Below are 72089 nucleotides of genomic sequence, written 5' to 3' on the forward strand. Positions count from 1 at the left end.
GGCGAAGTTGAGAACTTAGTAAATTGTTATTACGTGACATCCTTTAGTGGATACATTATATCAGTTTCTTGTGAGGACAAGAAATATTTTTCATTTTAAATTAAATAAACAAAAGCTGTTTATTTTATTTTAATGATAAGACTTGTAATGTTACACAATTAGTTAATAATTTATATATTCTAAGATAACTCAAATCAAATAGTACCTCTAGTATTGTCGTTAATCCATATTATGAGAAACATATTTCTGAGTTACATATAGATGAATACTTGGATAGGTTTGATTTGAAATCATATGAAAGATGCGAACTTTGTCTTATTGGCAAAATGACAAAAGTTTCTTTTACCCGATAAGGTAAAAGGGCCGCCGAACGATTATGACTTATACATTATGATGTATATGGTCAAATGCGTTTGATGGTAATGGGTGGCTTTTACTACTTCATAACATTTACTGATGACTTCAGTAGATATGAATATGTATATTTTATAAAGAACAAATATGATACTTTTAAATTGTTCAATAAAGGCTAAAATAGAAAAGTAAATAGGTCAAAGTATAGAAGTTCTACGATCAGATCATTGAGGAGAATACTTAATCCTCAAATTCAAAAGTTTCTTGAAGGAGTGTGATATTGTATCACAACTTACTCCTTTTGGAACACCTCAGTGGAGTAGAGATTCTAAGAGGAGAAATCCTACCTTTTTGGATATGGTGCGATCGATGATGAGTCAAGTGGATCTTCCAATTAGTTCCCGGGGTTATGCTCTAAAAACGGCTGCATATACACTTAACTGAGTTTCGACAAAAGTGGTTCAAAAGGCTCCATATGAGATATGGACCGAGAAACATCATAGCATGTCATTTACAAAAATTTGGGAACATGAAGCGTTTGTGAAACGTTTAGCCTCTAACAAGCTTGGACCAAAATTAAACGGATGTTATTTTATGGGATACCCAAGTAAGACTAAAGGGTATAGTTTTTATAATCCTTCCGAGAATAAAGTGTTTATTGCTCGAACCGCTATATTTCTTGGGGGATAACTACTTTCTAAGAAAACCAATGGGAGGATAATGCATCTCGACGAAGATCGAGAACCACATGATAACATTGAACCAGAGTTGGAACAAGATCAAGATGTACAATGTACATCAAAATATTGAAAGTAATCATGTTCAGGATACACAGGTTATTCGTAGATTTAGTAGGATTCACCATGAGCCCGAGAGAAATTATGGATTTATCTTATCTCAAGATGGTGATGTGATGCTTACGGATAATGATGAGCCTCTCACCTACCAAGATGCTATGAACAGTCTAGACTCCGAGAGATGGATGAAGGCCATGAAATTTGAATTAGAATCTATGTATCAAATTTAAGTATTGACTTTAATTGATCCACCCGGAGGGGTAAAACCTATAAGGTGCCAGTGGGTTTTCAAGAAGAAAACTGACATGGATGGTAAAGTACAGACCTATAAGGCGCAACTAGTGGCAAAAAGTTTCAAACAAAAGTATGGTATAGACTATGATGAGACTTTTTCACCAGTTACTGTGGTCAAGTCCATCAGGATGTTGCTAGAAATAGCTGTTTACTTGGACAATGAGATTTGGCGAATGGATGTCAAAACCGCTTTCTTATATGGGAGCCTTGAAGAGGATGTATATATGATACAACCTTAGGGTTTTTTCGATCCAAAGTTTGCTAAAATGGTCTATAATTTGCTTCTATGTATTTATAGATTGAAGCAAACCTAAAGGAGATGGAATATTCATTTTGAAGAAACAGTCAAATAGTTCGGCTTTATTCAAAATGAAGATGAACCATGTCTTTACAAAAAGGTTAGTGGAAGCCATGTGACATTCCTAGTATTATATATAGATTACATATAAAAAATGGGGAATGACATACCTTCTCTACAGGCTAATAAGACTTGGTTGAGAAATAGTTTCTCGATGAAAGACTTATGTGATGCCACCTATTTATTAGGGTTCAAGATCTATAAAGGTAGATTGAGGAGATTAATCGACCTATTCGAAGTACATACATTGATAAAGTATTGCATCATTTTGGGATGTAGGAGGCAAAGAAAGAATATGTTTTGATGTCTCATTGGATAATGATCTCAAAGGATAATTGCCCACTAAATCATTAGATGATAAGGGCCGTTTGAGAAAGTTCTATATGCTTCAAAAATTGGATATATAATTTATGCAATGATATGTATTTATCCTGATGTTTCGACTGCTTTGAGCATCACAAGCGGATACCAGTCTAATTGTAACACCCCCAAATCCGGGGTCTGGGATTCGGGTTGTCACGAGTTCCATTTCCCTTATCCATACTTAATCTTAACAGTCAACCAACTACTGCGTACTGTGACCCCACAATATACACACACACACCAAAAGTTATAGTCTCAGAGATGAATATCAAAATAACACAAGTCATTTTATTCCACAATTATAAACCATTTCACCTTAAAAAGGGTTTCTGAATAATTTACATATTCTTTGCCATTATTACAATTCATAAATATACATAAGTCTGGTACATCAAAAGTTGAAAGCCTAGCCTATTGGTAGATCCTACCTCAGCTACAACGGCATCAACGCCTACAGGAAACTGGGGAATGTTTCCTATCCACTCACGAATTGGGAGCTTGGTCTTGTTCATCTTGTCTATCTGTTGTTGTGTGATGAAAGAAGAAAACAAGGGTGAGCAACAAGCCCACCAAAATAATATGTATAATAATTTACAAAATATGAGCATTCTCACAGTACTCATAAAAGTCTTGGTCAAAAAGAAATGAACCAAGTTGATATCTTAACGCGACCAAGTCGCAAAATATTCAGTATATATGTATATATACTTTTCAAAATCTTGGAAGTCCTCTTCCATGCATAATATACACAGAGTTCCAGTTTACAACTGTATAAAAATATCGTTGCAAGGTGATATCATATATCTAACCTCGTCTCAACGTTTTTGTGAAAATCTTTGTCATGCATAAGATAATCATTAACCAGATATAAGTTGAAAAGATGAAGTTACAAGATACTCCAATATACTTATATCTTTTCCGAATACTACTTGAACTACCACCGTTCAAGGTATATTCAGTTTCAAAAGTTCATTACATAGATGAGACTACAAGATAAGATTTGAATAGATTCAATCTTTGAAATATCATTCAAAGAAATGAAGTTACGAGATACTTCATTAAGTCTCGATATATATATATACACCTATATATATATCTCATACTTTCCTTGGAAACCTCTATCATAAAATGTAACGACTGGGAAATTTACGTTTATATTATATCATAATTATAATAAAATATGTGTACTATGTCATTTATGTGTGATTATCTGATAAACCCTAACTGTTATGTGTTACGTGTATTCCATGTCATTTCTGTATTTTTAAGGTATTTTTCAGATATTTTATTATGCATTCATAGGTTTCATTTCAAACGTTTTACGACCCAAATAATGATTTTAAAGCCAGTATTTCAAATAAAATAATGGGCCTTATTTTTCATCAAATGGCTTTTAGAATCGCATTATTCTGAACATCTAGATATTTTATAAATTTTCTCGTTTTGCGAAAATTGACTTTTCCGGGCCCCATTGGGTGTCAAAAACCCCACAAAAATCACATTTTTATTTTTATAAAATTATAGGAGTTTCATTTATATTATTTCTTTGCATTTTTGCATTATTCACAATTTTTGGAAATTTTTGGCATATATATTGTATATATAAAATATTTATAAATTAAATTTTAATACTCAAAAATTATAAAATTAGGGGCCTATTAATTTTAAAAAGTGTAGAATTATGGCATTAATTTTAATTAGGCGTATTATTTTTACTACTATAAATAGCCTAATTTTTATTTAATTATTCATAATTAACAATTAAAAATCAGAAAATTCTCTGAAATCGGGTCGGGAAGAACAGGTTCGGGTCAGGAATTCAAGTCGTGATTTTGATCTGATTACAACACCAAAACAAGTGATTCGAGTATCCAAATTGAAGGTTTTGATCTGTTCTTTCTGTTTCTTGCATCAATTTCACGTTTTATTGCATCGTTTTTGATTTTCGATTTCTAGGGTTTATGTTCGAATTAGGGCTTTTTGATTCCAGGGTTATTTTGATGTTTTGATGATTGAAATAGCTTGGTTATGTGATTTACAGTTGATTCATGGTGTTTAATTGATGAAACGATACCTAGATAGCAAAGTACGATTTCTAGGGTTTATGTCGAATTTTCAAAACACAACTCGATGATTTCTGTGAATATTTGATTCTTATTATGATAGGGCTTTGATTGTATATGTTCATAGCTTTAATTTGCACTATAGAACGTTAAGTTTGGTTTACCAAATCGAAAGATGGATTTTTGGCCGGAGTTCTTGATGGTTTTGATCGGAGAAATTGTTGTAGGGATGTTTCTGGTCGATTTTGGCTTGAAACAGATTGGGGAAATAATTTGGGATGTTTTGGGATCAAAAACGGAACCAAACGGTGTCCGTTTGGCCAGGAATTGGGACGCCGGAGTCCGGGAAACCCACCGGAATCTGGGGATTTTCCGGTGAGTTCATCCCCGGCCCGGAAAATTCTTGGTGACCCAGTTGCAACCCGATTTGCAACCCGGGTTTGATCTGATTTTGTCAGAAATGGATTTCTGACATTTGTTTTTGGATTTTAATTTTAATTTTAATTTTTATTAATTTTAAAAATTATATTTATTAATTTTATAAATTGATTAATTAATTGTTTAATTAATTGATTTATATTATAAATAATTCTGAAATATTTTCTAAAAATCAGATTTAATTATTTTCTGAATTATTTATTATTTATTTATTATTTATTAATTATTTAAAAATGATTAATTATTTTGATAATTAATCAAATAATTTTCAATAAATCAAAATAAATTCATTTTAATTCTAAAAATTATAGAAAAATTATTTTTAATTCTGATTTTTCTTAAATAATGATTTAAAAATTATTTTTGAGTTATAAAAATTAGTAATAATTAATTATAATGATTAATAAATGGAATTATCAGTATTTAATTGATAATAATTCAACCGTTAGTCCAATTTGCGTGAAACGAAAGCCTGTTAACTCAGAAAAATGAATCCTTTTCATTAAAAATAATATCAAAGCTTAATTTCTTCTAAACATTAGTTGATTTTGTGACTTGTTTGATTATCAGTCGAGTTACGTGCCGAGACGAGTCCGAAAAATTCCGGAAAAATGGGAAACGAGTCAGATAACGATCAGTTGAGCGATCAGCTAGTCGATTTTGGTTTTAAAAATTATTTTAACCATAAAAAAATAATTATATGCTTATGTGCTTATGTGTATTCCGTGGTTAATCGAGTCTTACTTGCTTATATGTAATACATGAGTCAGTCATAAGCGCATGGGTAGATGTAAGGAACGGTTTGAAGTCGATTCAAGATGCAAATGAGGTACGACGTGACTTAACCAGTCTGTTTTGCCAACAGAAGCTAAGCCAGCCAGGAAAATTGAGTCGGTAATAGTCCAAGGTGATAGACAGAAGTGATTTAATTGCAGTGAGTCGCGTCGAAGGCAAGTTTTTCCCCTATTCTACTTTCAGAATAGTGAAATTGATTCAAATGCTTATCACATTTGCATTCTCTTGATTATTATTCTTGATCACTGATATACACTTGCTATTCCTTTGTTCATATTTCATTTCGATTCTTGACTTCTCCGTTTCTTTGGATTCTTGATTCATATTCTATTGGTGACACATGGAGATTGATATATTCTAGTGTTTGGAATATATCAAAGCATACCGATTGTTCCGGTTACTAAGCGATGGACTGGATAATGATATTTTTGGGATTGTGTGTCTTAATCCTGAGGACCGGGATGACTGGTGCCTCGACGTGGGTCGTAGTGCCTGGGTACCCGACGGGATCTATATATTGAGATATTGATCTGTATTATATTCTGACTGATCAGCAGAATATAGATGCGAACTTGTGTCCAGTTTAGTTCATTTGTACTCGCCAGTAATGGCCTTCTTTCTATTCTCGTGAGGTTATATCTTGGCAGATATACCTAGGATGACGGATTCATTTAAAATGCTTTAACACTGTTTATATTTTATGGACTTGTTGAGCAATTTTTGGCTCACCCCTTTTGTTATTATTCACCTTATTTATTTTCAGTTAAGAAGAAATATGAAACCAATCAGGACACGAGTGGTAAAGAAGCGGGTCAAGCCTCGGGATCCTCTCATACCCAAGGTGTTGATCCCAATCCAGGAAGAAAGCTTTGAATTGCCCGAGCAGGTGGAGTGTTAATAGATAGTGTGTGTGTTTGAATAAAAGTTGAACTTAGCTTCAAATGAATTAGACAATGATTTGTAATAAAGAGAGTTTGTGAGATTTTGAATGTTGGGTTGTAATAAAAGCAGTTAGTGGTTCTTGTTTTCATACTTCAACCTAAAAAGATCCTGATTAGTGTTAAAAGGGGTTTAATTTCATTTCTTTATTAATTGTTAATCAGATTGTACATGTTTGGTGATTAGCTAGTAACCCCCAGACTTATACCCCGGGTCTGGAGGGCGTTACAGGTTTGGCATCAGAGCTGTAGGTTTGGTCCTTGAAAATAAGAACATTAGGATTAAGATAAGATAGGGAGATCACATAAGATAAGGATAGTCAAATTAGGAAGAATAGTGTTAGGATTTAGGTCAGATTAGAATAGGGAAGTATAAATCTTAGGATTGTTAGTGACTTTTTCTTTTTCTTTGGTACATTATAAGATGGCATCTTCTGGTTATTCTGTGTCTTCCGAGAGGACAGTCACTGGGCCACCAACACCAGTTATACCTCCAGTATCTGAGTATATGTTTCCTCCTATACCACCTCCACCACCATTGCCACAGGAGCCGGTACCACCAGTTCAGGGGATAGTTCATGACCCCATGGAGATGTTTGATCCATATGAGTTCTTTGAACCGATGGTTCCTTTACCAGTTGAGCACCAGTTTATACCAGGTATTGAGCAGGAGTTACCACCACCACCATTGTTACCTCCTATACCAGTGCGTGCCCCAGAGCCAGACATAGTTCAGATGATTCCAGTCGAGGGGATGAGAGAGCATGATGTGGATCTACAGTTAGGTTTACCACAGCAGGGTGCAGGTATACCGAGGGTTCCTTCCCAGGAGTCAGTAGGTCAGGTTGCTCAGCCGCATATGGTACCATACCATGAGTATAGAGTTATGAGGGATGATATGGAGTATTGGCGGGCACAGTGTCGGGAGATTATGCATCTGTTTGATCAGAGGGACAGAGGACCGTTAGCGGCCCTAGAGCCGGATTATTATATGAGACAGTGATTGCAGACAGTGTTGATGAGCGCTACTTGGGAGTTGGATGGTTTGACTCATGATGGACCTCCTTCTTTTGCAGAGTTCTACAGGGTTTTCTGCTTGGCACAGACTTTGGTCCAGGCACTTAGGGAGGAGCTTAGGCGTATTCCGCCTGGGTTCTGAGATGGTTTGAGACAGTGACTCCAGAGTACATATGTATATAGAGGCAGCATAGTATAACTTAGTGAGTAGTGTGTATACGTGTATCAGTAGTTTAACTTGTAGTAGTAGTTTAACTTGTAGCCGTAGTGATGACCAGTAGCCCGAGACTTTTTGTATCAAACATTTACACCTGAAGCTGGTTTCACGCATATATATAAGATGAACTTTTTCAATTCCTTTTATTTAAATTTAAGTCTTTACAGTTTTATAGCAATTTACTTTCACTTTACAGTTTTCCATATTATAATTCCTGTTGAAAAAAAAGAGAACAATTATTTTATTTAACTGTTTACATTTCTAGTCTTTACATTCAGCAACTGTTTTCTTTAAATAAACCATGTTATTAATACAGGATAAATTATTTTCCTTACATATTGTCAATTGTTTATTAAACTGTTAAATAAATATTACTTGTTTTATTATCAGAAAGAAGATGGCACCAAAGAGAAAGACTAGGGCTGAGACCTCTAACAGAAATTCCGAAGACCAGACTAATGAGACCATGAACCAAATGTTCCATCTGATGCAACAACAGATGGTAATGATGCAGCAGCAGATGCAGCATCAGCAACAACAGATACAACAATAAATATTACAACAGCCACCTAGTCCTGAGCCTCAATTACCACAAGTATTACATGTTGTTACTTTTAAACAATTTCAGTCAGTTAAACCTCCAGAATTTGAAGGGTCTACTGATCCTATTAAAGCTACCACCTGGTTAAAAGAAATAGAGAAAGCGTCCGCACTAGTAAAGATAGGTGAGGACCAGAAGACTGATTTTGCTAGTTACTTGTTGAAAGGAGAGGCGAATTATTGGTGGGAATCTAAAAAGGCTGTAACACCCCCAAATCCGGGGTCGGGGATCCGGGTTGTCATGAGTTCCATTTCCCTTAATAACACTTAACCTTAATAAACAACCAACTACTGCGTACTGTGACCCCACAATATACACATACACACACACCACAAGTTATAGTCTCAGAGATGAATACCAAAAATAACACAAGTCATTTTATTCCACAATTATAAACCGTTACACCTTAAAAGGGTTTCTGATAAATTTACATTTCTTTGCCATTATTACAATTCATATAGATACATAAGTCTGGTACATCAGAAGTTGAAAGCCTAGCCTATTGGTAATCTCTACCTCAGCTACAGCGGCATCAATGCCAACAGGAAACTGCGGAACGTTTCCTATCCGTTCGCAAATTGGGAGCTTGGTCTTGTTCATCTTGTCTATCTGTTATTGTGTGATGAAAGAAGAAAGCAAGGGTGAGCAACAAGCCCACTGAAATAATATGTATAATAATTAACAATATATGAGCATTCTCATAGTACTCATGAAAGTCTTGGTCAAGAAGAAATGAACCAAGTTTGATATCTTAATGCGACAAAGTCGTAAAATATTCAGTATATATACTTATATACTTTTCAAAATCTTTGAAATCCTCTGCCATGTATAATATACACAGGGTTCCAGTTTATAACTATATAAAAAAACCGTTGCAAGGTGATCTCATATATCTACCCTTGTCTCAACGTTTTTCTGAAAATCTTTGACATGCATAAGATAATCATTTACTAGATATAAGTTTAAAAGATGAAGTTACAAGATACTCCAGTATACTTATATCTTTTCCGAATACTACTTGAACTACCACCGTTCAAGTTATAATTAGCTCATCACATATATGAAGCTACAAGGCATGACTTGTATAGAATCAATCTTTTAAATATCATTCAAAAGAAATGAATTTATGAGATACTTCATTTGATGGAAACATCATTTTGAAAACTCGCACCTGCCAACACTCAACAATCGCCCAGGCGTAGCCTTTCTATCGAAGTGCTCTGGGTAGTGTTGCAGAAATATCCAACTGGATGATTAACTCATTACGGGAGTTTGCCGCGCCAGGAAGACCACTTACGATGATCAGTCGTAGTAGTGCAACCCCACCATTTTCTACATGTAGAGGAGAACCTGTCGGATTTACTTGTTAACCGAACACTGGACTCCTAAGGAATGGACCGTCTTAGCAGAACTGCCGGGCCATTTGGGACAATAAATAAGGCTGGGCCGGCGCCACTTAACCACTTACGCCACTCCTAGTTCAGATGAAATCCATGACTCTGAAACGTAAAGCTCGTCCCCGCTTTCCCCAAGTAGAAACTTGTTGATACGGCTCCACCAAGAAGTCATATCTAGTTGGAAAGGAAAACTCACCGATATTTCCCAGGCGATGCCTGTTAATGGATTAACTTGTTCCAAGAATTTTACTTCCCGAGTGTTGGGTAAGTAATCAAAAATTCTTTTATCAAAATAGCAACCTTGTTGCGAATATAAACCATACCACCGAGCCGGATCCCTCAGGTTTTGAGCGAGTATTTAAATCCCCTTCCAAAGGAGGATCTTAAATATAAAAATGAGTTTTGGGATCCGCCCTAACTTTTAAAATCATTTTGAAGACTCGAAAACATTTTTAAGAATGTTTGGAGTAATGCTGATTTAATAAAATAAATCAGTCCCAATAAATTAGAAAAAATCTGAATATTATTATTTAAATAATATTCCCATACAGAATAATCTTTATAAAAATAATTGAAGTAGAAGTTTTAAAACTTATACTTGAAATGAATAATAAATAACCAAAGATATACTTATACGAAAGTATGATCTTTATTTGAATAATCGAAAATAAGTTTGATTATCGAAACATTATTCTTTAATAAAATAAAGAATATTATTTAGTAAATAAGCGGAGTCATAAGTCCTCGAATGAATATTCAAAAATAATATTCATTATATAAAATAAACGGAGTCATATGTCCTCGAATGAATATTCAAAATAATATTCATTAATATGAATAAACAGAGTCATAAGCTCTTGAATGAATATTCAAAATAATATTCATTAATAAAAATAAAGTTATCGAATAAACCTTATTCGATTCATAGTTTTAAAAACTGTTAGTCCCTTAATAATGTAGCAAGAATTACAGAAGGGGGGTTGAATGGAATTCTTGAACCTTTTTGTTGAAATAAAAATGTTCAACTCGATTATAGATATATTTGTTTTGATTAGCACAATGCGGAATGTAAACTTAATTGAATCAAAACATAAGTAATTAAAAATAAGAGTCTTTAAAAACTTTCGGGTGGATTTAAACAATTCCACCAGAGATATATATAATATATCGAGAGGACTCTGTGTGCAGAAATGATCACAACTGCTTACAAAATAGAACTACTGAGAATACAGGAAATGCTAAAGATTCTGCTTACAAAGATTTCTCTGTTTTTTTGTGTTTCTCAGTTATTTTTCTATTCGCTACTCTCTTGGTTTATATAATACCAAGATTACAAAGTCAAACAGACTGAACAAATATAAAATCTAACAGTTTTAAGCTGTGCTGCTTTTCTCGACGGCTGTGTGTCAGCTTTCACTGTTCAACTGCTGTTTGAATTCTTCATATGATCATCCGTCGACTTTCAGAATATCCGTTGATGATTTAATTGATCATCCGTCGACTGCTATAATAGTCATTTGATCATCCGTCGATGGCTTTGTTAATCATCCGTCGGTAGCTATTTTGGCACTTGACTCTGTATCACTTATGCAGAATTACAAGACATCAATTATGTACAATTAATCAACCTATTCTGCATATCTAGTTGAAGTCAACATGACTTATATGCTACTACAGATTCTATACAAAGGTGCATACATAACTGTGCTACAAACTTATTATTACATAAGCTACTCACTCGATGGATAATAAGTTAATCATCCGTCGGGACTATAATGAGTTATCCGTCGGGACTATAATTCTTATCCGTCGAGTGCTACATAATTTCACTAAGTAAGATCTACTTAGATGTTTTGTTTATGAAATCATCAAGTACACAACATATGCACGACAATCTCCCCCAATTTATGTCTACTGGAATTGTAGCCATAATTTAAGAGATACTTGATGATAACAAAACATCCGGAACATATATCTTTAAAGATAAGTAGATAAACTGAAAGTGCTTCAATTAATTAAAATGTGCAAGGTTTGGCTCACAGTCAATTCAAGATGCTCCTCTAGCATGAGCAGATTTTTCTAGTTCCTTGAAGGTCTGGATCTTCTTCCAAGCTTTCTGTTGTTTTCTTCAATTTGATTCTGGAGCTGCCTGTGGAATTCTAGTTCATCAGATTCTGAGAGATCTAGCTTTTCTTGCATTTCCAAGAGAGTCTTATTGCTAGAGATACTCAGTTGGTCTTCTAATCTGAAGAATCTTCTCACACCCTTGTCATCCATGAATTCCATCAGCCAGTAGGGCCTTAAATGCACTCTTCTCCCTGTGTATGGGATGATTAGAGTCTTTGGGAGTGCATCTTTAGCTCTAACACTCCTCAGCTCTTTAATCTTCTTTAATACTAGTCTTCTTGCAGTTACATTGAACCCAAAGTTTTTCTTGAAGGATGAATAGACTGTAATCAGTACAGCTTGGCTTTCTTGAAGAATCCTGTGAAGTGGCCTCTGAATCTCCCTTCCTCCTTTGTACTTGAACACCAACCTTTCAGGTAGGTTTCTGTATGCATCAATTGCCCTTACTTCATCCAGTTCATCCAGATAAAGGTTTAGACCTGAAAATTCTTTGATGTCACACAAGTACAAGTAGTCTCCCCTGTTGACCTTGGGTTGAGCTTTAACTACTGACTTGGATTTGAGAGGTGACAGCTTCACTTTCTTGACTGCCCTTGACTTTGTCCTTTTTGGCTTGCTAAGGATTGGTAAGTTGAAGTCAGGAATTGGTATGTTATCCGACTCTATTGGCTCATCCTTTGGCACAATAGGTTCACCATGTATGTTCCTGTAGAGATCCACCACCCTTATGTCTTCAAATACCATAGAGGGCTTTGATGCTTGAGTTGTAGCTGGTGTGGATTCCTTAGGAAATTGATCTTCCAATTCTTTATCAACAACATCCAGTTTCCTTTTTGTTCTTCTAGCCAATTATTTCTTCCTTGGGGATTTCTTCTGTTCTTCAATCTTCTTCTTTGATTCAGCAGCTTCAGATGGTTGAGAGGGAATTTGTTAAGAAGAATTCACAGCCTGTATCTTGGCCAAGATAGTAATCTGTTCTTTCTTTTGTTTAGACTTCTTTGCATCTAGAGCAGCTTGCCTCTTTTCCTGCTTTAATCTAGCTTTTTCTTCTTTCTTTGCTTGAGCAAATTGTGGATGTCCTGCTACCACACAAATTTCCTTTCTGTTTCTGAATATCTTAGCAATTCTCCTTTTTGAAGATGAATCAACTGGATCTTTATAGAAGACAATAGATCTTGACAGAAGCTTCTTTTCATCAGGCTTGGGTGTCTCATACACAGTGTCCATAGGGTTCTTCCAAGATGACTTTGGATAATTTGCCCTTGGTTTAAGAATTGTTTCAGCCTCTGTAGACTTGATGCAGGAAGATTGTCCTTTTTCTAGATAGTTCATGCTCATCTCATTCACACTGATTGGCTTGACATGAGAGTGATGGATGGCTGACTGAACTGGCTCCTTGACTAGTTCAAACTTTTCTGTATCTCCTCATCAATCTTATTCCAGTTGATCAAACTCAACTTTCCTTTTTCAGCAACTTTCAAATTTGTTGTTGCTGCTTTAATTAGATCTATACCATCTGCAACTGTTGGCTTGGAGATTGTAATTGAAGGTACAATTACTTTGCTGATTTGTACTTAAAGTTTCTCCCCCTAAGTTGGTCCTTTCTCCCCCTTACTTGATTCTCTCTCCCCCTTTTTGTTATCATCAAGTTGAGGAGTTAGGCCTTGTGCTTTAGCCAGTTGCATGAGAAGATTTGTCTGAGTCTGTTGATTTTGAAGAAGGATAGCAACTGAATTCTCAATAACTTGAACTCTGTTTTCCAGCTTGGCTAGCTTCTTTTCAGAGTCTGATGCTCTCCTCAATCTTAGTAGTAGATCTTGCATGGTACCATATGGCATTATTGAATCCAGCTTCTCAGAATTGTATGTCTTCAAGTCAGCTATATCTCTTTTTAGTTCATCCACACTCATATTCTGTCTTAAGTGCTGGATCTTCATGAGATGTAGAGAGTCTAGGTGAGCTTGAAGAATAGCCTTGGTACCAGCATCTGAAGTCTCCTGAAGGGCCTTTTGAATAGCCACCACTTGCTTGACCAAAGACATATCAAATTGTCCTGGTGTAAATTCCTTTGTCCATGCCCATCCAGGTAAATTTAAAACAGAACTTGGGCCTTCATCTCCCCCTAAGTTCATGCTTCCATCCAAAGAAATAGAGTCATCATCATTAGAATTTACTCCAAATTCTTCAGATGGCTCACCAGCTTGAGAAGGCATCCTATTGACAACAGCTTTATCTCTTTGAAGAAATTCTGAGGTGTGTACTAGATTCAAAGTCTGTTCTGCCTCCACATTGCCCTGAGCAGCCAACAATTGATAGGCTGACACAGGATGAGTAAAAGTGTCAGCATCCAAGGAAATGTTATCAATTTCAGCTTTGTAATGTTACTGAAATTGTCTTCCCTTTTCACCATCATCCACAATCATTGACTCACTAGAAATCATTGACTCACTAGCAATGGTTGGATCCATAATCATTCCCTTTTCTCCTGTACCTGCCTTTCTCTCATAATCTCTCTTTTGTTGCATCAGGGTCTCACCCTGGCTCCCCACCCTCACACCCTCACCTTCACCTACTAAGATGGGACTCCTCTCACTCACTTTTGCCAATCCTGAATAAATGGATTGCTGAGATTCACTCTTTTCCTCTCCTTTTGCCTGGGAGCAACCCAGCCTCTCATTCAAAGCACTCTCCTCTCTCAGTCCTAAGAGTGACTGTATTACCACTAAATCTTCTGCACTAGAAATAATTGAAGTTTGAAGTTGTACAGAGACACTCGACGGATAAGTGATATCCATCGGGTGAGTGGTAAAGCTATCCGACGGATAACTGCTGTTAAGCTTATCCGTCGGGATACAATCACTACTCGACGGATGAGCAACATCTATCGAGAGAGTAGAAATGAATGAGGTGGGAAGAGAAACTATTATTGACTCTATGTTGATTGAAGTTATTACATGCACAGATGTCACAATAGTATCTCAAAGAATTGGCAAGTGAGCCAACAAATCATCTAAAAGATGATGCTCACTTGCACTAGATTTTGGCTTCCCCAACAGAGTTAATGAAGGGGAATCAGGAATTGAAGTGTTTATCATATCCACTTCCAGAGAGTTTGTTGGTGAGTATGGTGTTTCAGAGGCTTCTATTATAAGAGATTTTGGAAGTGACTCCACATTTATTGGAGCCACATCAAACTGAATTTGAGAAAGTGCAGGGACTGTGTCTTTAGCACCAGTTTGCACTGTGTGTGTGCCCTGTGCATCCCCAGTTGTTTTGGATTTCTTCTTTCTTGTGTAAGTTTGGGGTGAGCTTGTGTCCCTAACCCTTTTGGCATGTGCTCTTGGCTGAGAGATTTGTTCAATAGCCACATCCTTTTGGGATAATGCAGCTAGAAGAGAGCTTTTATCCTTTTTAAGCACTGCAGTTTGTTGGGAAACTGCAGTGTGGCTAGGTTGGGATTCACTCAACTCTCCAACCTTATCCTTGGGGTTTCTTTGATGTTCACCCCTTCCCTCACCTAACTAACCCTCCTTCATACTCCTCTCTTTGGCTTTGGTAGATTTTTCAACTGGTACCTTTTGAGAGATACCAGAGGGGTTTTCTTTGACTTGGATTTAGAAATTGTAGTTGATTTGGCAGCTTTGGTAGGCAACTGTTTGGTCATTGTCACAGTTGCCATAGCTACTCCTGAATTCAAAGAAATTGAGGAGATTGGAATAGTTGAGGGTATGGATGAACTTACCTCACTTACCTGAGGTGTCTGCATTACAGGAAAGTAGAACATTGGCACATCCCTATGATGGTTGGCTCTGTTCAAATCTGCAATGATTCTTCTCTCTTGAACCCAACAAGCTAATTTGTTGTTTGAGTTCTCAAGTACAATCTCTTGACAAAGATGGTTAGCCAATATCATTAAAAATCTAGCATAATATACATTCTTTCCCCTTTTGGCTAACTCACCTAGTTTAAAACCTAACTCATACAAGACAAGGTCACTGAAATTGTAAAATTTATCTATAACTAGCATGTATAGCATGTTAAGCATGGAAATATTCACAGAGTCAAAATTACTGATTTTTCCAGAGAAACTCCATTCCTTCCTAAGACCTAATCTTCTAATATCACTTAGCTTAGTAGTAGGAAGTGCATAATGCATGGAATTAAGCATATTGATAATATCAGTGTCAGTGTGCGGTGAAGTTACATTATCATCAGGAATTTTGAAACATGCTTTTATCACATCACTATTGATACAGAACTCATTACCTTTAATAGTTAGAGTGATGGTTTTGTCAGTAGAGTTGTAGATTGCAGTGGTCCACATCTCTTCAACAACTTCACAGTAAATTGTGGGCGATTCAAGCATGGCAAAACTTAACTTGCAGCTCTTCACGAAGTCCATCATCTTGTGATAGTCTTCTGATTGCTGAATACCCTTTTGACCAAAGCAGTGAAGTTGTTCTTCTCATAAATGAACCCAGTCTGAGATATGATCTTTACTACAGGTGCCATTGTTAGAGAATGAAAGCTTTGAAGAGAAAGAGGATTTTTGCTTGAGAGAGAATAAAATAAAAGCAGTTGAATTTGAGAATGATAAAAGAAGATAATTGGAATGAAATAAGCTTTTATACTTCCTCAAAAACAACAGATGAAAATAATAAAGAAAAGTAAATTACCCAATAGAAATTGCCTAAATTAGCCGTTTAAAAATAAACTGTAAAAATTCCACCCATTATCCGTCGTGTAATGCTTACAAACTGTAAGTATACTCGATGGATAATGTTCAGGGAATTAACGGTTAAGATTTAGACACTTCGACGGATGAGGATAAACTGTTATCCGTCGAGTTTTAAAAGATTCCAGAAAAGTAATTGATTTTTATTTGCATATTGTATATCGACGGATGACTCAACTCAATGGATAATGGTCATCCATCGAGATGCAAATTTTGACTTAGCCAAAATTTCATCCATGACTAAAAATCAGTTAAATTTCTGGCTACATATCAACTTGCAAAATAACTCAGATAGATTCAAGAGTAATTAAGCATACCTAACTCACTTACCAACCTAGAAAAGGTGGATTCATCCAGTGGCTTGGTAAAAATATCTGCAAGTTGCTTCTCACTTGGAACAAAATGTAACTCTACAGTACCATTCATTACATGTTCCCTTATGAAATGGTACTTGATGTCTATGTGCTTTGTCCTTGAATGTTGCACTGGATTTTCAGTGATGGCAATTGCACTTGTGTTATCACGGAAAATAAGAATCCTCTCAACTTGCAAACCATAGTCTAGCAATTGATTTTTCATCCATAAAATCTGTGCACAGCAACTGCCAGCAGCAATATATTCAGCTTCAGCTGTAGAAGTAGAAACTGAATTTTACTTTTTACTGAACCAGGACACAAGCTTGTTTCCTAGAAATTGACAAGTTCCTGTTGTGCTTTTTCTGTCAGTTCTGCAACCTGCATAATCTGCATCTGAATAACCAGTTAGATCAAAACCAGAATATCTAGGATACCAAATGCCAAGTTTTGGTGTTCCCTTGAGATATCTGAAAATTCTCTTAATAGCTATCAAGTGAGACTCTCTAGGATCAGCCTGAAATCTAGCACATAAACATGTAGCAAACATTATATCTGGCCTACTAGCTGTTAAGTACAGAAGTGAGCCAACCATGTCTCTATAGCTTAAAATATCCACAGACTTTTCAGTAGTGTTTAATTCAAGCTTAGTTGCAGTGGCCATAGGAGTTTTTGCAGATGTGCAATCCATTAGATCAAACTTCTTTAAAAGATCAAAAATATATTTAGTTTGACTAATGAATATTCCATCACTAACTTGCTTAACTTGTAAACCAAGAAAGTAAGTTAGTTCTCCCATCATACTCATTTCATACTTACTTTGCATCAGTTTGACAAACTTTTTACAAAGTTTCTCATTTGTAGAGCCAAAAATAATATCATCTACATAAATTTGAACAAGTATGCTAGAGCCATTAACATTTCTGAAGAATAAAGTTTTATCTACAGTACCTCTTGTGAAGTGATTTTCCAAAAGGAACTTTGATAAAGTGTCATACCAGGCTCTAGGTGCTTACTTCAGTCCATAAAGTGCTTTCAGTAGATAATAGACATACTCTGGAAAATTTGGATCTTCAAAGCCAGTAGGTTGACTAACATACACTTCTTCCTCCAAATCTCCATTCAGAAAGGCACTTTTGACATCCATTTGATAGACCTTGAAATTGGCATGGGCTGCATAGGCTAAGAAGATTCTGATGGCTTCAAGTCTTGCAACAGGAGCAAATGTTTCATCAAAATCTATTCCTTCTTGCTGGCAATAGCCTTTAGCAACCAATCTGGCTTTGTTCCTTATTACTATGCCATTTTCATCCATCTTGTTTCTGAATACCCATTTGGTGTCTATTGGATTCTTTCCTTTAGGCTTGGGCACCAGCTTCCATACTTTATTCCTTTCAAATTGGTTTAGCTCCTCCTGCATAGTTAAAATCCAATCAGGATCTAACAAAGCTTCTTCTACCTTCTTTGGTTCTTCCTTTGACAGAAAGCTGCTGTATAGACATTCTTTCTGAGTTGTTCTTTTTGTTTGAACTCTAGAAGAAACATCACCAATAATCAGTTCAAAAGGGTGATCTTTTGTCCATTTCCTTGGTTGAGGTAGATTAGCTCTAGATGAAGAGACCTCAATGTTGTTTTGATGTGTGATTGAGTTTTGATTGCTAGAAACTCCCTCTGAGTTTGTGGATCTTTGATTTGAGAAAGGGGTACTTTCTATGGGTGATCTGCCTTGATTTCCTGCTCCTTTTGATAACCCGATGGATGGTGAATCTTGAGTACCGACGGATGAGGCAGGTTGTCTACCGACGAATAACACAGATTGCCTTCCGACGGATGAAGCATTTTGCAACTCGACGGATGTTGAGTTTTGTGCTTCATTGGTGGTAAATTTGTCCGCATTATCCTTAGACATTGTTTCTTGATCACTCTCATCATCACTTTCATCACTAACCATCTCAACATTGTCGAATTTGAGGCTCTCATGGTAATCTCCATCTTTCAGTCCTTCAATCTTTTTATCATCAAACACAACATGTATAGATTCCACAACAATGCTGGTTCTTAGATTGTAGACTCTATATGCTTTACCAATAGCATATCCAACAAAAATTCCTTCATCTGCTTTAGCATCAAACTTTCCATTTTGATCAGTTTGATTTCTCAGAATATAGCATTTACAGCCAAAGACATGAAGAAAATTTAGAGTTGGCTTCTTGTTCTTGAACAATTGATAAGGAGTCATGCATCTTGCTTGGTTAATCAGAGAGATGTTCTGAGTGTAGCATGCAGTGTTTACAGCTTCAGCCCTTAAAAAAAGTTGGTAATTTTGATTCTTCAAGCATTGTCCTTGCAGCTTCAATAAGAGATCTATTCTTTCTTTCCACTACTCCATTCTGTTGTGGAGTCCTTGCTGCTGAAAACTTATGCAAGATCCCATTTTCCTCACAAAATGCTCTCATGACATAGTTCTTGAACTCAGTTCCATTGTCACTCCTGATTCTTCTAACTTTGAAATCAGGATGATTGTTAACTTGCCTTATGTGATTGATGATGATTTCACCAGCCTCATCTTTAGACTTTAGGAAATATATCCAAGAGAACTTTGAGAAATCATCTACAATTACTAGGCAAAATCTTTTCTTTGAAATTGACAATACATTGACTGGTCCAAACAAATCCATGTGAAGCAATTGCAGAGGCTCTTCAATTGCTGAATCAAGTTTCTTCCTGAATGATACTTTGATCTGCTTCCCTTTTTGGCAGGCATCACATAGTCCATCCTTTGTAAACTCCACTAGAGGAATGCCTCTTACTAGTTCTTTCTTTACCAGCTCATTCATGGTCTTGAAGTTTAAATGGGATAGCTTCTTGTGCCATAGCCAACTTTCATCTTGACTTGCTTTGCTGAGAAGACAAGTTACAGATTCTGCTTTGGTTGAGTTGAAGTCAGCTAGGTACACATTTCCTCTTCTCACACTAGTGAGAACCACTTTGTTGTTTTGATTGTTAGTCACAACACAGGCTTCTTTGTTGAAGGTTACTGAGTTGCCTTTGTCACAAAGCTGGCTGATACTCAACAGATTGTGTTTGAGACCATCCACTAAGGCAACCTCTTCAATGATGACATTGTCCTTTGAAATCAAGCCATATCCCACAGTATAACCTTTGCTGTCATCTCCAAAAGTAATACTTGGGCCAGCTCTCTCCTTAAACTCTGTGAGCAGGGTAGAATCACTAGTCATATGTCTTGAACAACCACTATCCAAGTACCAAAGATTCTTTCTGTTTCCCTGCACACATCAAAATCAAATCAAGTTGATTTTGGTACCCAAGTTTCCTTGGGTCCTGCCTTGTTAGCTTTCTTCTTCTGTTTCTTAGGTTTTATCTCATTTGACTTAGGAATTCCAGATTCTTCCTTAGTCAATTGGGTTGTACCTTTGAAACCACTAAATGCAACAGAATTATCATGCATGTTATGGCTAACAGGAAATGACATGCTTGGTGCAAACATGTTATTCCAGTAAGGCATGCTAAATGGCATTTGAGGCATATTGTATGCAGCATAATATGGATTAGGTGCAAATGGCATATTAGCAAACTGTGCATTCATGTTCTGTGTAGGCATAGTATTAACAGGCATGGGAGGCATGGCATTCATGTTAGGAAATTGAGGCTGAACAGACATGGGAGTAGGCATGGCAGATTTGCAATTAACAGACAAATGATTTACACTACCACACTTGACACAAATTGTTTTAGGAGCATATTTATCAGGTGTGTAGTTATTGTGTTTGTTAATCCCTACTTTACCATTCCTATTGTTTTTCTTTTTAGTCTCTGTTTTTACCTCTATTTTCTCAAGTCTGTCACTTAACTGATTGACAGTCATGTGACCAACATTAGCCTTTTTCCCTTTCTTAGCTTGACTTGACTCTCCTGAAACAAAGTTCTTGGAAATAGACCCATACTTATCATTTAGCTTGATTAATTTGGCTTTGCTAATGGGTTTGCTTACAGCCGACGGATGAGGATTTTTATCATTCGACGGATAACACTTTTTGTTATCCGACGGATAGTCCTCATCATCCGTCGAGTCTACATCTGTCAGCAACCCATCTACCAAAATAGGTTCTAGTTTCTCTTTATTCTTTTTCCAGGCTTCATCACAAAAAGACTCAATTCCTTGAACTTTGGTGATTCGAGCATGAACATCCCTGGATGTTTTCCATGCTTTAATCACCTCTTGTTCACACTCGAGCTGCTTCTTCAAAATTTCTTCCTTTTTCAAGGACTCAGTTAATTCCTCCATGGCAATCTTACACTCAATTTTTAGTTTCTCAAACTCAACAAACTGAGACTTAAGCACATTATTCCTCTCACTTAAAAACAAGTTGTTTTCTTTGATTTTAGCATTTTCTTTAGTGAGAGACTTAAGTGTAACACGCAAATGATACAATTCTGTAGACATGTCATTTATGGCATCATTACACTCAGCTTTAGATAAATGTGCAAGGTTTGTAGTGATTACCTGATTGCTTGAGGAACTTGTCTCTGTTTCATCAGACTTGGCCAATAGGGCTAGATTGACATAGCTGACATCTTCATCTTCATCCAAACCATCTGCTGCCCAGTCATTCTCTTGTGTAATGAAAGCCCTTTCCTTTTGTTTGAGTAGATCAAAGTATTTTTGCTTATAATCCACAGACTCAAACCTTTTCTTACTGGAATCTGACTTTCTACACTCATTTGCAAAATGACCTGCCAAGCCACATTTGAAACATTTGAATTTTGACTTATCCACCATGTTTCTATTTGGCTTGGCTGCTCCAAAGTTCTTCTTGAACTTGAGGTTGGCAAATCTTCTTGAAAGAAATGCTAGGTGCTCATCAATGTCCTCCATGTCATCTTGGCTCAATGAATCTTCACTTTCAGATAGCCCCTTACCCTTATTCTCACAGACCTTTGAAGTTGATTCTACAGCTTCCATCTTCAATTCCTTCTCCTTTTCCAGATCAGCAACTAGTGCAATGGATCCTCCTTTCTTCTTTCCTCTCTCCATTTTTTCATCCTGCTCTATCTCAAGCTCATAGGTCTTAAGAATGCCATACAGTCTCTCCAAAGTAAACTCCTTATAATCTTGTGAGTTTCTCAATGAGACTGTCATTGGTTTCCATTCCTTTGGAAGAGATCTGAGAAATTTCAGATTGGAGTCTTTAGTCTGATAGACTCTTCCATGCAACTTAAGAGCATTTAGTAGTTTTTGGAATCTACTAAAAATGTCAGTGAGTGACTCACTTTCTTCATTGTGAAAATGCTCATATTGCTGAATCAGGAGCTGCATTTTATTTTCTCTTACTTGCTCAGTGCCATCACAAATTATCTGTATTGTGTCCCAAACTTCCTTGGCAGTTTTGCAGTTGATGATTTTATCAAACATATCTGCATCAACACAATTGAACAGAATGTTCATGGCCTTTTTATCTTTCCTGACTTGTTCAATGTCAGGATCAGACCATTCATGCCTTGGCTTTGGAACAGATGGCTCATTTCCTGTTGCAGCTCTCATTGGAACATGAGGGCCTCTTTCTATGCAGTCCACATAGGCCTCATCTTGAGAAAGCATATGAAGATGCATCTTTACCTTCCAATGATGGTAATTATCTTTATCAAGAAAAGGAATCTTGACTCCAACATCTTTCTTGTTCATCTTGCTGAATTGTTTTGATCTTTAAACTCTTTGTAGATTAAGAGCTTGCTCTGATACCAATTGTTAGTCCCTTAACAATGTAGCAAGAATTACAGAAGGGGGGTTGAATGGAATTCTGGAACCTTTTTCTTGAAATAAAAATGTTCAACTCGATTATAGATATATTTGTTTTGATTAGCACAATGCGGAATGTAAACTTAATTGAATCAAAATATAAGTAATTAAAAACAAGAGTCTTTAAAAAATTTCTGGTGGATTTAAACAATTCCACCAGAGATATATATAATATATCGAGAAGACTCTGTGTGCAGAAATGCTCACAGCTGCTTACAAAATAGAACTACTGAGAATACATGAAATGCTAAAGATTCTTCTTACAAAGATTTCTCTATTTTTTTATGTTTCTCAGCTATCTCAATTATTTTTCTATTCGCTACTCTCTTGGTTTATATAATACCAAGATTACAAAGTCAAACAGACTGAACAAATATAAAATCTAACAGTCTTAAGCTTTGCTGCTTTTTGTCCTCTATTACCCAGTTAATGGGCTTCCACAGTGTGTTTGTATACATCTCGACGGCTGTGTCAGCTTTCACTTTTCAACTGCTGTTTGAATTTTTCATATGATCATCCGTCGACTTTCAGAATATTCGTTGATGATTTAATTGATCATCCGTCGACTGCTATAATCATCCGTCGATGGCTTTGTTAATCATCCGACGGTAGCTATTTTGGCACTTGACTCTGTATCACTTATGCAGAATTACAAGACATCAATTATGTACAATTAATCAACCTATTCTACATATCTAGTTGAAGTCAACATGACTTATATGCTACTACAGATTCTATACAAAGGTGCATACATAACTGTGCCAGAAACTTATTATTACATAAGCTACTCACTCGATGGATAATAAGTTAATCATCCGTCGGGACTATAATGAGTTATCCATCGGGACTATAATGAGTTATCCATCGGGACTATAATTCTTATCCGTCAAGTGCTACATAATTTCACTAAGTAAGATCTACTTAGATGTTTTGTTTATGAAATCATCAAGTACACAACATATGCACAACAATCTCCCCCAATTTATGTCTACTGGAATTATAGCCATAAATTAAGAGATACTTAACATAATTGCTTCATACCCCAATTAGTCATTTAAAGTCCTTAACCAAGGTTTCAAAGTAAGGCGAGGGGAAATGGTTCGTTCGCGAAACGCCGTTACTTCAAACGGTCGTTTCTCCTAAACCGTACATCAGATTCAAGCGTACCACATATCAAAACGAAGCTCGTAACATGAACTATCTAATCATGGCAATGGTCAAAACCTAACAGTGAGTTCACGGGTCCTGATGTTAAGAACAAAAGCAGTCTAAAGTAAATCGGGCATTACGACGGCTATGTTTACGCGATTACCAAATTTTATCCTACTTCAAATCAACCACAAATCAACCACAAATCAACCATACAACCAAAATCCATCCATACCATACTACAACAGCCCCAACACCCTGAAGTTCTCCAATTTATATTATTCTGAAACATGAACTAAAACTATACTTAAGTTCATTAACCAATAATCCAAGATTTACAACTCCAAAAACATCACAAAACCAACCAATCTCTAAACACACAATAATCATGCCTCTCATCAACTAAACTACTCATGAAAAGCTCTTAATCATTCAATAATAATGCTAGGTCAAGAGACTATACCTTCCTTGAGAGTAGGAGTAAGTAATGAGCTTGGAAACAACCTTGGAAAATCCTTACTAAAGCTTTATCTAAAACAAAAACACAAGATCAAAATTTCAAGTTCTTGAAAAACACTATTCACCAAGAACTTTGATGAATTGATTAGCTATGTTAAACATGGAATCTTGAGCTTAAAATTATGGCTCATCTAAGTTATGAATTATGGAAGCTAAAGAAACAAACCTCTTGAATTATGAAGGTGTGTAGCTTGATTTTTTGAAAATTTTCCTTTGCTTTTCATGGAAAAGCCGAGAGCAATAGACGGGGGAAGAAGAGAAATGAGTTTGTTTTGGTTGCTTTTGATTTTGGTGTTTGTGAATTGAATACTTGGTGGAGATTGCTTTGATAAAGTGATGACATCACTTGGATGACCTCACCTCCAAGCCATATGTCTTTCCCTTAAGATTTGATGATGTCACCTTCTCTTTTAACCACTTGTTTTAGCTTCTCTTGGAAGCTTCCTTCCCATTCTACTTGTATGTGCTTGTCCCTTGGTCGTTTATTTGTTTTACGGTTCACTTAACTCTGTTCTCTTTCGTTGTTTGAGGGATCACATCCGGGATCTTATTACTTGGGTTCCCCTAAATCTTTCTCAATCTTATAATCCTTTAATGATCCTCTCTTATAATCCTTGAATTAAAATCCTTTCAATCATGTTACCTTATACTCAATTCTTTCGGTATATGGTGGATTTTTCGGGAAAAATCAAAGTGTTCGGATTTGGATTTTGACGATCTTTACATACACTTATATACCACATAGAGTACTAATAATATCCCAGAAGATCAATAAAAGAACCCCTACATAGTGTGGCATGAAAAGTTTTCTTATTCAGCATAATCAGCAAAACACTATTTATAAGGGTTTCAAAAATTCCAAAAATTGGGGTTATTACAGTCTCCCCTCCTTAAAAGGATTCCGTCCCGGAATCGGATAGAAAATGAGTAGGGATACTTTCTTAGCATTGCACTTTCTAACTCTTACGTAATTTTCCCACATTGTGGTTCTACCATCAAACTCTGACTAGTTTGATAACTCTTCTCCTAAGCACTTGTCCATTTTTGGATCTATAACCCTTCCTGGTTCCTCCATGTAGGTTACGTCTGGTTACATGTCTATGCGCTCATATTCCCCTATTTGTCTGGCATCTGAATTACACTTCCTTAACATTGATACGTGGAACACGTTATGAACTTGCTACATGTTCGGGGGTAGGGATAACTCATATGCTAACTTCCCAATACGTCTTAATACCTCCAAGGGTCCAACAATTCGTGGGCTTATCTTTCCTTTCTTTCCGAACCACATCCATCCTTTCCAAAGGAATACCTATAACAACACTAGGTCCCCTACTTCCTACTCTTTGTCATTTCGTGTCAAATCAACATACTTCGTGTGTCCATCTTGGGCTAATACCAGCCGTCCTCTGATTAGATCTATTATATCCCTGGTCTCTTGGACTACTGCGGGTCCGAGCATCTTGCGCTCTACAACTTTATCCTAACATAAGGGAGATCGACATTGTCTTCCCTCAAGGATCTTATAAGGCGATACCTTGATACTGACATACGATCGATTATCTTAAGAAAACTTAATCAGCGTTAAGTGATCAAGCCAAATTTCTTTCAAGTCTATTGTACAGACTCTCATTATCTTATCTAGATCTACAGCTTTTGCCTCTCAATACTCACTCTTTTCCAGTTCGTAATCGTTACTATCTTCCGTACCAAATTTTATACTGATTACACTTTTGCTCGTTAGCGTTCTATATCATTTTAATAATCGCGTCAACCTTAGTATCACGAACGCGTTAGAATCGGAATACCACCATACTTGGTACCACTTCCTCTCTAGCTGCCTCCATCTTCGAAAGCTTGGTCCTTCATATAGAAGTAAAAGAATTTATTGAGAGATCACTATGATCATGAACACGTGTTACATTGCATAGTTAGTACAGAAGGTGGCCAGCCTTTAGTACTTGACAAGCAATTAAACAATAGATGGTATCCTACTAGGATTCTATCACACAGATAGATAGTCATTCGGCAATACCTCCCCTTCTGGAAGGGTTGTTCTTCTCATCTTATATGAAATGAAAAGGAGAGAAAAGAACGAATTGAAGAGAATTGTATATATATAAAATATACTGCCACAAAATATCTGGCATGGAATCCACCTCTGAACTATAGAGGTTTATCATAGGAGAATAAAACATATACGTATATATATCAACATCAAGTATTACAACATCGTATTTCACGTGTCTGAATATTTACTATTCCGTCCATCATTCTATGGACCCATGCTCTTGCTCGAGCTTATAAACAATCACCTTTGAAACTCTCTCGACATCGAAAATCGAATCTGGGATTTCATTCTAGACGTCATCGTTGTTAGAATTCTATGCTTGTATCGCAACCTTCCTCGTATAGTAATACGACTCTCTATTGATAAGAAGGAATAAGTATTCAATAGGTAGATAATCTACTTAATTAGTCTATCAATGATAACTTATACACCACCACGACCCGATTAGTGGTACTCAATCTCAACATGCATTCCAATACAACTCTCACGGTTGTAAGTAATCGGCTCATTACTCGTAGAATCATTCCTACATTACTATGGTCCACCGTTGACCTACTATAGTCGTTCGTTTTTCATGAAGTCTTAATAGCTAACCATACGGAGTCCATACCTGCCGTATCAGATTCTTCCGAGGAGGTAACATAATTACCATTCATGATTCATGAAGAACACTCTAGATCCTGATGTACATACATGATATGAAGCAGATAAAATTGCAGAAGAGTTTCAATGAAAGGAACGATAGCAGGTTAATACCATTCTTAATCATATGCCTTCAATAGAAGACTTAACTCAAAGGTTTATTTAGTCCTTTTAAAACATGGTCCTGGCTTATTCTCAAGATAGTACCTTCTAAGATAGATATCCCGCTCATGGAGATTACATGAATTAAACCTTTACCAAACTACTATTACGGTTGGGTATTGCACAGTCATCAGAAGGAATGTCAATCTTCCAAACCATAATACAACCTTCTCGGCTTTAACAATTATCACTGTATTCCTCTGGCACGAGCGCCGATAATTGTCTTCTTACACTTAAAGTATCGGCCACCTCTTTGGCCTTTCCTGATAGTAATATTTCCTTACAATCAATGTCATTTTAACCACCTTCACTAATTTTTTTACCTCATTTCAAATCACTGCTTATGTGCAAATGCTTTTCTTAAGTCCTTGTGATAAAAAAAATCACCATTTTTTTTCCATAAGTCACTGCCTTAGTCTTTAAATGTAAACATTATCATGGCTGACTCTCGATCATACTTAGGACATCTTTTATCTTGGGCCCTTCCTGCTTTAACAATTCTGACCTTCATTGGTTTAATCTATACTTCTTATGGTTTAACACGTGCCCACATGGCATTATTATAATTACGCCATATTTCCTTCATCAAAATTTCTATTCTTGAGAACTTTGAATATTACCTTTCTCCTTGTAAAACCTCTAAGGTTATCCTTAAATCCTTCATCATTTACTCCCTAGGTACATGGCATATCAAGATACCATTTACTAATACTAGAACCATTGTCTATATAGTTCTGAAAACTTTCTCCACTGATCTTTAAAGGTTGTTGTTACCTTGATCCTTTCCAATTCATACTGTCAAAACTCATGTTGTCCGTATTAAGGGCGAAATGCCAACCTTTATGCATTCCCCTAGGATTCATCTCAAGTTATCGAGGTTCTATCCTTAATTCCACCTTTAAAAAGGTACATGCATCCTTCCATGGATAAATCAAGTCATATATCCCTGATAAGGGTGTCTTATTCAATTATTCCCACCTCGATAGTATATACCTAATTTGGTAACGATAACAAGGATGTTCTGGAAGATATTGGTCGTGTTCAACGTGAACTCTTCTTAATAATTCCTTAGTTACTCTTGTTGTTTATCTTAATAGTCATCTCAATATTGGGATATCTCTCATACCTGGCGTCTCCTTTTCTGGGTATCATGCCACCGGTCTTACATATACTTCACATTCTTGAAGGTCACTTCCTTCATCCCATTTTCCTAATATCCTTTTGTCCTGTCTCCTCAGTCCATCCGTGTTTTCTTATTAGCCCATCGATCTATCTCGAAGTGTCTTCCAATACTCCCAACTTAAAGGGGATACAATATACATATCATTTATGCCTTAAACCATCAACTTTAACTTATGGTGAATCACCCTCATCCCGACGATTACATACTTTTCTATTTCTATTTCTATGAGTCTTTAGAGTTTCCTCATACCCAACTCCTTTATCATTCCTCAAACTTTATTGCCTTTATATTCCTTTTCACTTCAGTTTCTTTTATTTTCATTTCTGTTACAACCATTTCATGAACCAACACAACATAAGCATTGATTTCAAACATCACGTCGTTCTAGAATTCTTGTCCTCCAGACGAATCTTGACAACTTTTACAACTTAGATTCATAACTCATCATACTCGTCCGCCTTTGTTCTGGCTCTTAAAGCTTTTACACTATCTCCATAACCCTGGGATTTACTTTCTCGAGAAAAAAAAAATTTTGACTGAACTTTGATCAGTTTATCATAACCTCTTGCTCTGTGCCTTTCTTGGTCTTTCACCAGTGGGTGGTCTCTCTCTTAGGAGGGTAAGTGACAAAAACAGTCTTTTGTGATTCGTCAATCATTTAGAATCTCAAATGGTTCCTATAGTTCCTTTATCCAGGCTCTTGCCTCGACTGGGTCACCTTGTTCCTTGGAACTCTGAAAGCTTAGCGACTTAAAGGTCATGAAAGAATTTCCTACCGCATTGATTCCTCAGGGTGGTGGTTGGGGTAAAAGTATAAGTTTTGTTTAAGCAGGTCCATGAATTGCCCCATAGGAGTACCGTCCTGGTTCTCCCTATCTTGCTCGACTTCGGTTTTCTCAGTATGAAATGTTTTCTCATCCTCCCCATAATCGGGGTCATCCTACATGTTTTAAATCCTCATTTTCCACTTCATTAAGTTATGGGTTCCTTCTATCTTGATGGCATCCTCCCTGACTATCACATTCAGGGTTTGCCCTAAATCTTATTCCTCGAACTATGGCTTTCACCTAATATTTCGTCCTTAAGCTCTTGAACGTTTGGAACCCAAATTCTGTAGGAATACCTCATTATTCCCTTATCCTCTTTCTCGGTATTAATCTCTTCTCTATCTGTTGGCTCTCTGCCTTCATTCATCACTTTTTCTTGGCACAATATGATCTTTCCAATAATTCGGGCTGTATTGCAATCTCAAACAGCTTTTCGGTACCGGCTCCGGTTACCTTCACTTCTATTTCCATTTTCTCAAAATCTCTTATCAACTCTCCCAAAGACATTTTCATCATGAGTCTCTCCTTTATACTAAAGGCATTAGCCACCATTTTAGCTTTCCCTGGATGATAAAGAATCTCTTAATCGTAATCCTTGATTAGCTCTAACCACTTCCTCTGGCGCATGTTGAGCTCTTTCTGCGTGAAAATGCACTAGAGCACTTATGGCTTGTGTAAATCTCGCACTTCTCTCCATAGAACTAGTGCCTCCAATCTTTATGGAAAAATTATTGCCATGAGCCCAAGCTCATGGGTGGGGATATCGAATTTTATATTCCCTTAATTGTCTTGACGCGTACGCGATTACCTTGTTGTGCTGTATAAGAAGCAACCTAATTCCTTATGCAAAGCGTCACTACACATCACAAAATCTCCTTTTTCCATCCGGCAACGCCAACATAGGGGTCGTCACCAACCTTTTCTTTAGTTCTTAAAAGCTATTCTCTCATTTCTCTGTCCATTCGAACTTCTCAGTCTTACGAGTAAGCCGCGTTAAAGGGGTTACTATCTTTATAAACTTGAACGAACCTACGGTAGTGACCGGCCAATCCTACCTCTGGTAGTCGCCCTAACCATGGTCATCAATTCCTCAGTGGGCCTTTATTCATTCTGGTTAGGATCCTCCACGGGATCCTCCTCAGCAACAATCCCTTCTAGGACAACGTCCTCAACCGCTACGTCCTCAATATGAACATCATCCGGTCCTGTCTTAGGACGCTCTATCGGATCCACAATCCGATCTCCAATTAGTAATAAAACATCATCGCGCTGTTGCTCCTCAACCTTAGGGTTCGGAGTCCCACTACCATATACGATAATGAACTACGGTTCTATCACGATATTTATAAGGGTTCCCATAAGGGTTTTAACTGTCAGTACTACGTTATGTAGCCCGACTATGAACTTGGCAAATGTTCTTATTATCTTAGTGAACTTATTATCTTAACGCCACATCATCTCTGAGGTTTATAACGCTTGGCTCTGATACCATTTCTGTAACACCCCCAAATACGGGGTCGGGGATCCGGGTTGTCACGAGTTCCATTTCCCTTAATAACACTTAACCTTAATAAACAACCAACTACTGCGTACTGTGACCCCACAATATACACACACACACCACAAGTTATAGTCTCAGAGATGAATACCAAAAATAACACAAGTCATTTTATTCCACAATTATAAACACGTTACACCTTAAAAGGGTTTCTGAATAAATTTACATTTCTTTGCCATTATTACAATTCATATAGATACATAAGTCTGGTACATCAGAAGTTGAAAGCCTAGCCTATTGGTAATTTCTACCTCAGCTACAGCGGCATCAACGCCAACAGGAAACTGCGGAACATTACCTATCTGCTCGCAAATTGGGAGCTTGGTCCTGTTCATCTTGTCTATCTATTATTGTATGATGAAAGAAGAAAGCAAGGGTGATCAACAAGCCCACCGAAATAATATGTATAATAATTAACAATATATGAGCATTCTCGTAGTACTCATGAAAGTCTTGGTCAAGAAGAAATGAACCAAGTTTGATATCTTAATGCGACGAAGTCACAAAATATTCAGTATATATACTTATATACTTTTCAAAATCTTTGAAATCCTCTGCCATGTATAATATACACAGAGTTCCAGTTTATAACTGTATAAAAAAATCGTTGCAAGGTGATCTCATATATCTACCCTTGTCTCACCGTTTTTCTGAAAATCTTTGACATGCATAAGATAATCATTTACTAGATATAAGTTTAAAAGATGATGTTACAAGATACTCCAGTATACTTATATCTTTTCAGAATACTACTTAAACTACCACCATTCAATTTATAATTAGCTCATCACATATATGAAGCTACAAGGCATGACTTGTATAGAATCAATCTTTGAAATATCATTCAAAAGAAATGAAGTTATGAGATACTTCATTTGATGGAAACATCATTTTAAAAACTCGACCCTGCCAACACTCAACAATCGCCCAGCCGTAGCCTTTCTATCGAAGTGCTCTGGGTAGTGTTGCAGAAATATCCAACTGGATGATAAACTTATTACGGGAGTTTGCCGCGCCAGGAAGACCACTTACGATGATCAGTCGTAGTAGTGCAACCCTACCATTTTCTACATGTAGAGGAGAACCTGTCGGATTTACTTGTCAACCGAACACTGGACTCCTAAGGAATGGACCATCTTAGCGGAACTTCCGGGTCATTTGGGCCAATAAATAAGGCTGGGCTGGCGCCACTCGACCACTTACGCCACTCCTAGTTCAGATGAAATCCATGACTCTAAAACGTAAAGCTCGTCCCCGCTTTCCCCAAGTAGAAACTTGTTGATACGGCTCCACCAAAAAGTCGTATCTAGTTGGAAAGGAAAACTCACCGATATTTCCCAGGCGATGCCTGTTAATGGATTTACTTGTTCCAAGAATTTTACTTCCCGAGTGTTGGGTAAGTAATCAAAAATTCTTTTATCAAAATAGTAACCTTGTTGCGAATATAAACCACACCACCGAGCCGGATCCCTCAGGTTTTGAGCGAGTATTTAAATCCCCTTCGAAAGGAGGATCTTAAATATAAAAATGAGTTTTGGGATCCGCCCTAACTTTTAAAATCATTTTGAAGACTCGAAAACATTTTTAAGAATGTTTGGAGTAATGCTGATTTAATAAAATAAATCAGTCCCAATATATTAGAAAATATCTGAATATTATTATTTAAATAATATTCCCATAAAGAATAATCTTTATAAAAATAATTGAAGTAGAAGTTTTAAAACTTATACTTGAAATGAATAATAAATAACCAATGATATACTTATACGAAAGTATGATCTTTATTTGAATAATCGAAAATAAGTTTGATTATCGAAACATTATTCTTTAATAAAATAAAGAATATTATTTAGTAAATAAGCGGAGTCATAAGTCCTCGAATGAATATTCAAAAATAATATTCATTAAATAAAATAAACGGAGTCATATGTCCTCGAATGAATATTCAAAATAATATTCATTAATATGAATAAACGGAGTCATAAGTCCTTGAATGAATATTCAAAATAATATTCATTAATAAAAATAAAGTTATCGAATAAACCTTATTCGATTCATAGTTTTGAAAACTATATCTATATATATATAAATAAATATATATAGTATACTCGGGAACATCGACTCCCGGTTTTAGAAAATGTTCACCTATGGGTCCCCTATACTAAGGGTATACGCAATTACTGTTTATCTCTAGCATAGGTATTATGCAACTAATAAGCATTTGAATCAACAGATATATATCAATATTACGAAACAAGCATGCATATATACCATATCACATGCTCCAATATATTGCAAGATTTGCTAATTAACCATCATGCATCTATCACAAGATAATGCATATACATATGTATACATCACAACAACAGTATAACGGGTAGAAAACTTGCCTGAGCGACTGGGGGTGATAAATGGCTTGGGACGAGTCTGGTAACCTATAAACAACATATAAGTTGGAATTAAACCAAAGTCGCTTATGAATCTATACTTTAACCAATTAGACCCTAACGTTCGCTTTTGCGCTTAACGATTCACTTAAGTCGCTCGAGTACCCTCGGCTCCACCATTTTTAATAAATTAACCATTAAGAGTTTTAAGGAGATTCTTTCGCGAGTACCTTACCAACTGCCTAATCCACTTAAAATAATTGCTTCATACCCCAATTAGTCATTTAAAGTCCTTAACCAAGGTTTCAAAGTAAGGCGAGGGGAAATGGTTCGTTCGCGAAACGCCGTTACTTAAAACGGTCGTTTCTCCTAAACTGTACATCGGATTCAAGCGTACCACATATCAAAACGAATCTCGTAACATGAACTATCTAATCATGGCAATGGTCAAAACCTAACAGTGAGTTCACGGGTCCTGATGTTAAGAACAAAAGCAGTCTAAAGTAAATCGGGCATTACAACGGCTATGTTTATGCGATTACCAAATTTTATCCTACTTCAAATCAACTACAAATCAACCACAAATCAACCATACAACCAAAATCCATCCATACCATACTACAACAGACCCAACACCTCAAGTTCTCCAATTTATATTATTCTGAAACATGAACTAAAACTATACTTAAGTTCATTAACCAATAATTCAAGATTTACAACTCCAAAAATATCACAAAACCAACCAATCTCTAAACACACAATAATCATGCCTCTCATCAAGTAAACTACTCATAACAAGCTCTTAATCATTCAATAATAATGCTAGGTCAAGAGACTATACCTTCCTTGAGAGTAGGAGTAAGTAATGAGCTTGGAAACAACCTTGGAAAATCCTTACTAAAGCTTTATCTAAACAAAAACATAAGATCAAAATTTCAAGTTCTTGAAAAACACTATTCACCAAGAACTTTGATGAATTGATTAGCTATGTTAAACATGGAATATTGAGCTTAAACTTATGGCTCATCTAAGTTATGAATTATGGAAGCTAAAGAAACAAACCTCTTGAATTATGAAGGTGTGTAGCTTGATTTTTTGAAATTTTCCTTTGCTTTTCATGGAAAAGCCGAGAGCAATAGATGGGGGAAGAAGAGAAATGAGTTTGTTTTGGTTACTTTTGATTTTGGTGTTTGTGAATTGAATACTTGGTGGAGATTGCTTTGATAAAGTGATGACATCACTTGGATGACCTCACCTCCAAGCCACATATCTTTCCCTTAAGATTTGATGATGTCACCTTATCTTTTAACCACTTGTTTTAGCTTCTCTTGGAAGCTTCCTTCCCATTCTACTTGTATGTGCTTGTCCCTTGGTCGTTTATTTGTTTTACGGTTCGCTTAACTCTGTTCTCTTTCGTTGTTTGAGGGATCACATCCGGGATCTTATAACTTGGGTTCCCTTAAATCTTTCTCAATATCTTATAATCCTTTAATGTTCCTCTCTTATAATCCTTGAATTAAAATCCTTTCAATCATGTTACCTTATACTCAATTCTTTCGGTATATGGTGGATTTTTCGGGAAAAATCGAAGTGTTCGGATTTGGATTCTGACGATCTTTACATACACTTATATACCAGATAGAGTACTAATAATATCCCAGAAGATCAATAAAAGAACCCCTACATAGTGTGGCATGAAAAGTTTTCTTATTCAGCATAATCAGCAAAACACTATTCATAAGGGTTTCGAAAATTCCAAAAATTGGGGTTATTACAGTCTCCCCTCCTTAAAAGGATTCCGTCCCAGAATCAGATAGAAAATGAGTAGGGATACTTTCTTAGCATTGCACTTTCTAACTCTTACATAATTTTCCCATATTGTGGTTCTACCATCAAACTCTGACTAGTTTGATAACTCTTCTCCTAAGCACTTGTCCATTTTTGGATCTATAACCCTTCCTGGTTGCTCCATGTAGGTTACGTCTGGTTACATGTCTATGCGCTCATATGCCCCTATTTGTCTAGCATCCGAATTACACTTCCTTAACATTGATACGTGGAACACGTTATGAACTTGCTACATGTTCGGGGGTAGGGATAGCTCATATGCTAACTTCCCAATACGTCTTAATACCTCCAAGGGTCCAACAATTCGTGGGCTTAGCTTTCCTTTCTTTCTGAACCACATCAATCCTTTCCAAAGGAATACCTATAACAACACTAGGTCCCTTACTTCCTACTCTTTGTCATTTCGTGTCAAATCAACATACTTTGTGTGTCCATCTTGGGCTAATACCAGCCGTCCTCTGATTAGATCTATTATATCCCTGGTCCCTTGGACTACTGCGGGTCCGAGCATCTTGCACTCTACAACTTCATCCTAACATAAGGGAGATCGACATTGTCTTCCCTCAAGGATCTCATAAGGCGATACCTTGATACTGACATACGATCGATTATCTTAAGAAAACTTAATCAGCGTTAAGTGATCACTCTAAATTTCTTTCAAGTCTATTGTACAGACTCTCATTATCTCATCTAGATCTACAGCTTTTGCTTCTCAATACCCACTCTTTTCCAATTCGTAATTGTTACTATCTTTCGTACCAAATTTTATACTGATTACACTTCTGCTCGTTAGCGTTCTATAACATTTTAATAATCGCGTCAACCTTAGTATCACGAATGCGTTAGAATCGGAATACCACCATACTTGGTACCACTTCCTCTCTAGCTGCCTCCATCTTCGAAAGCTTGGTCCTTCATATAGAAGTAAAAGAATTTATTGAGAAATCACTATGATCATGAACACTTGTTACATGCATAGTTAGTATAGAAGGTGGCCAGCCTTTAGTACTTGACAAGCAATTAAACAATAGATGGTATCCTACTAGGATTCTATCACATAGATAGATAGTCATTCGGCAATACCTCCCCTTCTGGAAGGGTTGTTCTTCTCAGCTTATATGAAATGAAAAGGAGAGAAAAGAACGAATTGAAGAGAATTATATATATATAAAATATACTGCAACAAAATATCTGGCTTGGAATCAAGTATTATAGCATCGTATTTCACGTGTCTGAATATTTACTATTCCGTCCATCATTCTATGGACCCATGCTCTTGCTCGAGCTTATAAATAATCACCTTTGAAACTCCCTCGACATCGAAAATTGAATCTGGGATTTCATTCTAGACGTCATCGTTGTTAGAATTATATGCTTGCATCGCAACCTTCCTCGTATAGTAATACGACTCTCTATTGATAAGAAGGAATAAGTATTCAATAGGTAGATAATCTACTTAATTAGTCTATCAATGATAACTTATACACCACCACGACCCGATTAGTGATACTCAATCTCAACATTCATTCCAATACAACTCTCACGGTTGTAAGTAATCGGCTCATTACTCGTAGAATCATTCCTGCATTACTATGGTCCACCGTTGACCTACTGTAGTCGTTCGTTTTTCATGAAGTCTTAATAGCTAACCATACGGAGTCCATACCTGCCGTATTAGATTCTTCTGAGGAGGTAACATAATTACCATTCATGATTCATGAAGAACACTCTAGATCCTGATGTATATACATGACATGAAGCAGATAAAATTGCAGAAGAGTTTCAATGAAAGCAACGATAGCAGGTTAATACCATTCTTAATCATATGCCTTCAATAGAAGACTTAACTCAAAGGTTCATTTAGCCCTTTTAAAATATGGTCCTGGCTTATTCTCAAGATAGTACCTTCTAAGGTAGATATCCCGCTCATGGCGATTACACGAATTAAACCTTTACCAAACTACTATTACGGTTGGGTATTGCACAGTCATCAGAAGGAATGTCAATCATCCAAACCATAATACAACCTTCATGGCTTTAACCATTATCACTGTATTCCTCTGGCACGAGCGCCGATAATTGTCTTCTTACACTTAAAGTGTCGGCCACCTCTTTGGCCTTTCCTGATAGTAATATTTCCTTACAATCAATGTCATTTTAACCACCTTCACTAATTTTTTACCTCATTTCAAATCACTGCTTATGTGCAAATGCTTTTCTTAAGTCCTTGTGATAAAAAAAATCACCATTGTTTTCCATAAGTCACTGCCTTAGTCTTTAAATGTAAACATTATCATGGCTGACTCTCGATCATACTTAGGACATCTTTTATCTTGGGCCCTTCTTGCTTTAACAATTTTGACCTTCATTGGTTCAATCTATACTTCTTATGGTTTAACACGTGCCCACCTGGCATTATTATAACTATGCCATATTTCCTTCTTCAAAATTTCTATTCTTCAGAACTTTGAATATTACCTTTCTCCTTGTAAAACCTCTAAGGTTATCCTTAAATCCTTCATCATTTACTCCCTAGGTACATGGCATATCAAGATACCATTTACTAATACTAGAACCATTGTCTATATAGTTCTGAAAACTTTCTCCACTGATCTTTAAAGGTTGTTGTTACCTTGATCCTTTCCAATTTATACTGTCAAAACTCATGCTATCCCTATTAAGGGCGAAATGCCAACCTTTATGCATTCCCTTAGGATTCATCTCAAGTTATCGAGGTTCTATCCTTAATTCCACCTTTAAAAAGGTACATGCATCCTTCCATGGATAAATCAAGTCATATATCCCTGATAAGGGTGTCTTATTCAATTATTCCCACCTCGATGGTATATGCCTAATTTGGTAACGATAACAAGGAAGTTCTGGAAGATATTGGTCGTGGTCAACGTGAACTCTTCTTAATAATTCCTTAGTTACTCTTGTTATTTATCTTAACAGTCATCTCAATATTGGGATATCTCTCATACCTGGCGTCTCTCTTTCTGGGTATCATGCCACCGGTCTTACATATACTTCACATTCTTAAAGGTCACTTCCTTCATCCCATTTTCCTAATATCTTGTTGTCCTGTCTCCTCAGTCCATCCGTGTTTTCTTATTAGCCCATCGATCTATCTCGAAGTGTCTTCCAATACTCCCAACTTAAAAGGGAGACAATATACATATCACTTATGCCTTAAACCATCAACTTTAACTTATGGTGAATCACCCTCATCCCGACGATTACATACTTTTCTATTTCTATTTCTATGAGTCTTTAGAGTTTCCTCATACCCAACTCCTTTATCATTCCTCAAACTTCATTGCCTTTATATTCCTTTTCACTTCAGTTTCTTTTATTTTCATTTCTGTTACAACCATTTCATGAACCAACACAACATAAGCATTGATTTCAAATATCACGTCGTTCTAGAATTCTTGTCCTCCAGACGAATCTTGACAACTTTTACAACTTAGATTCATAACTCATCATACTCGTCCGCCTTTGTTCTGGCTCTTAAAGCTTTTACACTATCTCCATACCCTTGGGATTTACTTTCTCGAGAAAAAAAAATTTGATTGAACTTTAATCAGTTTATCATAACCTCTTGCTCTGTGCCTTTCTTGGTCTTTCACCAGTGGATGATCTCTCTCTTAGGAGGGTAAGTGACAAAAATAGTCTTTTATAATTCGTCAATCATTTAGAATCTCAAATGGTTCCTATATTTCCTTTATCCAGGCTCTTGCCTCGACTGGGTCACCTTGTTCCTTGGAACTCTGAAAGCTTAGCGACTTAAAGGTCATGAAAGAATTTCCCACCGCATTGATTCCTCAGGGTGGTGGTTGGGGTAAAAGTATAAGTTTTGTTTAAGCAGGTCCATGAATTGCCCCATAGGAGTACCTTCCTGGTTCTCCCTATCTTGCTCGACTTCGGTTTTCTCAGTATGAAATGTTTTCTCATCCTCCCCATAATCGGGGTCATCCTACATGTTTTAAATCCTCATTTTCCACTTCATTAAGTTATGGGTTCCTTCTATCTTGATGGTGTCCTCCCTGACTATCACATTCAGGGTTTGCCCTAAATCTTATTCCTCGAACTATGGCTTTCACCTAATATTTCGTCCTTAAGCTCTTGAACGTTTGGAACCCAAATTCTGTAGGAATTCCTCATTATTCCCTTATCCTCTTTCTCGGTATTAATCTCTTCTCTATCTGTTGGCTCTCTGCCTTCATTCATCACTTTTTCTTGGCACAATATGATCTTTCCAATAATTCGGGCTGTATTGCAATCTCAAACAGCTTTTCGGTACCGGCTCCGGTTACCTTCACTTCTATTTCCATTTTCTCAAAATCTCTTAGCAACTCTCCCAAAGACATTTTCATCATGAGTCTCTCCTTTATACTAAGGGCATTAGCCAACATTTTGGCTTTCCCTGGATGATAAAGAATCTCTTAATCTTAATCCTTGATTAGCTCTAACCACTTCCTTTGGCGCATGTTGACCTCTTTCTCCGTGAAAATGCACTAGAGCACTTATGGCTTGTGTAAATCTCGCACTTCTCTCCATACAACTAGTGCCTCCAATCTTTATGGCAAAACTATTGCCACGAGCCCAAGCTCATGGGTGGGGATATCGAATTTTATATTCCCTTAATTATCTTGACGCGTACGCGATTACCTTGTTGTGCTGTATAAGAAGCACCCTAATTCCTTATACGAAGCGTCACTACACATCACAAAATCTCCTTTTTCCATCTGGCAACACCAACATAGGGGTCGTCACCAGCCTTTTCTTTAGTTCTTAAAAGCTGTTCTCGCATTTCTTTGTACATTCGAACTTCTCAGTCTTACGAGTAACCCGTGTTAAAGGGGCTACTATCTTTATAAACTTGAACGAACCTCCGGTAGTGACCGGCCAATCCTACCTCTGGTAGTCGCCCTAACCATGGTCATCAATTCCTCAGTGGTCCTTTATTCATTCTGGTTAGGATCCTCCACGGGATCCTCCTCAGCAACAATCCCTTCTAGGACAACGTCCTCAACCGCTACGTCCTCAATATGAACATCATCCGGTCCTGTGTTAGGACGCTCGATCGGATCCACAATCCGATCTCCAATTAGTAATAAAACATCATCACGCTGTTGCTCCTCAACCTTAGGGTTCGAAGTCCCACTACCATATACGATAATGAACTACGCTTCTATCATGATATTTATAAGGGTTCCCATAAGGGTTTTAACTGTCAGTACTACATTATGTAGCCCGACTATGAACTTGGCAAGAGTTCTTATTATCTTAGTGAACTTATTATCTTAACGTCACATCATCTCTGAGGTTTATAACGCTTGGCTCTGATACCATTTCTGTAACACCCCCAAATCCGGGGTCGGGGATCCGGGTTGTCACGAGTTCCATTTCCCTTAATAACACTTAACCTTAATAAATAATCAACTACTGCGTACTGTGACCCCACAATATACACACACACACACACACCACAAGTTATAGTCTCAGAGATGAATACCAAAAATAACACAAGTCATTTTATTCCACAATTATAAACCGTTACACCTTAAAAGGGTTTCTGAATAAATTTACATTTCTTTGCCATTATTACAATTCATATAGATACATAAGTCTGGTACATGCGAAGTTGAAAGCCTAGCCTTTTGGTAATTTCTACCTCAGCTACAGCGGCATCAACGCCAACAGGAAACTGCGGAACATTTCCTATCCGCTCGCAAATTGGGAGCTTGGTCCTGTTCATCTTGTCTATCTGTTGTTGTGTGATGAAAGAAGAAAGCAAGGGTGAGCAACAAGCCCACCGAAATAATATGTATAATAATTAACAATATATGAGCATTCTCATAGTACTCATGAAAGTCTTGGTCAAGAAGAAATGAACCAAGTTTGATATCTTAATGCGACGAAGTCGCAAAATATTCAGTATATATACTTATATACTTTTCAAAATCTTTGAAATCCTCTGCCATGTATAATATACACAGATTTCCAGTTTATAACTGTATAAAAAAAATCGTTGCAAGGTGATCTCATATATCTACCCTTGTCTCAACATTTTTCTGAAAATCTTTGACATGCATAAGATAATCATTTACTAGATATAAGTTTAAAAGATGAAGTTACAAGATACTCCAGTATACTTATATCTTTTCCGAATACTACTTGAACTACCACCGTTCAATTTATAATTAGCTCATCACATATATGAAGCTACAAGGCATGATTTGTATAGAATCAATCTTTCAAATATCATTCAAAAGAAATGAAGTTATGAGATACTTCATTTGATGGAAACATCATTTTGAAAACTCGACCCTGCCAACACTCAACAATCGCCCAGCCGTAGCCTTTCTATCGAAGTGCTCTGGGTAGTGTTGCAGGAATATCCAACTGGATGATGAACTCATTACGGGAGTTTGCCGTGCCAGGAAGACCACTTACGATGATCAGTCGTAGTAGTGCGACCCTACCATTTTCTACATGTAGAGGAGAACCTGTCGGATTTACTTGTCAACCGAACACTGGACTCCTAAGGAATGGACCGTCTTAGCGGAACTTCCGGGCCATTTGGGCCAATAAATAAGGCTGGGCTGGCACCACTCGACCACTTACGCCACTCCTAGTTCAGATGAAATCCATGACTCTGAAACATAAAGCTCGTCCCCGCTTTCCCCAAGTAGAAACTTGTTGATAGGGCTCCACCAAGAAGTCGTATCTAGTTGGAAAGGAAAACTCACCGATATTTCCCAGGCGATGCCTGTTAATGGATTTACTTGTTCCAAGAATTTTACTTCCCGAGTGTTGGGTAAGTAATCAAAAATTCTTTTATCAAAATAGTAACCTTGTTGCGAATATAAACCACACCACCGAGCCGGATCCCTCAGGTTTTGACCGAATATTTAAATCCCCTTCGAAAGGAGGATCTTAAATATAAAAATGAGTTTTGGGATCCGCCCTAACTTTTAAAATCATTTTGAAGACTCGAAAACATTTTAAAGAATGTTTGGAGTAATGCTGATTTAATAAAATAAATCAGTCCCAATATATTAGAAAATATCTGAATATTATTATTTAAATAATATTCCCATAAAGAATAATCTTTATAAAAATAATTAAAGTTGAAGTTTTAAAACTTATACTTGAAATGAATAATAAATAACCAAAGATATACTTATACGAAAGTATGATCTTTATTTGAATAATCGAAAATAAGTTTGATTATCGAAACATTATTCTTTAATAAAATAAAGAATATTATTTTGTAAATAAGCGGAGTCATAAGTCCCCGAATGATTATTCAAAAATAATATTTATTAAATAAAATAAACGGAGTCATATATCCTCGATTGAATATTCAAAATAATATTCATTAATATGAATAAACGGAGTCATAAGTCCTTTAATGAATATTCTGTTGGATTTTTAACGCAGCGGGGCATGGCAAAACACTTTTACACATACAAAAATCCAAATAAAAGCATATAAATCTTGAATAAAAATTCGAGGGATCGAATCTAACCTTTCAAAATAATTCGGAGACAACGATCAGAGATCCTTAGCAGTTGCTCCTCAAGTGTGAAGCACTCCACCGGTATCCACCAAGAAAACGATGTTAAGGAGGAGGAAGGAGGTGGAGAGAATTGGGTTTTCCAAACTTTTTGGGTTTCGTGTTTGATGTGGGTTAGAATAAAATTAGGGTCTATAATAGTGTATTTATAGGCAAAATTTTCAGCTGAAATTTTCCCATAAATAATATTATTATTATCCCATTTATTATTCTCATTAATAATTAAAACATCTTTTAATTATTAATCCTTTTTATAAACACTTTAGAAATAATTCTCTCTCTTGATTTAATTTCCAAAAATTAAATCCTTAATTAATAATATTAAGAACTTTTCTTAATTATTTTATAATCAATTAAATCTCATTTAATCAATTATTAAATTTGCCAATTAATAATTTATTTCACAAATAAATAATTATTAGCCATTATTAATTCATTCCTCCACCATTAAATCATTCTCTTTTTATGGTGTGACCCTGTAGGTTCAATATCAAGCCGGTAGTAGAAATAAATAATAATAAAACTATTTTATCATTATTTATATAAATTCTCTAATTTATTAAATATGATTAATTAATTAATCACATTTATTCTACATCGTGAGGGATACTTCTCAGCATATCGCGACTATCCGGATAATATGAATTCACTGCTTAGAATATCAAGAACCTATTCAGTGAATAGTTACCGTACAATAAACTCCTTCTACCCTACAATGTCCCGATTAAATACAAGGCATGGATCTCGTGTCAAGCCTATCTAATTTAATCACTTGCTTACCATTTACTATGCGTAGTTCTATGCAAATTAGAAACTCCTTTCTAATTTCATTCACTCTGGCCAGAGATTCCTGAACTAGCATAAGTGGATCAGCCTTGAACATTCGCTTCCTTCACTGGAAGGGATAGATCCTTTATTGATCATACACTATCTTCGTGTACAAATTCCTATACCCAGAAGAGCCCTAATAATCATCTCTGGAGACTAAGAACTAAACCAAAGCATAGTTCAGTGTACACAAGATGACTATGATGACCTCAAGTCTAAGGATACTTGTACAACTATCACTATGTGAACAACTGCTGACACGTGAGTGAACTCCATCAGTTGTTCAGTTGTGCGAGTCATGTTCAGTGAACTTATTCTATAATAAACACCTACATACTAGCTATAGTGTCACCACACAAATGTCTATGAGAACAGACATCCTTCATAATGAAGCAAGCATAGTATGTACCGATCTTTGCGGATTATTAATTACCAGTTAGTAATCCTATGACCAGGAACTATTTAAGTTTAGAGTTATCATCTTTTTAGGTCTCACTATTATGATCTCATCATAATCCATAAAAAGTTTTACTCTAAACTATGGTATATCTTATTTAAACACTTAAATAGATAAAGCCCATAATAAAAACAAAACAAGTCTTTTATTATATCAATGAAATCAAAACAGATTACATAAAAGTTATTCTCAAATCCTAATACATGATTGGACTTAGGACATATTCCTTTCAATCTCCCAATTGTACTAAAGCCAATCACTCTGGTATCTAATACCCATCTTGTCTTTATGACGATCAAAGTGACTTTCAGAAAGTAGCTTTGTGAGTGGGTCTGCTATGTTGTTATTTGTGTCAACTCTAATTCAATACAATACAAGAAATGTTACCGCGCTCCCACTATCCCTTTTGTAAACGCATGGTTCATCTACGTTTTTGATAAAACCCAACTCTTTGATTGTCTCATCAAAACGAATGTTCCATCTTTCGAGAAGCTTGCTTTAAACCACATATGGTTCGCAGCAGCTTACACACTAGGTTTTCATTTCTCTTGGAAAGAAAACCATCTGGCTAATTGCCAGATCTCATAGTCGTAGTAAGCAACAATCGCAAGCAAAATCCGAACTGATTTTAACAGGGCTACAGGTAAAAGGTTTCATCAAAGTCAATCCATTGCCTTTGTTTGAATTCTTTTGCCACAAGCATGGCCTTATAGGTCTCCACCTGGCCATCTGCTATAATCTATCTTTTGTATACCGTATACATATCCATTCTGGATTTCATGGCACTATGCCATTTCTCTGAGTCAACACTACTCATAGCCTCATTATAGGTCACAGGGTCGTCATCATCAATGATCAACAACTCATTGTCATTCTCAATGACAAGGCCATCTTACCTCTCAGGTTGGCGAGACACTCTCCCTGATCTATGAATGGGCTGTTCCACAAAAGGTTGTTCAGTCAGAACAGGTGTTTCCACTCGATCTGTAGTAGTTTGTGCTTGTTGAACTTCATCAAGTTCAATTTTGCTCCCACTGTTTCCTTCAAGGATAAACTCCCTTTCCAAGAAGGTAGCATGTCTGGAGACAAACACCCGATGATCAGTGTAAAAGTAATACCCTAAAGTCTCTTTAGGATATCCCACAAAACTATATTTTACGGATCGATATTCCAGCTTATCTGGGTCAACTTACTTGACATAAGCTGGGCATCCCCAAATCTTAACGTGTTTAAGACTCGGTTTCCTTACTTTCCATATCTCCTATGAAGTTTGAGGAACAGATTTGGAAGGCACCTTATTCAGTAAATATGCTGAGGTTTCCAATGCATAACCCCATAGGAATACTGGAAGATTTGCATAGCTCATCATGGACCGAACTATGTCTAACAAAGTTCGATATCTCCTTTCAGATACTAATCTGGAGGAGTCCACTAGGAGACTATACCATTTACTTTGAGATAATCCAGAAACTCTCCATTCAAGTATTCACCACCTCGATCTAATCGAAGAATTATAATACTATGTTTGGTTGTTTCTCCACTTCATACTTATACTCTTTGAACTTTTCAAAGGCTTCAGACTTGTGTTTCATCAAGCACATATCCGAATCTAGATCTATCATCTATGAAAGTAATGAAGTATGAAAATCCACCCATGGCTTGCGTAGACATCGGTCCACATACATCTGTGTGTACCATTCCTAGCAAATTTGCAGCCCTCTCTCCATGTCAACTAAATGGAGACTGCAGTGCCACAACGAAGTGAGATTTTCATCATCCCTTTTCTTTTATTAGTTTGTTCAATCTGAAGTAAATTATGTCACATATATACAGACCATTATTTAAAGCACCACGTCCATAAAGAATATTATCTCTAAGAATAGAACATTCATTATTCTCAATAATAAATGAAAATCCAGCCAAGTCTAACATGGGAATAATATTCCTCACAATCAAGGGAACAAAATAACAATTATTTCAAACAATAGTCTTTCCCGTAGGCCTATGTAAATGAAATGATTCTACATCTTCAGCAGCAACTCTTGCTTCATTTCCCATCAGTAGAATCACCTCCTTTTCTTCAAGAGTCCTACTTCTCCTTGGTCCCTGCAACAAATTGCAGATATGAGAACCACGGGCGGTATCTAATACCCAAGTAGAAATGACATATTCACTTCTATCATGAACATACCTGAATCAGAAGTGGTAGTCTCACTACCCTTCTTCTTCAATTCTGCAAGGTAAACCTTGCAGTTCCTCTTCCAGTGCCCCACCTTGTTACAGTGAAAGCAAACAACTTTGCTTTTGGGGTCTTCAGCTTTTGGTGGAACCGGTATTTTCTCACCTACTTTCTTCTTCTTGGAAGAGTTCCTCTTCCTTTTCTTAGGATTGGAACCTTCACCAATTAGAAGAACAGAACTCTTCTTAGGGGGAAAATTCGATTCCGCAGTCTTCAACATGTTATGGAGTTCAGGCAGGCTAACATCCAACTTATTCATGTGAAAGTTCACAACAAACTGCGAGAACGAACTCGGAAGCGATTGCAAGACCAAGTCTTGGCTCAGCTCCCCATCCATGGCAAAACCAAGTTGTCCAAGACGTTCAATCAAATTGATCATCTTAAGTATATGGTCATTTACAGATGATCCCTCAGACATCCTACAACCGAACAGCTCCTTCGATATCTCATATCGAGCTGTCCTCCCTGCCACATCATACAACTCTTGTAGATGCATGAGGATAGTGTGAGCATCCATATGCTCATGTTGCTTCTGTAGCTCAATGTTCATGGAAGCTAGCATGATGCATTGAGCAACATTTGCATCATCTATCCACTTATGATACACAACATGTTCATCATTATGTGAATCACTAGCAGGTTCAGTAGGCTTAGGTGAGTCAATCACGTATTCCAGCTTCTCAATCCTGAGAACAATTCTCAAGTTTCGAAGCCAGTCAGCATAATTAGGACCAGTCAATTTCTGAGCATCTAGTATGCTCCTGAGTGATAGTGCAGAAGACATAACGTACAAAGTATATCTGTAAATGATAAACACATAACAACACTTAGCAAATATTCGATTTCATTTCAAAACACTATATGAATCGGGTCTTTATTCATAAGTGGTTCCCACTAGTTTTCCTAATTTATTCAACCCCCTACGTGAAAAATTAAGCATTCATAATGCTAGTGGGAATAGGGATCCTACATTCCATTACACGACCCCGGCTGTAGCACGAACCGCCATGTAATGTTCAATAGGCAGACAACTCTTGTCAATTACATCTCATGTTATTCCCTAATCAAACTTTAGCCTCTTGAATAATTGAGTCTCGGCTGTAGCACGGCAAATTTCAATATTCTAAGTCAAGTCTAACCCAACATTCCGTACAGTTGAATCAGTCCCCAAAGGCCCACGGCTGTAGCACGTACCGACCTTTAGATTCTTATTCAAAGTACACATCTCTATGTAATAGACAAGTATTTCTTATTTCGAAATCAAAGCCCTCGGCTGTAGCACGAACCGAGAATGATTCAAAAATAAGAACTACTTTTCTATCATGTTGGAAGGCTATGACCGACACAAGCCCGTTGTATCATTGGCCATTTACTACTTGATATTATTTAATTTTAGAGGGATTATATTACGTTAAAATCATAATCATATTATAAAGAGATTCTTCCTTTTAAATTAAATATTTCAAATCAATAATCAATAATCAGATGATTCCCAGATCGGGTGGAGCATTGTCAAGAGGCGTCACTTAATAACCCTTTCTTACAGATAGAAATCAATTGTTGACATAATCATCCTTTCTCTCATATCGAAAATTCATATTCAATTACGTGTTTCACAAACACAAAAATCTCATGATTGTATTCATAATATTATTCTTAAGGTTATGAAACAATTTCACTATACTAGGTTGTCTAACAAACGCCTTATGTTCATTTAAGTTCACCTAAATCTATCATCGCATGATAAACAAAGCATATATCACATATATCAACATGAATAAACATCAAGGTAGGCATGTTAAATCATCTAGCACATTAGTCTAAGCATTATACATCTCTATGTATCACATGAAGCATTTAAAAGCAATTAAAACAGTCAAAAACAGCTTTAAAATACTTCATGGAAATATAAACAGTTCAAACATTTTATATAAACTAAAATTGATCACTCCATTAGATCCGTCTCGGAAAAACGAATCCAACGGTATATTGCAAGCCCAAAATGGAGTTACGAAACTCCCAGAAAATCAATTTTAAAATCAATAGAGGGCTGTAACGCATTACAGGAACGCGTTACAAGCCCTGTAACGCATTCCGGTGATGCGTTACACCCCTTTTAAGCCATTAAAGGGTGTAACGCATTTCGTGAATGCGCCACAGGTGTGTAACGCATTCCCGGAATGCGTTACACCCCTATATTTTTTTTTGCAGCCGCCGTTGCTTTTCTGTCTCGAACTGCGTGCATGACAGACATCTGTGTACCTGACTTCTCTTTCTTTCTGTGCATCACACAAACAGCAGACAAAAGCAGCAGATATATACAAACATACTTACAATTTATATTTTTATATATATGATTATTTAATTATGAATTTAATTGCAAGAACTTCAAAAATTCATAATAAAAAATCTATACATCATAAAATTATGAAAAAAATACCCAGACGATCTACAACACTTGTAGAACCCAGATCAACATTCAAAATTATTCTGAGAAATGATTTCTCATCAGACAAAATTAATCCATAATATAACTTGTAAAAATCATAATTAATTCATACAAGCACATAAAATTCTGAAATTTTTACCACAGATCTATATGTATACAACCTATGCTCTGATAGCAATGTTGGATTTTTAACGCAGCGGGGCATGGCAAAACACTTTTACACATACAAAAATCCAAATAAAAGCATATAATTCGTGAATAAAAATTCGAGGGATCGAATCTAACCTTTTAAAATAATTCGGAGATAACGATCAGAGATCCTTAGCAGTTGCTCCTCAAGTGTGAAGCACTCCACCGGTATCCACCAAGAAAACGATGTTAAGGAGGAGGAAGGAGGTGGAGAGAATTGGGTTTTCCAAACTTTTTGGGTTTTGTGTTTGATGTGGGTTAGAATAAAATTAGGGTCTATAATAGTGTATTTATAGGCAAAATTTTCAGCTGAAATTTTCCCATAAATAATATTATTATTATCCCATTTATTATTCTCATTAATAAGTAAAACACCTTTTAATTATTAATCCTTTTTCTAAACACTTTAGAAATAATTCTCTCTCTTGATTTAATTTCCAAAAATTAAATCCTTAATTAATAATATTAAGAACTTTTCTTAATTAATTTATAATCAATTAAATCTCATTTAATCAATTATTAAATTTGCCAATTAATTATTTATTTCACAAATAAATAATTATTAGCCATTATTAATTAATTCCTCCACCATTAAATCATTCTCTTTTTATGGTGTGACCCTGTAGGTTCAATATTAAGCCGGTAGTATAAATAAATAATAATAAAATTATTTTATCATTATTTATATAAATTCTCTAATTTATTAAATATGATTAATTAATTAATCACATTTATTCTACATCGTGAGGGACACTTCTCAGCATATCGCGACTATCCGGATAATATGAATTCACTGCTTAGAATATCAAGAACCTATTTAGTGAATAGTTACCTTACAATAAACTCCTTCTACCCTACAATGTCCCGATTAAATATAAGGCATGGATCTCGTGTTAAGCCTATCTAATTTAATCACTTGCTTACCATTTACTATGCGTAGTTCTATGCAAATTAGAAACTCCTTTCTAATTTCATTCACTCTGGCCAGAGATTCCTGAACTAGCATAAGTGGATCAGCCTTGAACATTCGCTTCCTTCACTGGAAGGGGTAGATCCTTTATTGATCATACACTATCTTCGTGTACAAATTCCTATACCCAGAAGAGCCCTAATAATTGTCCCTGGAGACTAAGAACTAAACCAAAGCATAGTTCAGTGTACACAAGATGACTATGATGACCTCAAGTCTAAGGATACTTGTACAACTATCACTATGTGAACAACTGCTGACACGTGAGTGAACTCCATCAGTTGTTCAGTTGTGCGAGTCATGTTCAGTGAACTTATTCTATAATAAGCACCTACATACTAGCTATAGTGTCACCACACAAATGTCTATGAGAACAGACATCCTTCATAATGAAGCAAGCATAGTATGTACCGATCTTTGCGGATTATTAATTACCAGTTAGTAATCCTATGACCAGGAACTATTTAAGTTTAGAGTTATCATCTTTTAAGTCTCACTATTATGATCTCATCATAATCCATAAAAAGTTTTACTATAAACTATGGTATATCTTATTTAAACACTTAAATAGATAAAGCCCGTAATAAAAACAAAACAAGTCTTTTATTAATATCAGTGAAATCAAAACAGATTACATAAAAGTTATTCTCAAATCCTAATACATGATTGGACTTAGGACATATTCCTTTCATATTCAAAATAATATTCATTAATAAAAATAAAGTTATCGAATAAACCTTATTCGATTCATAGTTTTGAAAACTATATCTATATATATATATATAAATAAATATATATAGTATACTCGGGAACATCGACTCCCGGTTTTCGAAAATGTTCACCTTTGGGTCCCCTATACTAAGGGTATACGCAATTACTGCTTATCTCTAGCATAGGTATTATGCAACTAATAAACATTTGAATCAACAGATATATATCAAGATTACGAAACAAGCATGCATATATACCATATCACATGCTCCAATATATTGCAAGATTTGCTAATTAACCATCATGCATCTATCACAAGTTAATGCATATACATATGTATACATCACAACAACAGTATAACGGGTAGAAAACTTGCCTGAGCGACTGGGGTAGATAAATGGCTTGGGACGAGTCTGGTAACCTATAAACAACATATAAGTTGGAATTAAACCAAAGTCGCTTATGAATCTATACTTAACCAATTAGACCCTAATGTTCGCTTTTGCGCTTAACGATTCACTTAAGTCGCTCGAGTACCCTCGGCTCCACCATTTTTAATAAATTAACCATTAAGAGTTTTAAGGAGATTCTTTCGCGAGTACCTTACCAACTGCCTAATCCAATTAACATAATTGCTTCATACCCCAATTAGTCATTTAAAGTCCTTAACCAAGGTTTCAAAGTAAGGTGAGGGGATATGGTTCGTTCGTGAAACGCCGTTACTTAAAACGGTCGTTTCTCCTAAACCGTACATCGGATTCAAGCGTACCACATATCAAAACAAAGCTCGTAAAATGAACTATCTAATCATGGCAATGGTCAAAACCTAACAGTGAGTTCAGGGGTCCTGATGTTAAGAACAAAAGCAGTCTAAAGTAAATCGGGCATAACGACGGCTATGTTTACGGGATCACCAAATTTTATCCTACTTCAAATCAACCACAAATCAACCACAAATCAACCATACAACCAAAATCCATCCATACCATACTACAACAGCCCCAACACCTCAAGTTCTCCAATTTATATTATTCTCAAACATGAACTAAAACTATACTTAAGTTCATTAACCAATAATCCAAGATTTACAACTCCAAAAACATCACAAAACCAACCAATCTCTAAACACACAATAATCATGCCTCTCATCAACTAAAATACTCATAACAAGCTCTTAATCATTCAATAATAATGCTAGATCAAGAGACTATACCTTTCTTGAGAGTAGGAGTAAGTAATGAGCTTGGAAACAACCTTAGAAAATCCTTACTAAAGCTTTATCTAAACAAAAACACAAGATCAAAATTTCAAGTTCTTGAAAAACACTATTCACCAAGAACTTTGATGAATTGATTAGCTATTTTAAACATGGAATCTTGAGATTAAACTTATGGCTCATCTAAGTTATGAATTATGGAAGCTAAAGAAACAAACCTCTTGAATTATGAAGGTGTGTAGCTTGATTTTTTGAAAATTTTAATTTGCTTTTCATGGAAAAGCCGAGAGAAATAGATGGGGGAAGAAGAGAAATGAGTTTGTTTTGGTTGCTTTTGATTTTGGTGTTTGTGAATTGAATACTTGGTGGAGATTGCTTTGATAAAGTGATGACATCACTTGGATGACCTCACCTCCAAGCCACATGTCTTTCCCTTAAGATTTGATGATGTCACCTTCTCTTTTAACCACTTGTTTTAGCTTCTCTTGGAAGCTTCCTTCCCATTCTACTTGTATGTGCTTGTCCCTTGGTCGTTTATTTGTTTTACGATTCGCTTAACTCTGTTCTCTTTCGTTGTTTGAGGGATCACATCCGGGATCTTATTACTTGGGTTCCCTTAAATCTTTCTCAATATCTTATAATCCTTTAATGATCCTCTATTATAATCCTTGAATTAAAATCCGTTCAATCATGTTACCTTATACTCAATTCTTTCGGTATATGATGGATTTTTCGGGAAAAATCAAAGTGTTCGGATTTGGATTCTGACGATCTTTACATACACTTATATACCACATAGAGTACTAATAATATCCCAGAAGATCAATAAAAGAACCCCTACATAGTGTGGCATGAAAAGTTTTCTTATTCAGCATAATCAGCAAAACACTATTCATAAGGGTTTCAAAAATTCCAAAAATTGGGGTTATTACAAAGGCTTTGGAGGGTGAAGATGTTATTATGTGGGATAGGTTTAAAGAGTTGTTTTTAGAAAAGCATTTTCCTCGTTATGTGAAGAACCAAATGCAGATTAGGTTTCTTGAACTGAAGCAGGGAAATATGTCTGTGGCAGAGTATGAAGCCAAATTTACTGAGTTGGCTAGGTTTGTTCCGGAACAGGTTGACACTGAAGAGAAGCTAGTTCAAAGGTTTCAAGAAGGGTTACGACCATGGATTCGTGGCCAAGTTGCAATTTTCGAATGGACAACGTATACTGCCGTAGTTCAGAAAGCTTTGATTATAGAAGGGGAAAGTGAAAGATCTGAGCAAGTCAAGGGACAGGGAAGTTTCCAAGATCGCTCCAGCAGAAAGCCGGGATTTCAAGCCCGGGTAAATTTGAATTTTAAAAGGATAGGACAAGGTCCACAGAAGGCAGGTAATCGTTTCCAAACCTCCAGTCAGCAGGGAATGGTCAGAGTTCCAGTGCCGTACTGCAAGACATGTAATCGAAAGCATACTGGTGTATGTATCAAAAGGGATGTAACGTGTTATCGGTGTAAGCAGAAAGGGCATTATTCTAACGAATGTCCAACAAGTAGAACAGCGGAAATGACTTGTTTCCAGTATGGAAAGAAAGGGCATATCGCCAGAAATTTTAAAGGACCAGTTATGGCAGCCAGTGTTCCGAGAGTGTTAGCATTATCTCCACCGCCGCCTAATCAACCCAAAGGAAGAACTTTTAACATGACAATGAAAGAAGCGGTGCAGAGTCCAAGTGTGATTGTAGGTACGCTTTTGGTGAATTCCGTAAGTTCAAAAGTATTAATTGATTCTGGAGCTACTCGTTCATTTATTTCTGAAGAATTTCTTGATAAGTTACATTGTGAAATCGAATGGTTGGGCGAAACGTTAATTATAAAATTAGCAAATGACGACCAAGTTCGGTAGATCGAGTATGTCTTGCGTGTGATATAGAAATAGCCGGACATCATTTTTCAGTAGATTTAATTCCTTTTAAGCTAGAAGAATTCGATATTATTTTGGGAATGGATTGGTTAGCATGTCATAATGCTCAGATAGATTGTGCGAATAAGAAGTCAAATTGCGGACTGCGGAAAATGTAACGGTAATATTCAAAGGCGAAAAACAGCGAAAGAAATTTCTCACTGTGATACAGACTCAACGATTGCTTCGACAAGGATGTGAGGCGTACATAGCTTACGTGTTAGATACTGAAAAAGAAAGTCCTAGAATAGAAGACATTCCAGTGGTATGCGAGTTTCCAGACGTCTTTCCAGACGAGCTTCCAGGGTTACCGCCAGATCGAGAAATCGAGTTCACGATTGATCTAGCACCAGGCACAGAACCAGTTTCAAAAGCTCCATATCGGACGGCTCCAGTCGAAATGAAGGAATTGTCAACGCAACTGCAAGATCTTTTAGATCGAGGCATTATACGACCTAGTGTATCCCCATGGGGTGCACCGGTGTTATTTATGAAGAAGAAGGATGGCAGCATGCGATTATGCATCGACTATAGGGAATTGAATAAACTCACTATCAAGAACAAGTATCCCTTACCGAGAATCGACGATTTGTTCGATCAGTTATAAGGAGCAGCATGGTTTTCAAAAATAGATTTGCGATCAGGCTATCATCAATTGAAGATTAAAGCTGAAGATATTCCAAAGATTGCGTTTCGTACAAGATATGGGCATTACGAGTTTTTGGTAATGGCATTCGGTCTGACAAACGGACCAGCAGCATTCAAAGATTTGATGAACAGAGTATTCAAGAAATATTTGGATAAATTCGTGATTGTATTCATTGATGACATCTTGATTTATTCCGAGACGGAAGAAGAGCATGCGGAACACTTGAGGATAGCTTTGGAAATTCTGAGGAAAGAACAACTATACGCAAAATTTTCGAAATGTGAATTCTGGTTAAGAGAAGTACAATTTCTAGGGCATATCATCAGTAGAGAAGGCATCCAAGTCGATCCAGCGAAGATTGAAGCTGTGTTAAATTGGGAAAGACCAAAGACGCCGACAGAAGTTCGAAGTTTCTTGGGGTTGGCAGGATATTATCGAAGGTTTGTCAAAGATTTTACGAAAATAGCAATGCCGCTGACCAAGTTAACTCCAAAAAGTGAAAAGTTTGAATGGAATGATAAGTGTGAAGAAAGTTTCCAAGAGTTGAAAAATCGATTAGTAACCGCACCAGTACTTGTATTGCCGGACGAGCAAGGAAATTTCGTCATTTATAGCGACGCTTCGTATCGCGGGTTAGGATGTGTACTGATGCAGAATGGTAACGTCATCGCATATGCTTCGAGACAACCTAAACCTCATGAAAAAAAATATCCTACTCATGATCTGGAATTGGCAGCGATCGTATTTGCGTTGAAGCTTTGGAGACATTATCTCTATGGTGAAAAATGTGAAATCTACACGGATCATAAAAGTCTGAAGTATATCTTTACGCAAAAGGAGCTGAACATGCGACAATGTCGATGGTTGGAATTGATAAAGGATTACGATGTCACGATCAGTTATCATCCAGGGAAAGCAAATGTTGTAGCAGATGCGCTGAGCAGGAAAGAAAGATTGAATCGATTAACTTCATGTGAAGAATTAACCAAGGAATTCGACAAATTGGAAATTGAGATTCGTATTTCCCATGAATCTGCAGAAGCTATCTACACTATGACTTTCCAACCGGAGTTGTTAGAGAAGATTCGCCGCTATCAAGATGAAGTGATGAGTCAAGATGACGACCTGACGGGAGAAGAGATCGCCACTCAGAAAGATAACGAAGGAATTTTACGCTTTGCGTCGAGAATCTGGATCCCTAATGTGGCAGAATTAAAAGAAGAAATAATGCGAGATGCACAGAGTTCAAAGTATTCCATTCATCCAGGAAGTATAAAAATGTATCGCGATCTGAAAGAAAACTTCTGGTGGCCGAACATGAAGAAGGAAATAGCTGAATGGGTGAGTAAATGCTACACATGCCGGCGAGTTAAAGCAGAACATCAACGTCCGAGTGGATTATTACAACTGTTAGACATTCCAGAATGGAAATGGGAACATCTAGCTATGGATTTTGTGGTAGGACTACCAAGGACAAAGGCAAATCATGATGCGATATGGGTAATCATTGACAGACTCACTAAGTCAACACATTTTCTACCAATTAACGAAAGATTTTCACTCGACAAGCTAGTGCACATATATCTCAAGGAAATTGTGATGCGACATGGAGTTCCAATATCTATCATGTCCGATCGAGATCCTCGTTTCAACTCAAGATTTTGGAGATAATTTCAAGAATGTCTTGGAACTAAATTATACATGAGTACCGCTTATCATCCGCAAACTGATGGGCAAAGTGAAAGAACTATCCAAACGATTGAAGACATGTTACGAGTTTGTGCGATCGATTTTGAAGGCAGCTGGGATGAAAATCTACCTCTGGTGGAATTTTCTTATAATAACAGCTATCACGCCAGCATTGGAATGCCACCGTATGAAGTATTATAGGGAGAAAATGCAGATCACCAGTACATTGGGATGAAGTTGCAGAACGCAAAATTTTGGGTCCAGAGTTAATTCAACAAATGAAAGAAAAGATTGAACTCATTCAGAAACGACTCCATGTAGCACAAGACAGGCAGCGCAAATATGCAGATCAAACCAGGAAAGATATGAACTATCAAGAAGGAGAAAATGTACTATTCAAAATATCGCCATGGAAAGGATTGACCAGATTTGGCAATAAGGGTAAATTGAAACCACGATACGTCGGACCATTTGAAATTTTGAAGAAAGTGGGAAAAGTTGCATACGAATTAGCTCTACCGCCTCATATGCAGCATATTCACAATGTGTTTCACGTGTCAATGCTTAAACGATATAATCCTGATTCTAGGCATGTAATAGAGTATGAACCGATAGAAATCCAACCGGATTTGTCTTTTGTAAAACAGCTGGTAAGAATTTTAGATCGGCGAGAGAAAGTGTTGAGAAATAAGTCTGTACATTTAGTGCGAGTGTTGTGGAGAAATCCTATGGTTGAAGAATCAACCTGGGAACCTGAAAGTGAAATGTTAGAGAAATACCCTCATTTGTTTTAATAGAAGATTCTGAGGACGGAATCCTTTTAAGGGGGGAAGGATATAACGACTGGGAAATTTACGTTTATATTATATTATAATTATAATAAAATATGTGTATTACTATGTCATTTATGTGTGATTATCTGATAAACCCTAACCGTTATGTGTTACGTGTATTCCATGTCATTTTTATATTTTTAAGGTATTTTTCAGATATTTTATTATGCATTCATAGGTTTCATTTCAAACATTTTACGACTCAAATAATGATTTTAAAGCCAGTATTTCAAATAAAATAATGGGCCTTATTTTTCATCAAATGGCTTTTACAATTGCATTATTCTGAACATCTAGATATTTTATAAATTTTCTTGTTTTGCGAAAATTGACTTTTCCGGGCCCCATTGGGTGTCAAAAACCCCACAAAAATCACATTTTTATTTTTATAAAATTATAGGACTTTCATTTATATTATTTCTTTGCATTTTTGCATTATTCACAATTTTTGGGAATTTTTGGCATAGATATGGTATATATAAAATATTTATAAATTAAATTTTAATACTCAAAAATTATAAAATTAGGGGCCTATTAATTTTAAAAAGTGTAGAATTAGGGCCTTAATTTTAATTAGGAGTATTATTTTTACTACTATAAATAGCCTAATTTTTATTTAATTAATCATAATTAACAATTAAAAATCAGAAAATTCTCTGAAATCGGGTCGGGAAGAACAGGTTCGGGTCAGTAATTCTAGTCGTGATTTTGATCTGATTACAGCACCAAAACAAGTGATTCGAGTATCCAAATTGAAGGTTTTGATCTGTTCTTTCTGTTTTTTGCATCAATTTCACGTTTTATTGCATCGTTTTTGATTTTCGATTTCTAGGGTTTATGTTCGAATTAGGGCTTTTTGATTCCAGGGTTATTTTGATGTTTTGATGATTGAAATAGCTTGGTTATGTGATTTACAGTTGATTCATGGTTTTAAATTGATGAAACGATACCTAGATAGCAAAGTACGATTTCTAGGGTTTATGTCGAATTTTCAAAACACAACTCGATGATATCTGTGAATATTTGATTCTTGTAATGATAGGACTTTGATTGTATATGTTCTTAGCTTTAATTTGCACTATAGAATGTTATGTTTGGTTTACAGAATCGAAAGATGGATTTTTGGCCGGAGTTCTTGATGGTTTTGATCGGAGAAATTGTTGCAGGGATGTTTCTGGTCGATTTTGGCCTGAAACAGATTAGGGAAGTAATTTGGGATGTTTTGGGATCAAAAATGGAACCAAACGGTGTCCGTTTGGCCAGGAATTGGGATGCCGGAGTCCGGGAAACCCACCGGAATCTGGGGATTTTCCGGTGAGTTCATCCCCGACCCGGAAAATTCTTGGCGACCCGGTTGCAACCCGATTTGCAACCCGGGTTTGATCTGATTTTGTCAGAAATGGAATTCTGACATCTGTTTTTGGATTTTAATTTTAATTTTAATTTTTATTAATTTTAAAAATTAGATTTATTTATTTTATAAATTGATTAATTAATTATTTAATTAATTGATTTATATTATAAATAATTCTGAAATATTTTCTAAAAATCAGATTTAATTATTCTCTGAATTATTTATTATTTATTTATTATTTATTAATTATTTAAAAATGATTAATTATTTTGATAATTAATCAAATAATTTTCAATAAAGCATAATAAATTCATTTTAATTCCAAAAATTATAGAAATATTATTTTTAATTCTAATTTTTCTTAAATAATGATTTAAAAATTATTTTTGAGTTTTAAAAATTAGTAATAATTAATTATAATGATTAATAAATAGAATTATCAGTATTTAATTGATAATAATTCAACCGTTAGTCCAATTTGCGTGAAACGAAAGCCTGTTAACTCAGAAAAATGAATCCTTTTCATTAAAAATAATATCAAAGCTTAATTTCTTCTAAACATTAGTTGATTTTGTGACTTGTTTGATTATCAGTCGAGTTACGTGCCGAGACGAGTCCGAAAGATTCCGGAAAAATGGGAAACGAGTTAGATAACGACCAGTTGAGCGATCATCGAGTCGATTTTGGTTTTAAAAATTATTTTAACCATAAAAAAATAATTATGTGCTTATGTGCTTATGTGTATTCCGTGGTTAATCGAGTCTTACTTGCTTATATGTAATACATGAGTCAGTCATAAGCGCATGGGTAGATGTTAGGAACGGTTTGAAGTCGATTCAAGATGCAAATGAAGTATGACGTGACTTAACTAGTCTGTTTTGCCAACAGAAGCTAAGCCAGCCAGGCAAGTTGAGTCGGTAATAGTCCAAGGTGATAGACAGAAGTGATTCAATTGCAGTGAGTCGCGCAGAAGACAAGTTTTTCCCCTATTCTACTTTCAGAATAGTGATATTGATTCAAATGCTTATCACATTTGCATTCTCTTGATTATTGTTCTTGATCACTGATATACACTTGTTATTCCTTTGTTCATATTTCATTTCGATTCTTGATTTCTCCGTTTCTTTGGATTCTTGATTCATATTCTATTGGTGACACATGGAGATTGATATATTCTAGTGTTTGGAATATATCAAAGCATACTGATTGTTCTGGTTGCTAAGCGATAGACTGGATAATGATATTTTTGGGATTGAGTGTGTCTTAATCCTGAGGACCGGGATGAATGGTGCCTCGACGTGGGCCGTAGTGCCTGGGTACCCGACGGGATCTATATATTGAGATATGGATCTGCATTATATTCTGACTGATCAGCAGAATATAGATGCAGACTTGTGTCCAGTTTAGTTCATTTGTACTTGCCAGTAATGGCCTTCTTTCTATTCTCGTGAGGTTATATCTTGGCAGATATACCTGGGATGACGGATTCATTTAAAATGCTTTAACACTGTTTATATTTTGTGGACTTGTTGAGCAATTTTTGGCTCACCCCTTTTGTTGTTATTCACCTTATTTGTTTTCAGTTAAGAAGGAATATGAAACCAATCAGGACTCGAGTGGTAAAGAAGCGGGTCAAGCCTCGGGATCCTCTCATACCCAAGGTGTTGATCCCAATCCAGGAAGAAAGCTTTGAATTGCCCGAGCAGGTGGAGTGTTAATAGATAGTGTGTGTGTTTGAATAAAAGTTGAACTTAGCTTCAAATGAATTAGACAATGGTTTGTAATAAAGAGAGTTTGTGAGATTTTGAATGTTGGGTTGTAATAAAAGCAGTTAGTGGTTCTTGTTTTCATATTTCAACCTAAAAAGATCCTGGTTAGTGTTAAAAGGGGTTTAATTTCATTTCTTTATTAATTGTTAATCAAATTGTACAGGTTTGGTGATTAGCTAGTAATCCCCAGACTTATACCCCGGGTCTGGAGGGCGTTACATAAAAAGTATAAACAGAGTTATAATATTTAATGAATTTGGAAAGAAGAAAACCTTGGCATAAACCTGATATCTTGCCGATCAGGAAAAGATACCAATAAGTAACCTTTTCTACTAGTAGATGGATGAATCCCCCACTGGTCATCACTCTGTCCGTATTAGGACCTTATGCTGGACTGCCACTCAGCCACTTACGCATTTGATGGACTTCCACTGAGCCACTTACACTTTCATGGACGCCCACTGAGCCCATGTTACTTATGCCGACTCAAATAGATGGACTTACTTCCCGAATGTTGGGTAAGTAATCAATTCATTTATCAAAACAGCAACCTCGTTGCAAATATAAATATACCACAGAGCCGGATCCTTTAGATTTTTGAGCGAGTATTCAAGTCCCCTTCAAAAAGGAAGATTTTAAATTTAAAAACGAGTTTTGGGATCCGCTCTAACTTTTAAAAATCATTTTTGAAGATCAAAAACATTTTTAAGAATGTTTAGAGTAATGCTGATTAATGAAATAAATCAGTCCCGATATATTAGAAAATATCTGAATATTATTATTTAAATAATATTCCCATAAGGATCATCTCTATATAAATAATTGAAGTAGAAGTTTTAAAACTCATACTTGAAATGAATAATAATTAACCAAAGATATACTTATACGAAAGTACGATCTTTATTTGAATAATCAAAAATAAGTTTGATTATCGAAACATTATTCTTTAATAAAATAAAGAATATTATTTAATAAATAAGCGGAGTCATAAGTCCTTGAATGAATATTCAAAATAATATTCACTAAATAAAATAAATGGAGTCATAAGTCCTCGAATGAATATTCAAAATAATATTCATTAAATAAAATAAAGTTATCGAATAAACCTTATTCGATTAATAGTTTTGAAAACTATATATATTTATATATAAATATATATATATATATAATATACTCGGGAACATCGACTCCCGGTTTTGGAAAATGTTCGCCTTTGGGTCCCCTATACTAAGGGTTTACGCAATTACTGCTTATCTCTAGCATATGTATTATGCAACTTATAAGCATTTGAATCAACAGTTAGATATCAATACTATGAAACAGGCATGCATATAAACCATATCAGCATGCTCCAAATATATCGCAAGATTTTGCTAATAAGCATCATGCATCTATCTCAAGTTAATGCATATACATATATACATCACAACAACAGTATAACGGGTATAAAACTTGCCTGAGTGCTCCCGGATAGACTTAAGCTTAGAGTTGATCCGATAACCTATGAACAACAACATAAGTCGGAATTAAACCCCGATCGCTTAAGAAACTAGTCTTTAACCAATTAAACCCTAACGTTCGCTTATGGTCACTCCTACGCTTAACGAATCACATAAGTCGTTCGAGTACCCTCAGCTCCACCATTTTTAATAAATTAACCATTAAGAATTTTAAGGCAATTCTTTCGCGAGTACTCTACCAACTGTCTAATTCACTTTACATAATTATTGCATACCCCAATTAGTCATTTAAGGGCCTTAACCAAGGTTTCAAAGTAAGGCGAGGGGTAATGGTTCGTTCGCGAAACGCCGTTACTTAAAACAGTCGTTTCTCCTAAATCGTACATCGGATTCAAGCGAACCACATATCAAAAACGAAGCTCGTAACATGAACTATCTAAACATGGCAATGGTCAGAATCTAACAGTGTGTTCACGGGTCCTGAAGTTAAGAACAAAAATAGTCTAAAGTAAATCGGGCATTACGATGGCTATACTTTAGCGATTCCCAAATTTTTACTATACTAATTCACATCAAACCAACTACCAATCAATAACAACATCAGATCCATTTATAGGCTACTGATTTAAGTCAAAATAAGTCGAAGAATCTCAATCTAATCAAATATTATAACATCTCCAAATTCAACTAAACTACTTAACAATTAAGCTCAAATCATGCTTTTCATTCAAATTACTACTCATCCATCCAAACCATTTCAAAACTTCAACACTCAAACTTATTACTAAAGGGTGTGAAGATTTATACCTTTCTTGGAGGGTGGAAAGTTACTAGGGAGCCTCATAGAACCTTGATCTATCCTTATATAACCTTGATCTTGAAAATGAAATCAAGAAACACAAAGTTATAATTTGAAAACACTATTCACCCTAATCTTTGGTGAATTAATTAGCTATGAATCCATTTGAATCAAGAGCTTAAAATCATACCAAAGCTAAGTTATGAAATGTAGAATCCATAAAAACAAACCATGGAATTTATGCTTGAGTGGAGCTTGGACTTTGGATTTTTCTTCCTTGCTTTTTCCTTGAAAGCCGAGAGCAAAGATGAAAATGGGGAGAAGAAATGCTTCTTGCTTGGTTGCCTCGGTATTTGTGTGATGATTTGCTTGTTAATTAACCTTTTGCCATGGTAAAAATTGTGTGGCTCACAATCAACCAACCAACCCTTCCCATTTGGTCATGCTTATGTCATCTACTTATGTCATCTTGTTACACTTGTCTTCCTCTTGTTGGTGTGATGACATCATCATCCACTAACCTCTTTGATTAACTCCTAATTACTTGGCTAATGACCGCTGATCTGTTATACGGTTCGCTTAACTTTCGTTCTCGTTTATCGTTTGAGGGATCATACCCGAGATCTTATTACTTGGGTTCCCTTAACCTTTCTCAATACATTATATTCCTTTTATGATCCTCTCTTATAATCATTGAATTTAAATCCTTTTTATCCTATTACCTTATACTCAATTCTTTCAGTATCTGGTGGATTTTCGAGAAAAATCAAAGTGTTCGAATTTGGATTCTGACGATCTTTACATACACTTATATACCATATAGAGTACTAATAAGATCTCAGAATAACAATAAAAGAACCTCTACAAAGTGTGGCATGAAAAGTTTTCTTATTCAGCATAATCAGCAAAATCACTATTCATAAGGGTAACAAAAAGTTCAAAATTTTTGTGGTTATTACAGTATCCCCTCCTTAAAAGGATTCTGTCCCGGAATCAGATAGAAAACAATTGGGGGTACTTTTCTAGCATTGCGCTCTCTAGTTCCCAAGTTGATTCCTCCACATTATGATTCTGCCATAACACTCTAACTAGCTTGATTACTTTGTTCCGAATTACCTGTTCCTTCTTATCAATAATCTTTACTGGTTTCTTCACATAAGTCAGATCGGGTTGCATATCCACCTGCTCGTACTCCACTATGTGTCTGGAATCCCGATGATACATCCATAGCATTGACACATGGAATACATTATGAACTTGTTGTAGGTTCGGGGGTAAGGCTAGCTCGTAAGCTAACTTCCCAATCCGTCTTAGTATCTCAAAAGGTCCAATGTATCTTGGGCTTAGTTTCCCTTTCTTTCCGAACCTCATTAATCCCTTCCAAGGGGATACTTTTAGCAGTACTAAGTCCCCTACTTCATACTCCTTGTCCATTCAGGCTAGGTATTCATATTTCTTCTGTCTGTCTTAGGCTGCTACCAGCCGTCCTATGATTAGATCTATTATATCCTTGGTCCTTTGGACTACTGCGGGTCTGAGCATCTGGCGCTCTGCAACTTCATCCTAACATAAGGGAGATCGACATTGTCTTCCCTCAAGGATCTCTTAAGGCGACATCTCGATGATGACATATGATCTATTATCGTAAGAAAACTCAATCCGCGATAAATGATCATTCCAAATTCTTTCAAGTCTATTTCACAGACTCTCATAATAGCTTCTAGCACTATAGCTTTTGCTTCTCAATACTCCTTCTTTTTTTATTTGTAGTCATTACTATCTTCCGTACATAATACTATACTGGTTACACTTTTGCTCGTTAGTATTCTATAACCTTATAATAACCACGTCAACCTTAGTATCACGAACACGTTAGATCGGAATACCACCGTACTTGGTACCACTTCATCTCTAGCTGCCTCCATCTTCGAAAGCTTGGTCCTTCGTGTAGAAGTAAAGGAATTTATTGAGAGATCACTATGATCATGAAAACTTGTTCTATTACATAGTTAGTACAGGAGGTGGCCAGCCATTAGTACTTGACAAGCAATTAAACAACACGTGGTATCCTACTAGGCTTCTATCACACAGATAGATAGTCATTCGGCAATACCTCCCCTTCTGGAAGGGTTGTTCTTCTCAGCTTATACAAAATGAAAAGGAGACAAAAGAATGAATTGAAGAGAATTGTATATATATATAATATACTGCCACAAAATATCTGGCTTGGAATCTACCTCTGAACTATAGAGGTTTGTCATAGGAGAATAAAACATATACGTATATATATCAACATCAGGTATTATAGCATCACATTTCACGTGCCAGAATATTTACTATTCCGTCCATCATTCCATGGACCCATGTTCTTGCTCGAGCTCAAAAACACTCACTTTTTAAACTCCCTCGACATCGAAACTCGAATAAGGGGTTTCGTTCTAGATATCATCATTACTGGAATCCATTGCTACACCGCAACCTTCTTCGTATAGTAATACTACTCTTTATCGATAAGAAGGAATAAATATATAATATGTAAATACTCCACTAGGTAGTCTATCAATGATAACTTATATATCAACACGACCCCATTAGGGGTACTCAATCTCAACATCCATTCCAATACAACTCTCACGGCTGTAATCGGCTCATTACTCGCAGAATCATTGTTGCATTACTATGGTCCACCACTGACCTACTGTCGTCATTCGTTTTCCTTAGAATCATAATAGCTAACCATACGGAGTCCATACCTTTCGTATCAAATTCTTCTAAGGAGTTAACATAATCACCATTCATAATTCATGAAGAACACTCCAGATCCTGACGTACTTTCATGACATGAAGCAGATAAAATTGCAGAAGAGTTTCAATCAAAGCAATGATAGCAGGTTAATACCATTCTTAATCATATGTCTTTATTATGAGACATAAATCTCAAAGGTTCATTTAGACCTTTCGTAACATGGTCCTGGCTTATCTCAAGATATGACCTTATAAGATAGATAGCCCGCTCACGGCGATTACATAAATTAAATCTTTACCAAACTACTATCACGGTTGAGTATCGCACAATCATCAGAAGGAATGTCAATCTTCCAAACCATAATACAGCCTTCACGGCTTCAACTATCATCACTGTATTCCTCTGGCACGAGCGCCTATAATTATCCTCTTACATTTAAAGTGTCGGCCACCTCTTTGGCCTTTCCTGATAGTAAAATTTCCTTACAATCAATGTCATTTTAACCACCTCCAACTAAATTTTCTACCTCATTTCAATCACTGCTTATGTGAAAATGCTTTTCTTAAATCCTGGTGAGAAAAAAAATCACCATTTTTCCATAAGTCATTGCCTTAGTCTTTAGATGTGAACATTGTCACGACTGACTCTCGATCATACTTAGGACGTCTCTTATCTTGGGTCCTTCTCGTTTTCACCAATCTCGACCTTCATTGGGTCGATCTATACTTTCTTATGGTTCAACACGTTCCCACCTGGCATTTTTATAATTATGTCATATTTTCTTTATCAAAATTTCTATTCTTGAGAACTTTGAATATTACCTTTTTTCCTTGTAAAACCTCTAAGGTTATCCTCGAATCGTTCCTCCTGTATTCCCTAGATACAGGGTATATCAAAATACCATTTACTAATAATAGAACCATTGTCTATGTACTTCTGAAAAATTTCTGCACTGATCTTTAAAGGTTGTTGTTACCTTTGTCCTTCGTTCCATACTACCCAAACTCAAAATGTCCCTATTAAGGGTGAAATGGCATCCTTTATGCATCCCCCATGGTTCATCTCAAGCTATTGAGGTTATGTCCTTCATTCTACCTTTAAAAAGGTACTTGCATCCTTACATGGATAAATCAAGTCATATATCCCTGATAAGGGTATCTTATTCAATCATTCCCATCTCGATAGTATATGCCTAATTTCATAATAACATCTGTATTCAAAATGAGGTCAATCAATATGGCCTCCAAAAGATAACAATGGTTATCTACTTTTCTTGCCTGATTCCGTAATGATAACAGGGATGTTCTAGAAGATATTGGTCGTGTTCAACGTGAACTTCTTTTTACTAAATCCTCATTTACTTTTGTTGTTTATCTTAACAGTCATCTCATGGTTTCCTCGAATCCTCCCAACTTACAGGGGATAAAATATATGTATCTCTTATGCCTTCAACCATCAACTTTAACTTATGGTGAATCACCCTCATCCTGACGAATACATATTTTTCTATTTCTATTGCTACGAGTCTTTAGGGTTTCCTCATACCCAACTCCCTTATCATTCCTCAAACTCTATTGTCTTTATTTTCCTTTCCACTTCAGTTTCTATTTATTTTCTTTTCTATTACAATCATTTCATGAACCCACTACTCATTGACTTTAAACATCACGTCGTTCTGGGATTCTTGTCATCAGAACAAATCTTGACAACTTTTACAACTTAGCTTCATAATTCATCATACTCATCCGCCTTTGTCCTGGCTCTAAAGCTTTTACAGTATCTCCATAACCTTGGGAATTACTTTCCCGAAAACAATTGACTGAACTTTAATCAGTTTATTCTAACCTCTGTCTCCGTGCCTTTCTTGGTCTTTCACCAGCAGGTGGCCTCTCTCTTAGGAGGGTAAGTGACAAAAACAGTCTTTTGTGATTCATCCATCATTTAGAATCTCAAATGATTCCTATATTTCCTTTAGCCAGGCTCTCGCCTCTACTGGGTTCGCTTGTTCCTTGGAACTCTGAGAGCTTAGCGACTTAAAGGTCCTGAAAGAATTTCACACCACATTATTTCCTTAGGGTGGTGTTTGGGGATAATAGTCTAAGTTTTTTTTAGATAGGTCCATAAATTTCCGTATAGGAGCACTGTCTCGGGTCTCCTTATCTTGCTCGACTTCTGTTTTCTTAGTATGAAATGTTTCATCCTTCTCCCATAATCAGGGTTATCTTATACGTCAAAATCCTTGTTTTTCATTTCATTATATTATGGGTCCTTTCTTTCTTGATGGCGACCTCCCTGACTATCACATTCAGGGTTTGCCCTAAATCTTATTCCTCAAGCTATGGATTTCATCTAAGATCCAGTCCTTAAGCTCTTAAATGTTTGGAACCCAAATTCTGTAGGAATACCTCGTTATTCCCTTATCATCTTTTTTGGTATTAATCTCTTCTCCAGTCATTGACTCTCTGCCTTCATTCATCACTTTTTCTTGGCACAATATGATCTTTTTCGATAATTCGGGTTGTATTGCAATCTTAAACAGCGTTTCGGTACCGGCTCCGGTTACCTTCACTTCTATTTCCATTTTCTCAAAATCTCTTATCAACTCTCCCAAAGATATTTTCATCTTGAGTCTCTCCTTTATACTAAGGGCATTAGCCACCATTTTAGCTTTCCCTGGATGATAAAGATTCTCATAATCGTAATCATTGATTAGCTCTAACCACCTCCTCTGGCACATGTTGAGCTCTTTATGCGTGAAAATGCACTAGAGCACTTATGGCTTGTGTAAATCTCGCACTTCTCTCCATATAGGTAGTGCCTCCAATCTTTAGGGCAAAACTATTGCCACGAGCCCAAGCTCATGGGTGGGGATATCGAATTTTATATTCCCTTAATTGTCTTGACGCGTACGCGATTACCTTGTTGTGCTGTATAAGAGCACCCTAATTCCTTATGCGAAGCGTCAATACAAATCACAAAACCTCCTTTTTCCATCCGGCAATGCCAACATAGGGGTCGTCACCAATCTTTGCTTTAGTTCTTGAAAGCTGTTCTCGCATTTCTCTGTCCATTCAAACTTCTCAATCTTACGAGTAAGCCGCGTTAAAGGGGCTACTATCTTCTCAAACTTGAATGAACCTCCAACAATAACTGGCCAATCCTACCTCTGGTAGTCGCCCTGACCATGGTCATTTATTCCTGAGCGATCATCTCTTCAGTCTTGTTAGGATCCTTCACGAGATCCTCCTCAGCAACAATCCCTTCTGGGATAACATCCTTAATTGTTACATTCTTAATATGAACATCATCTAGTCCCTCGTTAGGGTGCTCCATTGGATCCACAATCTGATCCCCAATATGTAGTAAAACATCATCATATTATTACTCTTGAACTTCAGGGTTCGGAGTCCCACTACCATATACGATAAAGAACTACGCTCTTATCACGATATTTATAAGGGTTCCCATAAGGGTTTTAACTGTCAGTACTACGTTAGGTAGTCTGGCTATGAACTTGGCAAGAGTTCTTATTATCTTAGTGAACTTATTATTTTAACGTCACATCATCTCTGAGGTTTATAACGCTTGCCTCTGATACCATTTTTTGTAACACCCCCAAATCCGGGGTCGGGGATTCGGGTTGTCACGAGTTCCATTTCCCTTATCCATACTTAATCTTAACAGTCAACCAACTACTGCGTACTGTGACCCCACAATATACACACACACACCACAAGTTATAGTGTCAGAGATGAATACCAAAATAACACAAGTCATTTTATTCCACAATTATAAACCATTTCACCTTAAAAAGGGTTTCTGAATAATTTACATATTCTTTGCCATTATTACAATTCATAAATATACATAAGTCTGGTACATCAAAAGTTGAAAGCCTAGCCTATTGGTAGATCATACCTCAGCTACAACGGCATCAACGCCTACAGGAAACTGGGGAATGTTTCCTATCCGCTCACAAATTGGGAGCTTGGTCCTGTTCATCTTGTCTATCTGTTGTTGTGTGATGAAAGAAGAAAGCAAGGGTGAGCAACAAGCCCACCAAAATAATATGTATAATAATTTACAAAATATGAGCATTCTCACAGTACTCATAAAAGTCTTCGTCAAAAAGAAATGAACCAAGTTGATATCTTAACGTGACCAAGTCGCAAAATATTCAGTATATATGTATATATACTTTTCAAAATCTTGGAAGCCCTCTTCCATGCATAATATACACAGAGTTCCAGTTTACAACTATATAAAAATATCGTTGCAAGGTGATCTCATATATCTAACCTCGTCTCAACGTTTTTTTGAAAATCTTTGTCATGCATAAGATAATCATTAACCAGATATAAGTTGAAAAGATGAAGTTACAAGATACTCCAATATACTTATATATTTTCTGAATACTACATGAACTACCACCGTTCAAGGTATAATCAGTTTCAAAAGTTCATTACATAGATGAGACTACAAGATAAGATTTGAATAGATTCAATCTTTGAATATCATTCAAAAGAAATGAAGTTACGAGATACTTCATTAAGTCTCGATATATATATATATACACCTATATATATATCTCATACTTTCCTTGGAAACCTCTATTATAAAAAGTATAAACAGAGTTATAATATCCAATGAATTTGGAAAGAAGAAAACCTTGGCATAAACCTGATATCTTGCTGATCAGGCAAAGATACCAATAAGTAACCTTTTCTACTAGTAGATGGATGAATCCCCCACTGGTCATCACCCTGTCCATATTAGGACCTTATGCTGGACTGCCACTCAGCCACTTACACATTTGATGGACTCCCACTGAGCCACTTACACTTTCATGGATGCCCACTGAGCCCATGTTGCTTATGCCGACTCAAATAGATGGACTTACTTCCCGAATGTTGGGCAAGTAATCAATTCATTTATCAAAACAGCAACCTCGTTGCGAATATAAATATACCATAGAGCCGGATCCTTTAGATTTTTGAGCGAGTATTCAAGTCCCCTTCAAAAAGGAAGATCTTAAATTTGAAAACGAGTTTTGGGATCCGCTCTAACTTTTAAAAATCATTTTTGAAGACTCGAAAACATTTTTAAGAATGTTTGGAGTAATGCTGATTTAATGAAATAAATCAGTCCCGATATATTAGAAAATATCTGAATATTATTATTTAAATAATATTCCCATAAGGATCATCTCTATATAAATAATTGAAGTAGAAGTTTTAAAACTCATACTTGAAATGAATAATAATTAACCAAAGATATACTTATACGAAAGTACGATCTTTATTTGAATAATCGAAAATAATTTAATTATCGAAACATTATTCTTTAATAAAATAAAAAATATTATTTAATAAATAAGCGGAGTCATAAGTCCTTGAATGAATATTCAAAATAATATTCACTAAATAAAATAAATGGAGTCATAAGTCCTCGAATGAATATTCAAAATAATATTCATTAAATAAAATAAAGTTATCTAATAAACCTTATTCGGTTAATCGTTTTGAAAACTATATCTATATTTATTTATAAATATATATATATATAATATACTAGGGAACATCGACTCCCGGTTTTGGAAAATGTTCGCCTTTGGGTCCCCTATACTAAGGGTATACGCAATTACTGCTTATCTCTAGCATATGTATTATGCAACTTATAAGCATTTGAATCAACAGTTAGATATCAATACTATGAAACATGCATGCATATAAACCATATCAGCATGCTCCAAATATATCGCAAGATTTTGCTAATAACCATCATGCATCTATCTCAAGATAATACATATACATATATACATCACAACAACAGTATAACAGGTATAAAACTTGCCTGAGTGCTCCCGAATAGACTTAAGCTTAGAGTGGGTCCGATAACCTATGAACAACAACATAAGTCGGAATTAAACCCCGGTCGCTTAAGAAACTAGACTTTAACCAATTGAACCCTAACGTTCGCTTATGGTCACTCCTACGCTTAACGAATCACATAAGTCGTTCGAGTACCCTCAGCTCCACCATTTTTAAAAAATTAACCATTAAGAATTTTAAAGCGATTCTTTCGCGAGTACTCTACCAACTGTCTAATCCACTTTACATAATTGTTTATACCCCAATTAGTCATTTAAGGGCCTTAACCAAGGTTTCAAAGTAAGGCGAGGGGTAATGGTTCGTTCGCGAAACGTCGTTACTTAAAACGGTCGTTTCTCCTAAATCGTACATCGGATTCAAGCGAACCACATATCAAAAACGAAGCTCGTAACATGAACTATCTAAACATGGGAATGGTCAGAATCTAACAGTGAGTTTACAGGTCCTTAATTTAAGAACAAAAATAGTCTAAAGAAAATCGGGTATTACGATGGCTATACTTTAGCGATTCCCAAATTTTTACTATACTAATTCACATCAAACCAACTACCGATCAATAACAACTTCAGATCCATTTATAGGCTACTGATTTAAGTCAAAATAAGCTCAAGAATCTCAATCTAATCAAATATTATAACATCTTCAAATTCAACTAAACTACTTAACAATTAAGCTCAAATCATGCTTTTCATTCAAATTACTACTCATCCATCCAAACCATCTTAAAACTTCAACACTCAAACTTATTACTAAAGGGTGTGAAGATTTATACCTTTCTGGGAGGGTGGAAAGTTATTAGGGAGCCTCAAAGAACCTTGATCTATCCTTATATAACCTTGATCTTGCAAATGAAATCATGAAACACAAAGTTATAATTTGAAAACACTATTCACCCTAATCTTTGGTGAATTAATTAGCTATGAATCCATTTGAATCAAGAGCTTAAAATTATACCAAAGCTAAGTTATGAAATGTAGAATCCATAAAAACAAACCTTGTAATTTATGCTTGAGTGGAGCTTGGTCTTTGGATTTTTCTTCCTTGCTTTTTCCTTGAAAGCCGAGAGCAAAGATGAAAATGGGGAGAAGAAATGCTTCTTGCTTGGTTGCCTCGGTATTTGTGTGATGATTTGCTTGTTAATTAACCTTTTACCATGGTAAAAATTGTGTGGCTCACAATCAACCAACCAACCCTTCCTATTTGGTCATGCTTATGTCATCTACTTATGTCATCTTGTTACACTTGTCTTCCTCTTGTTGGTGTGATGACATCATCATCCACTAACCTCTTTGATTAA

This window comes from Apium graveolens, chromosome 8 (genome assembly GCF_009905375.1).
Source record: "Apium graveolens cultivar Ventura chromosome 8, ASM990537v1, whole genome shotgun sequence".
Taxonomy (NCBI): Eukaryota; Viridiplantae; Streptophyta; class Magnoliopsida; order Apiales; family Apiaceae; genus Apium; species Apium graveolens.